This window comes from Acomys minous (assembly GCF_964271855.1).
Source record: "Acomys minous genome assembly, chromosome: 16".
In the NCBI taxonomy this organism is placed as follows: domain Eukaryota; kingdom Metazoa; phylum Chordata; class Mammalia; order Rodentia; family Muridae; genus Acomys; species Acomys minous.
The window spans coordinates 34,063,462-34,135,334 of NC_140498.1; the positions used below are offsets into that span (position 1 = coordinate 34,063,462).

Below are 71,873 nucleotides of genomic sequence, written 5' to 3' on the forward strand. Positions count from 1 at the left end.
AAATCTCCCCTCCCCCAGCCCCCCAATGACATGTATGTTGTACATGCAAGGCTGATGTGTTGTCAGCAATAATGTCTTTTGGGTATGGTTTGGTTTGGTTTTTCAAGACAGGGTTTCCCTGTGTAGCCTTGCCTGTCCTGGACTCGCTTTATAAACCAGGCTGGCTTCGAACTCACAGCGATCCACCTGCCTCTGCCTCCCAAGTGCTGGGATTAAAGGCGTGCGCCACCACCACCCAGCCAGCAATAATGTCTTAGTGCCATCCAATAGACAATTCAAATGTCCCAATGGGATTCATTTTAACTTGTTCATTTGTTCATTCAAATATAGGGTCTATCAATGAAGTAAGTGTTTGAAGTATGTCCAGCTTAATTTTTTAATCATAGGCTTTCCTTCTCAGAGTGTGTCCAATGAAGTTATAGGTTCCCTCCTTTTCCTATGTACTTTTTTCTTGCTCTGTATAACGCTGGCTAGCCTGTAACTTGTACAGACTAGTGTCCCCAAGTTTGTGGCACTCCTCCCCTTTCTGCCTACAAAATACTGGGAGTACAGGCATTACACTACCATACCTGGGTATAGTTCATTCGTTCTTCACTCATTCATTTTGGGTTTTCGTTTTTCAAGACAGGGTTTCTCTGTGTAACAGCACGTTCTCTTGGATTCACTTTGTAAACCAGACTGGCCTTGAACTCATAGATCTGCCTGCCTTTACCAAGTGCTGGGATTCCACACCCGGCCTGAAATTTTTTGGAGTTGTGTGTTTTTTTTTTGTTTTTTTCAAACAGGGTTTCTCTGTGTAGACCAGGCTGGCCTCAAAGTACAAAGATTTGCTTGCTTCTGCCTCCTAAGTGCTGGGATTAAAGGCGCATGCCACTACTACCCGGCTGCAGAGTTTTATTTAATCCATTCCTTATTCCAGAGACTACACCATAATATGTTTAAGCATTTGAAAGGCCTTATTTTCCTTCCAGGGGAAAACTGTGGTTCTACCCAGAAAGCAAAGTACATATGTTCATATTTTGTCTGCTGAGAGGATGTTGTATGAGTTTGGCCAGATGTTGTGTAAGTGTAATCTGGCCTTTATATTTGACCTATGCCAGGAAGTCAGTCCTGGTGTGGCTTTCCAAGATTTCTAGTAGATCATGTGGGGAGTACCATGATGTCCTTAATTATCGTCTTTTAAAATGCCTAGGGCTGGTGAGACAGCTTTGCAGGTAGCCGTACTTGCTGCCAAGCTTGGTGACCTGAGTTAGGTCCCTGGGACCCACGGGGTAGGAAAAAGAGCAGCAGCTAGTTCCCAGAAGGTATCCTCTGGACTCCAGTGTAGTGCATGATCTGCTCACATTCTTTCTCTCTCACACAAAAATATATGTAAAGCTTAACTTAAAAAGTAAAAAAGGGCAGGGGGACCCTAGCCAGGCAGTGGTAGTGAACACCTTTAATCCCAGCACTCGAGAGACAGAGGCAGCGAATCTCTGAGTTCAACACCAGCCTAGTCTATGGAGTATGTTCAAGGACAGCCAAAACTACACACAGAGAAACTCTGTATCAACACATCCCGCCCCGCCCCCCCCCAAAAAAAGTCATAGAGTGGCCAAAGAACAGACTAGGATTCTGCTTCCAGGAGGGCTCTTTTAGAATTGTTAGTCAAGGTTTTTGTTGTTTTATTGCCAGGATTTGTCCAAGTAGATGACGGCAGAAAAATTGTGTTCGTACCTGGGTGTTCCATACCATTAACCATAGTGAAATCAGATGGGGGCTATACTTATGACACGTCTGACCTGGCTGCTATCAAACAGAGACTGTTTGAAGAAAAAGCAGATAAGATTATTTATGTGGTGGACAATGGACAAGTAAGTTTGTAGATTTGTCTAGAGCCTGATTGCATGTGATTTTTTTGTTTGTTTTTCGAGACAGGGTTTCTCTGTGTAGCCTAGGCTGTCCTGAACTCACTTTGTAGACCAGGCTGGCCTCGAACTCACAGCGATCTGCCTGCCTCTGCCTCCCGAGTGCTGGGATTAAAGGCATGCGCCACCACGCCCGCCTTGCATGTGATTTTATTTAAATTAATTGTGACATATATAAATGCATAGAAAAACTATGCTTTATGGAAATACCAAAGCCATGTGACTTTCTTTGTTGTGAAATAAGGTCTCGTGTAGCCATTTGTTTTGGTTTGTTTGCTTTGGTAAGGATCAGATCCTGTGTCTTGCATATGGCAGGCTAAGGTACCCTCATGGCCTCCAGTGCCCAGTAAACACTGGGACACTGTCATGGAGACAGCATAGGCTGGCCCCAACGCTGGCTGCAGAGCTGAGTCTGAGCCTCAACACCTGATTCCCCAGCTCTTAAGCCCTGAGATCACAGGCATCTATCATCGTGCCTGGCCTCTTTAAGACCCGTGTGCAGAAAATGTATTGTAGAGCTAGTAAACTAACAAGCACCATTCTGTTTCCACCCTATAGGCTATGCATTTCCAGGCCATATTTGCTGCTGCTCAGATGATTGGTTGGTATGATCCAAAAGTAACTCGAGTGGCCCACGTTGGATTTGGTGTGGTGCTAGGCGAAGACAAGTAAGTGGACGCTCTGAAGCTGGTCCCCCACGTGGTCCAGCAGGGGCTTCTCCTTAGGCAGACCTAGGGCAGGTTCTCCACTACACTGCACTCAGCCAAGCCACTTTCCCATGTGTAGCTCTCCAGAGAATGTAGCCTCTTAAGGACAGTGTATGGCACTGAAAGAATGCTAGACTGCTATCACACAGCACATCAGGTTACAAAGGGGATTACACGACCACCGAAGATGCCTGGCAGTGAAGTCAGAGCCTTTAGTGCCTTTACCTTCACAGTTACAGACTTGAAAAGGTGCAGGTTGTTGGTATTCCAGTTGAATGTAGGATTTCATTTTTGTTTCAAAGTATGAAGCCTATCAGAGTGACAGTTAATCATGTCCGTGCTTTTTCTGTTTTCCAATCATTTCCATTTGGTCTGGTCTGTTCAGTCTTTGAAACACAAAGGTAAATATATTGGGATGTTTATAGTTGGTATTCATTAACTCAAAGGCACAAAATATTTCTGTTTAAGAGAGCTGCTCAACATGAGTGCTGGGAACTAGACCAGGGTCTTTTGAAAGAGCAGCAAGTTTTCTTTGATGCTGAGCCATCTCTCCAACCCTGTAGGTGTATTTTTATTTCACTACTAAAGTGTTGTAAGGATAGAGTTCCCATTGGGAAAAACAAAAGCCCAGGATGCTTTGAGATGAGAGAGATCAGAAGGGACTTTCTTTGTCACACTTCCCTGATAGAATAGGACCCTGCTGCCTTGGCTGTGTTGCATATGTGGCTAAATGCCTCAAACCTTCATTTTCAAGGATTTTTACACTGAAAAATCTAATTCAGAATTTATGAAACTTTAAACTTATTTTAGGAAGAAGTTTAAAACACGGTCAGGTGAAACTGTGCGCCTTGTGGACCTGCTGGAAGAAGGACTGAAACGGTCCATGGACAAGCTAAAGGAGAAAGAGAGAGACAAGGTAAGGCAAGACCATATTGGCACAGACACCAGAGGGTAAATTTTGGAGTCAGTGCATGTAGGGTGGGCAACTTTAATTAGCCGTGTTCCTGGATGTTACCAAAAGCTCTAAGTCTTCCCCTTTGCTAATGTGGCATTGTGGCTCCACTTTAACTTAATTTTAACATACACATAAATTGAGCTTTATGAAAGTACAAAAGCCACATGCCTTTTGTTGTGGAATAGGATCATATGTAGCCCACGGAGGTCTGAAACTCCCTGGTCATCCCAGGCTTGCCGTCAGCTCCTGATGTTCCCGTGCCTGGGTCCCACACAGTGTCTTTATGCTGTGTATAAATTGTTTAAACATCATCTCACTGTTGTTGGTTTATGGTAAACAAAAAACCATTCAAGATCCCTTCTAGCTTTCTCAGGTATCTAGTGTATTGACAGAGTTACTCCCTGGAACTTTCCATTTTTACTAAGTGTAAAATAATAAGGTCCAGTACTCAGTTTTCAGACTCATCTCTCCACTTCGTCCCCCTGCTCTCGTGCAGTGTTCTGGGTTGTGTGGACTTGTTGAGCTTTTGCAGCAGGGTCAGTGTTGAGCTTACTTCCCAGGTGTTGGCTTCCAGGTGTTGGCTTCACAGGTGTATGCTACTTCAGCTACAATGGACTTTTTTTTTTAAAAGATGTATTTACTTATTACATATACATGTATGTCTGCACACCAGAAGAGGGTCCCAGACCTCACTATATAGATGGCTATAAGCCACCATGTGGTTGCTAGGAATTGAACTCAGGACCTCTGGAAGAACAGACAGTGCTCTTAACCACTGAGCCATCTCTCCAGCCCCTACAATGGTCTTTTAATAATACTGATTTTCAGAATCCATAAACATGCTGTGTCTCTCAGTTTCCTTCACTGCTGTCTCTTTTACCTTTGTATTCTTGTTAACTCGCTGTGTAAATGAGGCTAACCTTGAACTACTTAAATCTTCCAAATGTTTCTGCAGCTGTCATATGGAAAGGTCTTTTTCTTGGTTCCAGACAATTAGGTTCTTACCTGAAGGAAATACAGGTTAGAGACAGGAACATGCTAAGGGTTAGGCCCTTATAAAATGTGAATTCTGTCGGTGTCTGTGCAGGGAAGGTATGCAGCTCTTGAGTGTTGCTATGAAGGTAAAGGAGCACAGGTTACCATGATACTTACTTACCCCTTTAGCTTGTCACCGGGTTGTCCAACTTACACCTGTGTTGTAGACTTTGGATTGGAACTGCACAGAAGAATTTAGGATGCAGGCCGGGCGTGGTGGTGCATGCCTTTAATCCCATCACTTGGGAGGCAGGCATATCCTGTGAGTCTAGGCCAGCCACGGCTACACAGAGAAACCCTGTCTCAAAAAAAGAAAAAATTTAGAATGTGGTATACATTTCAGCGTTTTGCTTGGGTGGCAGGGTAGCATAGGGTCTCACTGTAACCTAGTCTGGCCTTGTACTACAGGCATGACCTATCATCCATAGCTGTAGTTTTTCTTAAGAAAAGCCAGTTTATAAACTGAATTGTATTTGATTGTTCATGTAAGTGTAACAGAAAAGTGGCGGTTACATAGTCATTCTCAGATGGAAAGCCACACCTGTAGCTAAGGTCACTGTAAAGCTGGGACCCTTGGGGGCTGGAGAGATGACTCAGTGGTTAAGAGCACTGACTGCTCTTCCAGAGGTCCTGAGTTCAATTCCCAGCAACCATATGGCTCACACCATCTATAATGTGATCTAACGCCATCAAATCCCAGCATTTACTCAGGACACTGAGATGAGAAGAGCACTGATTCAGGCCAGCCTAGCTTACATATAGCAAGACCAATGCAAAGAAACGAGCAAAAGTTAACATTGAAATAGTCTCTTGCCTCAAGGTTCTAGGTACTAAGATTATAGTCATGTGCCACCACTTCCCAGTTTATACAATGCTGGGGGTAAAACCCAGGGACTTGTGCACGCTAGGCAAGCATTCTTCCAACTGAACCACAGTCTCATAGGTTTTTAATTTGGGAAGATTGCTATTAAGTATAGAGAGTTTAAAGAAGTTACCAAGTCTTCACGTTTTCCATTGATTGAGAAATTATCAGAAACATAGTCTTCAAGACAAAAGACTTACAGAAGCCATGGCTCAAATTTTGATGAGAGTTCAGCAATGAACAAGGAAATTCAGTTTCATTGCATTTTATGATAAGACTTTTAAAGATACCAAAAACATTTATGTAAATGTTACTTAAAACATGTGGAGTACAGCCGTCCATGGTGACAAATACCTGTAATCCCAGCACTCGGGGAGGCTGGGGCATGTGGATCTCTGAGTTCCAGGCCATCCTGTCCCAAGCAAAATTTTGGCTCGGCATGGTTGCACAAGCCTTCAATCCCAGCACTTGGGAGGCAGAGGCGGATGGATCGCTGTGAGTTCAAGGCCAACCTGGTCTACAAAGTGAGTCTAGGACAGCCAAGGCTACACAGAGAAACACTGTCTCAAAAAACCAAAAACAAACAAACAAAAAAAAGGCAAGATTTTGACCTTACTTGTCAGTGCTTCCCAGACATGTCTACCATCAACTGCATTAGGCTTTTATCTGGACAAGATGAAAGCCCACCTTTCGGAATCTCTAGGAACCCAACTGGAAATATGAAAGTCATAGAGTTCTTAAAAAACTTCAGTCCAAAGAAGCTTGCCATAAAAGGTTTAAGATACTTGATCAAAATTTGATCATAGACCATTGAGAAGCAATATCCATCTATTGGGCAGAGTTAGAAGTAATCAAAAGATGTTGATTTTAAAATATTTTGCTTTCTAAACCTTTCAAGTTTGTTCCTAAGTAGTTAGAACAAAATAAAAGTAGCACAGATAACAGGGAATGAGTAGCTGAAAAGACGAGCTCGTGGGACTTCTCAGGTAGCAGTTAAGTACAAACAGGAAAAGCTGTAGTTTGCAGTATAGTTAGATTTTATTAAAGAACTTCTCAAGCTGGGCATGCAGTGTTCACCTGAATTCTAACTCCTAGGAATCTGAGCTACAGAGGATGAGCCTGTCTCAAAAACAAAACATTTTTAGAATTTAGCCAGGCAGTGGTGGCACAGGTCTTTAATCTCAGCATTTGGGAAATAGACAGGTGGCTCTCTGAGTTCAAAGCCTGGTTCACAGAGGAAGATATAGGACAGCCAGAGCTACACAGAGAAGCTCCCCACCCCCACCCCCAAAAAAGACCAATATTTAAAGAAAAGGTCATTTCTTTAAGCAGAATTAGATTCAGGTTCTACATCAATGTATTGAGCATTTCGGCTATTGCCTCCTTAAGATCTTAGGATCTCAGAACATGGGATGGGGCGGCACATCCTGGCCATGCCTTAGCCAGCTTGTTCAGGTCCTTTCTAGCATGCTCAGGCTTTTAAATCCTTCTTCCCACATGATTTTTATTCCTTCCTTAGAAAGTGACTCAGTAGATTGCTTGTCTAGCATGAGTGAAGCCCTGGGTGTGGCCCACTACTGCCTGGCACATACCTGCAGTCCCATCCAGCCTGTAGTAGTGGAGGCGGAGGATCAGGAGTTTGAGACCCTGGCTGGGGGTGGGGAGGGAAATCTGACTTTTACAGAATATTTTTTGTTAAGAGTGTATGCTATAGTTTGGTATGCTATCTTGCTTTACAATTGGGTTTTTTGTTTTGTTTTGTTTTGTTTTGTGACTTGCTATGCGGGTCAGACTGGCCTTAATTTTGTGATGCTTTAAATTACTTGTTTAAACATATGGCAATTGGTTATAAATAGGTATCATTTAAGGTTATTTTCTTGTAAAATAAAATGCTCTAGAAGTTACATTGTATCACTTAATATGTGAAAAGCAATAGACAAACATAGCATTACACTGTCATCTGCTTAGTGGGTAAAATGTATTATCTCACGATCTTAAAGATTGTCACAAGATAGAAAAACATGCTTTAACTGACTCACAGTAAATCCAAAATCAGGGTCATGTATTGAGATGGCTAAAGCTTTAAAATCTACATTGTTGGGTATGGCAGTCCCTGTACTGCTAGCTAGGTTTCTTGTCCGTTAGCTGCCAGTAGTAGAGTTGGACCCTAGGGCCTCACATAGGCCAGAGTTTTGCTGTTTCCAGCCTCACCCCTCCATGTCAGAACTCCAAGTGACTGAATTTAGTAACAAAATTATTGTTTGCTACTTCATGGAAAGGAAACTTTTTGTTTTTGTCTTTGTCTTTGTCTTTGTAAACCAGGCTGGCCTCAAACTCTGAGATCCACCTGCCTCTGCTCCCGAGTGCTGGGATTACAGGTGTGCACCACCATGCCTGGCTGTGAATAGAAAACTTTGTCTAAAAATATTTTGATTCATCTTTTGTGGTGGGAGGGTGAAGCAGTGAGTTAGGGTTACTTATAGGAGCATGGGCAAGTTAACCTTGGCTGTACCACTGCAGAGAGTGCCTCCCTCCCCAGAACTATCAACTCCCCAACTATAGTTGGGGGAGGGGGCGCTGGTGAGCCTTCCCACCACTTCCCTGAGCCTCAGAAAGGGCGATACCAGTGTCCTGTTTAGGGCTGAGCATTAGTCAGTCTTTGCAGTAACTGCCAGGCTTTCAAAAGAAGCTTTTCTGACCAAAGCCAACAACACTAATTATTCTTATAAACCACTACTTACAAGGTAACTTGATGGGCACAGCATGTCCATTTTGCAAAATAGCAGCCAGCCGCTGCTTCTTTAGGACCTGGGGCCTTCCCCCAGCCATGGCTTTGCCTGGGCATACAGTAGCAAACATGCGTCCCTCTTGTGAGCGAGCCTTGAGCCTAAACAGTCATGCTGCTATTGCCCCAGTGAGCACCGCTTACCTGGCAGGGTCAGTAGTGAGCTTGCAGACCCACAGGGAAACAAGACTGTTGATGACAATTCAGCCCCATCTGACTGACTACATCATACCTTCTGGGACCGTCCACCTGGAAAGGAAGGTTCCAGGTCAGCTCTAGCTTGATCTCTGTAGTGTTACTGCATTTCCATTCTCCCAACTTGACTATCTGTTTACTCAGTAGATCACTGTTGACTATTGTAATCAGAACAGAAAGTACTTTGGGGTTTCGTCTTGTTTTTTAAGACAGGGCCTCACTCTTAGCCCCAGCTGGCTGGGCCATGCAGCAGTCCTCCCACGTGTCCATAAGGACTACACCGTTTCCGTCTCCCACCCCTGAAATAGCATGAAGGTAGATATAAATCAGTGAAGTCAACTATAAATAGTCCTCAACATCAGAGCTAATAAATTTATCTTCATTATTTTCTTTGTACAGTGGCCATGTCATTTTGCCTCATTTCCAGTGCTAATTGACAGGAACTCCTTAGTTGCTACAGAATCGCTTTCCTACTCATAAGCCCTGGGTCTTATGCTCTCAAGCATTCTTTTCCCAAAGGTCTTAACTGAAGAGGAGTTGAAAGCAGCTCAGACATCCGTTGCGTATGGCTGCATCAAATATGCTGACCTTTCCCACAATCGCCTCAATGACTACATCTTCTCCTTTGACAAGATGCTGGATGACAGAGGAAACACAGCTGCTTACTTGCTATACGCCTTCACTAGAATCAGGTAGTGATGATTGTTCCAAAATGGTGTTTTTATTGTTTGGCTTTATGAACCATGGTCTTGATTATGTATATATGCATACACATATGTGTATATAGTATGTATACTGTACATCTATATACACAATATGTGTGTCCCAAGCTAGCTTCTGACTTATGATCCTCTGCTTCCCAAGGGGTTAAGTTCAGCTCTACCACACTGACTGTGACTGTTTTAATTGCTGATGTTTTCTGATGAGTCACACTAGATTATGTGGCTTCTGTGTGGAAAGAGTGTATGCATGACCGAAGTGTACTTACCTAATATTTCAGGTCTATTTCTCGTCTGGCCAATATTGACGAAGAGATGCTGCAGAAAGCTGCTCGAGAGACCAAGATAGTTTTGGACCATGAGAAGGAATGGAAACTAGGCCGGTGCATTTTACGATTCCCCGAGATTTTACAGAAAATTTTAGATGACTTATTTCTCCACACACTCTGCGATTATATTTACGAGCTAGCAACTACTTTCACAGAGTTCTATGACAGCTGTTACTGTGTGGAGAAAGATCGACAGACTGGTAAGTGTCTCCGCCACTGTCCATCCTGAGGAAGGGCTGCCACCAGGGTGTCTGCATGGAAACTAAGGCATTTTACAGCAAGCTGTGGTGTTTCTGATGGGCAGTTTGAAATGGGGCTAGTCAAAGCAGAAACAGAATTCTGCCCATTCTGTCTGTTGCTCCACCTTTGGGCAGTACCTTAGGAAATTTGCAGTACAAGCAAGGTGTCTTGAGTGTTGTTGATATGGAAACACCCACTGTCATTGATGTCCTTATGTTAACAAAGGCAAGCCTGAGAACCGAACGGCCCATGGGTGGGTGTCCATCACCAGTGTGCTATGTGTCTCTTTGCATGGGGCTTAGGAAGGCTCTGTAGACTCTGGAGACTGTGAGCATTCTACTTGCAGATTTCATGTGAAAACCATTGAAATCTGTCTTTGTAGTTGAAGGTAATCCTAGTTAGGGCCCAAAATTTTCTATAGGTTGGGCTGCTTACTTTTCAGAAAAAATTTAAAATAACCAGTTATTTAATGACTTTGGAACTGAGAGACATTAATGTCTTTTTTTTTTTTTTTTCTTCCCAGGGAAAGTTTTAAAGGTGAACATGTGGCGGATGCTCCTGTGTGAAGCAGCTGCTGCTGTCATGGCCAAGGGGTTTGATATACTGGGAATAAAGCCCGTCCAAAGGATGTAATTTTACCAAAGTGGCAATTAGTACTATTTGCTTTTTAAACAATCATGTGGACACAAAAGTAGTAAAGGAATTTTCACTACTACCTATGTGAAATGAATGAGTTTCTTTGTCTCTAACAGAATTAATTCTAAAAGAAAATTTAGTTTCATAAATATGTTTTGTTTGATGGGCATTAAACTACAATGGTGTGGTAGAAGCCTGCAGGTAGCAGAGGTGGAGAGTTGGCAGGGATGTGTTTTCAGTCATTTTAATTAGATGACGAATCCCAACTTATTAAGTCCTCTCCACTCCCACTCTTCTTTGGTTGAAACTTGGAACTATGCAAAGCTCATTCTCAAATTCAACTTTAATAGAAGATGACATGGGGGCTAGAGAGCACTGGCTGCTCTTCAAGAGGTCCTGAGTTCAATTTCCAGCACCCACATGGTGGCTCCCAACCATCTGTAATGGAATCGATCTCACTCTTCTGGTGTGCATCAAAACCAAGCCCTCATATACATAAAACAAACTAACAACAACAAGAAAAAGATGGCATTGGCAGTACAACAGGTCTTGGTTTAGGGGACAAGAAAACAACCAGCCCCGATGAGTCTAGAAGGAAAAGGAATTTATCCCTGAGTTCAGCATAAGCGCTAATTCACTTTTTTTTAACCAATAAAATTCCAGCCAGTTTGCCTTCAGAAAACCCTTAACTGCTTTCATTTAACTATAAAACCCATTGTATGATTTTACCTTGTCTCCATTTGACCATTTAGGGGTCAAAGAATTTATTGAATCATAGAAAAAGAACATTCTATTAGTGATAAGACACCATGATCAAATCAGCTTATAAAGAGTTTAATGAGGCTTATGTTCTAGAGGGTTAGAATTTATGATAGCAGACTGAAGACAGCTCACATCTTTTTTTTTTTTTGGTTTGCAAATTTTTTTTTTTTATGTAGCCTTTCCTGTCCTGGAACTCTCTCTGTGGACCAGGCTGGCTCAAGAGAGAGCTGCCTGCCTCTGCCTCCCAAGTGCATATGCTGCCATTGCCCACTAAGAGCTCACATCTTGACCCAGAGGCAAGAGGCAGACGGGAAGTGGGGTGATGAGAAGGAGAATACTGGAAGGGCACAAGTCTTTGGAAACCTCAAAGCCCATCCACAGTGACACACCTCCCACAAGTCCACATCTCCTGAGCTTTCCCTAACAGTTCTGCCAACTGGAAGTATTCAAGCATGAGCCTGTGGGGGTAATTCTCATTCAAACCACCAGAGTTTCAGACTTCAGTTTTATTATCTGTGTTAGTGTGTGGTATCTTTAGTGTTGATACTGTAGTTATTTTAGGGTACCACAAACCATGCTCATGTAAGATAACACTTGGGTAGGTGATCAGTCTGTGTTCTCATGGCCCCACCAACAGACCAGCTATTCCCCATCTCTGCAAGACCTCTCCCTGGGCCTCATTTTTTCCTTAAAATGGTATTGGCATTAAGACAGTCCATAGTGGCCTTTAGTGCGAGTGAATGGAAGTGTTGCACTTCTCACACTTAAAACCAACAGCTAGAAATGTTTTCACTCGGTAAAAAGGTTCATTCTAAACAGTCACACTTTAAATGCACAGGAAACATTCTTAGACATCAGAACTCCACTGAACACAGAAACAGAAAGGAAACACGAGAGCCTCAAACCAGCCAAAGCCCAATACAGACCAGGCCCTAACTCCCTTAATTCTGTCAAAGAAGCTACAGAAGAAAGGTGTGGTGCTAGTATGTTTTTCATGAAGTAATAACGAAAACAGCTAACTCCAGAGTAGAATGTAAGGTAAGACAGGAGGGCTGCTGTGCACCGTGCAGAAATCTGCCATGAACAGTCAGGAGGGCAGATCACACAGCTCATCCATTTGAGATGAGGTTTCATGTAGCCAAGGATAGCCCTGAATTGCTAGTCTTCCTGCCTCCACCTCAGCATTGTTGGGATGGGTATTCACGGAGGCAGCCAAGCTCATGTACACGAAATAACCTTAGGGATTACAGAGATGGCTCAGCTGTCTGGCTGCTCTTCCAGAGTTCTGGGGTTCAATTTCCAGCCCTACATGGCAGCTCACAATGGACTGTGATTCTGGCCTCAGGGCATCTGGTACCCTCTTCCCACCTCCATGGACATTGGTACACAGATATGTGGGAAACATTCATATAAAGAAAGAAATAGGGCGGGTGTAGTGGTGTACGCCTTTAATTCCAATAAACAGGAGGCAGAGGCAGGTGATTGCTGTGAGTTCGAGACCAGCCTGGTCTACAAAGCAACTCCAGGCCAGCCAAGGCTAACACAAAGAGACCCTGTCTCAAAAAATCAAAAAAGACATTGAAAGATCAATTCTCAACTTCATATGGAAAAACAAAAAACCCAGAATCCCAAAAATAATCCTATACAATAAAAGATCCTCCAGAGGAATTTCCATACCCAATCTCAAGCTGTACTATAGAGCAACAGTAATTAAAACAGCATGGTACTGGCACAGCAATAGGCTGGTTGATCAGTGGAATCAAATCGAAGACCCAGAAATGAATCCACACGCATATGGTCATGTAATTTTTGACAAAGAAGCCAAATCTATTCAATGGAAAAAGGATAGCATCTTCAACAAATGGTGCTGGTCTAACTGGATGTCTACATGTAGAAAAATGCAATTGGACTCATATTTGCCACCATGCACAAAACTCAAGTCCAAATGCATTAAAGACCTCAACATAAAACCAGAGACACTAAATCGGTTAGAAGAAAAAGTGGGGAAGAGTCTGGAACACATTGACACAGGAAACAACTTCCTGAACAGAACACCAACAGCCCAGGCCTTAAGGTCAACAATTAATAAATGGGACCTCATGAGGCTGAGAAGCTTCTGTAAGGCAGGAGACACTGTCAACAGAAAAAAGTAACATCCTACAGGCTGGGAAAATATCTTCACCAACTCTACATCTGACAAAGGTCTAATACCTAAAATATATAAAGAACTCAAGAAATTAAACACCACCAAACCAAATAACCCAATTGAGAAATGGGGCTCAGAACTAAACAGAATTCTCAACAGAGGAATAATGAATGGCTGAGAAATGCTCAACATCTTTAGTCATCAGAGAAACGCAAATCAAAACGACTCTGATCTTACACCCATTAGAATGGCTAAGATCAAAAATTCAAGTGACACCACATGCTGGTGAGGATGTGGAGAAAGAGGAACACTCCATTGCTGGTGGGAATGCAAACTTGTACAACCACTTTGGAAATCTATCTGGTGCTTTCTCAGAAAACAGGGAATAGGGCTTCCTCAAGACCCAGCTATTCCACTGGAATATATCCAGAAAATGTTCCACCACACAGCAAGGACATGTGCTCAACCATGTTCATAGCAGCCTTATTAATAATGTCCAGAACCTGGAAACAGCCTAAATGTCCCTCAGTTGAAGAATGAATAAAGAAATTGTGGTACATTTACACTATGGAATACTACTCAGCTATTAAAAACAAGGAAATCCTGAAATTTGTGGACAAATGGGTGGGACTAGAAATGATCATAATGAGTGAGTTAACCCAGAAACAGAAAGACTCACGTGGTATATACTCACTTGTAATTGGGCACTAGCCCAAAAGGCATGTCCCACGAAAGTCTTCACTTACCAGGAGACTGGGATAGATGTGAGGGCATCGTGAGACTCTAGTTAAGAGAAATATAGGAGATGGGGAAAGAGAAGGACCCAAAGGGTCCTAGAAGCCTACAAGAAGAAGATCACGATGGGTGGATTGGGGCCCAGGGGGGTCTGCTCAAACTATTGCACTAACCAAGGACAATACAATAGTAAACATCGAATCCCTACTCTGATCTACCTAATGGACAGGACATTCTCCACAGTTATGGGGAGAGCAGGGACTGACTCTGACATGAACTCTGGTGCCCCATATTTGACCACCTCCCCTTGGTGGGGAGGCCTGGTGGCACTCAAAGAAAATATAAGCAGGCTACCAAGATGAGACTTGATAGCCTATGACCATATAGAGGGGGAGGAGGTCCCCTTCGGTCATAGACCTAGGGGAGGGGAATAGGGTGAAAGTGGGAGGGAAGGAGGAATGGGAAAATACAAGTGATGGGAAAACAATTGAGTTGTAATCTGAGTAAATTAATAAAACTAATTTTAAAAAAAGAAATAGGGGGGTGGAGAGATGGCTCAGCGGGTAAGAACACCAGCTGCTCTCCAGAAGTCCTGAGTTCAATTCCCAGCAACCACATTGTGGCTCACAACTACTGGAATCTGATGCCTTTTGTCATGCAGGCGTATATGTAGATAGAGTATTCATACATAAAATAAATAAAATCTTTAAAAGGGGGGGGGTTGTGGGGTTGGGGAAGAAAGAAAGAAAGCCTAGGTGTTCCACAGGGGAAGAAATGTCAGCAGTGTCCTCAAAAGACAGACTAATTTTACTTGGATCAATGTGGCTGGTGACTTTACGTTCAACCCATTGCTCGTTTACCCTTCTAAACACCCAACAGCCTCTTTGTAACGAGTAAAAGGAGCGAGGCCTAAACACAGCTATAGGCTCAATTTTCTTTCTTTCTTTCTTTTTTTTTTTTTTTTTGTTTTTTGTTTTTTGTTTTTTTGTTGTTTTGTTTTGTTTTTTCGAGACAGGGTTTTTCTGTGTAGCCTTGGCTGTCCTGGACTCTCTTTGTAGACCAGGCTGGCCTCAAACTCACAGCAATCCACCTGCCTGCCTCTGCCTCCCGAGTACTGGGATTAAAGGTGTGCACCACCTCTGCCTGGCCTTAGGCTCAATTTTCTTAAACAATATATTTTATTACAACTTATTAACCAAGCGTACGTCACTTACAACCCGACTAAGCAAAACCAACAAGAAAAGAGGATTAAAGAACACAATAACAAAACCTGAAGGATATCAGTTCTGAGGAGCGATTCTTCTGGCGTTATCAGCAGGATTTCTTCTGCTGGAACCTGGAGTAACCAGAACCGGGAACCTCAGCAGGAGCCGGAGCCCCAAAGCCTTCCCACGAGCAGTTCTCTCTAGGAGCGTCTCAAAGTGCAGTGAAGAGCCAAAACTATCCCAAGTCTCCGAAGAACCCCGCCTCCAGTTTTCGGCTTATTTATATAGCTCCTCCCAGAGTCTGTTCAGCTGGCAACAATTAAGCTCCCACATGAGGTGGTGCTCTTCTAGTGAATTAATCTCACCTGTTCTCTCACAAGACCGTTACGATCCCACACTTGGGATCCTAAAAAAACAGGTTTCTCTCTCCTTCATCTCCCCCTTTCTATTTAATATGCAACAAAATAAGAATTATCCATTAAGTCAACATTTGCAAGGACCAGTCCATTTATAATTAACTATTTTTAAGAAATTATTCCACTATCCTATGCTACTGATTCTTTTAACTAAACTTATTTTAATACTGTAGCTACATAGTCTTCAACCCCATCAGAGACCCCAGAAGGAAAAACTATCTAACATGAAAGAAGTGCAGGCAAGCAACTTGCAGAAGTATTGACAGAGACAGAGCTGACTGTCTGGACAGTGACAAGTTCCTCTCCATTGTCGGGGCATCCAGTCTTCAGCCAGGCAGCCCAAGGCATCTGACAGACTGTTTCTGGACTGTCACAAGTTTCTCTCCAACGTAGGTGCATCCCACCCTCAGCCAGCCAGTTCAAAGCATCTCACAGACTGCTCTGAAGCATGAATCCTGAAGAGCTGGCCCACCTGGTCTCTGCAAGGCTGGGCAGCCAATTGCTCAGCATCAGGCTTGATCGTAGCACACGGTCATTCTGTCATCAGCAGTAAAGACAAGCCAAGTTCCTCAGACCAGCGGCTATCTGCCACTCACAGCACATTTGTCTAGAGCGTGGGTCGCTGGGTATTTTAAGCTCACCGTGTAGACCTGCCGCAACTCAGGAAAAATGAGTGCCTTCAATCAGTGTCGGTGCTCACTGACAGTGCACCTGGTCATTCAGGACCTTCAGTGAACGTACGCACAGCCATGTTTTCCCTTCATTCATTTCGTGGGCCCTGCTAACACAGAGTCCTGGGTGCCAGGATCAAGCGGTACTGTGTTGATGTCCATGTCTTAGTGATTTCTGATGCGTCTGGAGTAATGTCAGCTGAAAACCTGGGAAGAATCCGCTGTTGTGGATGTCATTAAGGGTGTGTGGTTCACGGCAGTCAGAAACAGCAAGAACAGGAGGGCTCAGGATGGGAGCAGAGGGCGGTCACCACAGGTCTAGCAGGGAACTAGAGAGAGGTAGCAGAGCCTAAAGTGACTGGTGATGCTTTAGTGCTGAGGAACCACTGCTTAAGGATCAAGACTTTGGTGATAAAACCTGCTGTTGAAGACACCAAGCAGCCCAGACTGAGAGCCTTGACTACGGTTTTGAAGGAAGTTTCTGCTGTAAAAGGCTGTTTATGCACACAGCATTGCATGCTCCAGCAGACTTGTGCGTGGAGCAGCAATCTGGCCTCATTTTAAGAAACGGCACTGTGTTAGCATTTTTAACAATAAAGTGTTTGCCATAAGGTGGTGGTTGTTATTGCACACCTACTAAACTGTGGTATAATGCAAACATAAATTCTTAGATGCACTGAGAAACCAGCAATGTGCTGCCTGTATTGTGATGTTTGGAGTTAGGTTTTTGGTGTTTTGGTTTTTGTTTCATTTGTTTGTTTGTTTTTGAGATAAGGTTTTTCTGTGTAATAGCCCTGGCTAGTCTGGAACTCACTCTGTAGGCCAACCTGGCCTTGAACTCACAGAGCTCCACCTGTCTCTCCCTCCCCCAAGTGCTGGGATTAAAGGCATGCGCCACCACACCTGGCTTCATGGGCTTGGTTTTTTTGAGATAGGATATATTTATGTAACCCTGGCTGGCCTAAAACTCAGTATGTAGGCCAAGCTGGTCCTAAAACTCAGAAACCCACTTGCCTCTGCCTCCCAAATGCTAGGATTAATGGTATGCACCATTATGCCTGGCACAAAAAAAAAATCTAAGGAACTCCAAAATTATATCACTACATGTAAACAAACCAGTAAGTATGTAAGAATTAGTATTAGCTGGCGTTGTGGTGCACATCTTTAATCCCAGCACTTGGGAGGCAGAAGTAGGTGGATTACTGTGAGTTTGAGGCCAGCCTGGTCTACAAAGCAAGTCCAGGACAGCCAAGACTACACAGAGAGACACTGTCTCAAAAAATCAAAAAAAAAAAAAAAAAAAAAAAGAATTAGTATTAAGCCAGGCGTGCTGTTGCATGCATGCCTTTAATCCCAGCAATTAGGAGACAGAGGCAGGCGGATTACTGTGAGTTTGAGGCAGTATGGACTACAAAGTGAGTCTCGAACAGCCAAGGCTACAAAACAACAAACAAACAACAACAACCAAAGGATTAGTATTAGTGTAACTAAATCTACATTGATGAGCAATGGATGTGCAGATTATACAGACAGTAAATACTGACAAAGGAACTGGGAGACACCACTGTACACAGGAGGCCACCCTGGTTTACAAAGTGAATTCAGGACAGCCAAGGATACACAGAGAAACCTTGTCTCAAAAAATGAAAAAAAGACAAGGCACACAATGCCAGTGATCTTTTATGGATTCTGTGCAACTCAGCAAAAAAAAAAAAAATGCGAATAAGGTCATTAAAATAGGAAAGGGCTTGAAGGGTAACATTTCCAGACAAGACACGTGCATTGCCCATAAGCATCTGCAAAGATGCTTTTATCAGTCGTTAGGCAGCTGTGAGTTGAAACGGAATAGCTTCTCATACATACAGAGATGACTATCAGCAGGTGTAAACACAGCAAAGCAAACATTAGCGAGGACGGGAGAGCCAGGAACCCACACACACATGATCACAGCAGCACTACCCACCATAAACTAGAAGCAAGCCAAATGTCCATCATGGGAATTTTTCACTCAGCTTTAATATCCTTTAAATTCGCACACTGTGTTTTGTCCGACTTTCGTTCAGGCGATAAAAGAAATGTGTTACGTTTTCTTACTATGTTCCTCAAATTGGGCTCTTCTCCATTTAGTTGTGGGGCAAGTTTGCTTTGTATACCTTTTTCTGTGTGTGTGTGTGTGTGTGTGTGTGTGTGTGTGTGTGTGTGTGTGTGAAGGGGGGGGAGGGAGGGAGGGAGGGAGGGAGAGGGAGAGAGAGAGAGAGAGAGAGAGAGAGAGAGAGAGAGTATCTTGGTGTAGCCCTGCCTGGCCTGGCCTTTCTCTGTGGATTAGGCTGGCCTCGATCCCACAGAAATCCTCTAGTTCTGCCTTCCAAGTGCTGGGATTAAAGGTGTGCACCACCATGCCCAGCTTGCTTTGTATATTTTGAGGGTGTATCAGACTTAGAGGAATTTATAACTATTACAAAGCTATTCATTGTCAGCCATGGTAGCTATGGCCACAAGAGCCTGGCTCAGGCTACTGAGAGCGCAGGGAGAAAAGCCCAGGGCCCTGAGGAGACGGCACAGAAAGAAGAGATGCCTAGCATCAGTGCTGATGACCTGAGCTGGATTCCCAGAACTCACAGCAGGAAGAAGAGAACCGGCTCCCACAAGTTGAACTATGACCTCCACACGTATGCTGTGGCACATACATGCACACACATAAGAAGCCTACATGTATGTAGACTTTCTACATTATCCTGTCCTGTGAACTCTGTTCCCTTTGACCTCTGTTTATTCTCCTGGGATGAATGCTTCCACATGACCTAGGGATGCCCTGGGCAAAGGCATTTCCTTCCTCAGCTTAGCACATTTGAGGCCATCACTCAGAGTGCCACCTTTGCCTGTGAGATTTCCGGCCCCTGAGCACATCTGGTTAAAGTGATGAGAACTGCTCTGTATGTTTTTCATTGTTTCTCTGTCCCCTGCCTTGAGCCCTGAGCTGTCTGGGAATAAAAGCTCCAGAGAAGGCCAATAAAGGTGTCTCCAACAGCAGTTACCTACAGTCACCTCATCCTCATATGTAAACAAGACTGGCCTTCCTGGCTTGCAACTCACAGAAATCCCCCTGCCTCCCCCTCCTAGGTGCAGATATTAAAGCCATGTTCCACCAGACAGATCTGACTTTAGCAGGCTTTTTGAAAAAGGGCTAACACCAGTGTTTCCCACATTGTTCCATGAAATAGAAACGGAAGCAACGTGACCCAACACATTCTGCAAAAGCAGTTTTGCTCGGATACCCAAACCAGGCAAAGGAAGAAAACTGTCTTTGCATCACTATTGGTATGATGGACACCATGTCCAAAAGCAAGTTGTGGAGGAAAGGGAATTATGCTTAGACTTCTACATCACAGTCCATCACTCAAGGAAGTCAGGACAGGAACTCAAACAGGGCAGGAACCTGGAGGCAGGAGCTGGGGCAGCGGCCATGGAGGGAGGGGTGCTGCTTACTGGCTTGCTCTCCCTGGCATGCTCAGCCTGCTTTTTTTAATAGAACCCAGGACCACCAGCCCAGGGGCTACACCACTCACAATGGGCTGGGCCCCTCCCCCACCAATCACTAATGAAGAAAATGCCCACCGGCCTTCCTACAGCCTGATCCTATGCGGGCAGGTTCTCAGTTGAAGTTCCCTCCCCTGAGCTAAGTTGAGCTGAAATGAAACTATCCAGTACAATGATAAGACCGATCACCAACCCCTTATGAAAAGAGTTGTAAAACTTCCCAAATAGTCTCACAAATCGCATTCAAGAATATATCAGAACAAGCACACACCACAAGAAGTTTATTTCATTCAAGGAATGCAAGGTTGGTTGAACATATGCAAGTCAATGATTATTTCACTTCACAAATAGACTTAAGGACAGAAAGCACATGATTATTTCAATCAGCGCAGAAAAGGCCTATATACAACACTACCATTGGTGAGTCAAAATGCGCCTGCTGGTGCAATAGTGTCAAGTCCGTTACAGGGTGACCTGCTGCTTTCTGGTTGGATTTGATGCCTGCTCCATAGGAGGGAATTCACATCTGATATTGTAAACCTAATTTTTTTAAAAAAAGCCATGGTTCCAGAGGTCTTTAGTACCTACTAAATGTGTTCTAAATGGGTATGATGTGTCCCTCAAACTGCCTTCTAAATATTTGTATTTGTTGACATTTGCTTTAGTCAGAAAAGCGTTTTGCAGTGGGCAAGATCCATAACTGGCCATAGAGTTGAGAATAAGAGACTGTTGAATCCAGAGCCTTAAATGGGATGCCTATGTCACCCCCTCAAAGGCTAAGCAAATGCTGTGAAGGCAAAAAAAAAAAAAAAAGTGGAGGAGCTGGAGAAAGGGTGGCGTGCTGTGTAGTGCTGACTTCTAGATATGACATGGCTGTTGCACTCGTTTGTTTTGTTTTATTTTTTTTTTGAGACAGGGTTTCTCTGTGTAGCCTTGGCTGTCCTGGACTCTCTTTGAAGATCAGGCAGGACTCGAACTCACAGAGATCTGCCTGCCTCTGCCTCCCAAGTGCTGGGACTAAAGGCATGCGCCACCACGGCGCCGGCGGCTGCTGCACTCTTAAACTCACTGGAGCTGTGGTTACCTGTACAAGCCTGGGCCCAACCAACACCCTTCCACGAAGAGGACAGAGGAGATCTTTGTCAGTGGTGTAGCCATTAGTAGGATGCCTGTGCTCCTGTAAATGCCACAGTGAAACTCATTGTGCACTCACACAGAAGACATGAAAGTGGAAGTGGGGTTAGCTGCAAAGAGGATTAGCTAGAGTGACAGGGGGACAGTGAGGACCATAGGAGGGAGGAAAGATAAAGACTACATATAGCCAGACACAGTGGCACACGCCTTTAATCCCAGCATTCAGGAGGCAGAGGCAGGCACATCTGTGAGTTCAAGGTCAGCCTGGTCTACATTGTTCCAGGGTAGCCAGGGCTACACACAGAAACCTGTCTCAAAAACCAAATTCACACACTCTGTCTGTCTGTCTGTCTGTCTGTCTGTCTGTCTGTCTCTCTCTCTCTCTCTCTCTCTCTCTCTGGGATTACAGGCATGCATCACTACACCTAATTCATATATGTTAATTTTTAAGGTGAAAACAGCTTTTTCTGGCATGTTGGTGCACACCTTTAAAACTAGCACTCAGGGAGGCAGAGACAGGTGGATCAATCGAGGCCAGCCTGGTCTACAAAGCAAGTCCAGGACAGTCAAGGCCACACAGAGAAACCCTGTCTCAAACAACAACAACAACCAAACAAAAAACAAAAACAGAAAAAAAAAACCCAACTCTGAATAATGACAGTAGTCCTCAGCTGAAACAGCAATGCTGGGAGGTGTATGTAAAACCCAGACTCAAATTATAGTAGAGTCAAAGTATCACTACTGCCTGGCTATACTTCTTTTTTAAAAGAAAATTATTAGTTGCATACAAGTTGTTTTTGTCAAATACTGGCATACTGTTATTACTGTGCTCCAAAGTCTTAGGCCCACCTCTGATTTCAGTTGCAATAGAGCTGAAGCACCTCATATGCCTCAGGGTCAGGGCACCACTATGGAGCTTGCGGATGCTTTGAAGGTAGAGAATAATGCCCAGAAACCATTCTCATTTTCCAAAAATGATTTATGTATCTTCATTTTTGTGTGTATTTGTGGTTTTCCTGCATATATGTCTGTATGAGGGGGTTGGATCTTCTGGAGCTGGAGTTATAGTTATGAGCTGTCATGTGGGTGCTGGGAACCAGTGCTCTTAACCGCTGAGCCATCTCTCCAGCCCACCGTTCCCTTTTGTTTGTTTGTCTTTTTTTTTTTTCTTTTCTTTTTGGTTTTTCAAGAAAGGGTTTCTCTGTGTAGCCTTAGCTGTCCTGGAAGTCTCTTTGTAGATCAGGCTGGCCTCGAGCTCACAGAAATCTGCCTACCTCTGCATCCTGAGTGCTGGGATTAAAGGTATGAACCACCACGCCCAGCTATCAGCACATAATTTCTTTGGATGCTTTCCACACCATTCCTAAGAAACTAGCTGCACCTCAGTCACCCTCAGTGTTTATTTGTTTCTCAAAACATCCTTTCTAGCTGCCCTGTCCTCACTCTCCTAGCTATGTGTATGCTTCTCGACATCACCTCCAACAGGACCCATGTGAACTCATCTTTTTTTTTCTCCTGAAGACAGAATCTGTAGGGAAATGATGATGCATACACACACACACACAATATATTTTTCATGCAATTATGGGTGCTGGCAAATCAGAAATTTTCAAAAATCAACATTCTTCTTTAAAAGGTGTTGGATAAGAAGAAGTAACACGACTGAGGTCAAATGTGGAAGGAATCTGTTGTGTGTTTGTATGCATGTAGCACTTGTCAACAATAAATCTGATGGCCTATAGCTTAGGTGGGAAATAGAAGGTGTGACATCCGGGAGGTAGAAAGGATTCTGGGATAGGGCCAGGTGGGAGTGCTTCAGCTTGGCAAGATGTGAGGACAGGCTCACGCCTGAGCATAGGTATCCAGTTACATGGTAGAATGTGGATCAGAACAAATGAGTTAAGTTATGAGCTAGTCAGAGAAGAATCTGACTGTATGGTCTAGGGGTTTGAACAATATTTTATTTTTTATTTTTTGGTTTTTCAAGGCAGGGTTTCTCTGTGTAGCCTTGGCTGTCCTAGACTCACTTTGTAGACCAGGCTGGCCTCGAACTCACAGTGATCCGACTGCCTCTGCCTCCCGAGTGCTGGGATTAAAGGTGTGCGCCACTACGCCCAGCCCAGAATTTGAATAATATTTTGAGTCTCATGAGTTATTATTTCAGGAGCTTGGGGCTGGGAGAAAAGCCTCCAGCAACACTCAAAGTCTACTGAGTGGCATAATTCTCTTTTCCTTGAATGGTCAGCCTTCTATTTTATTCAGGCCTTCAACTGGTTAAATAAAACCCACCCACACAATACAGGATAATTGGTTTTACTCAAACAATTTAAATGTTAACCTGCTCAGAAACACGCAGAGTAATATTTGATTATCTGGGCACCCCACAGCTGAGTCAAGTAGATGAAAAAAACTAACCATCAAAAGATCTGATTGGAGGAAACACCATCAAGACATCAAATGTAGCACATTTCAGAGAACACGCTTCAGTTTGTACGAGTGCTTCTTGTGAACCAGCTATTCCTGGAATTAAGCATTTCTTGGCTCTGCCACCTTGTCTGTACCCTAATACAGACTTGTAGGCCCCATCAAGAAAGCCTTAAAGGCCTGGAGAGATGGTTCAGAGGTTAAGAGAGCTGTCTGCTCTTCCAGTGGTCCTGAGTTCAATTCCCAGCAACCACATGGTGGCTCATAAATATCTGGGATGAGATCTACTGCCCTCTTCTGGCGGGGAGGCACACATGCAGGAAGGATGTTGCATACATAATAAATAATAAATCGTTACCGGGGCACAGTAGCATGAGCACTCAGGGAGGTAGGGGCAGGTATGGATCTCTGTGAGTTTGAGGCCAACTTGGTCTACAAAGCGAGTCCAGGATAGGCAAGGCAACATGCAGAGAAACCCTGTCTCTACAGACCCCTCCCTTTCCCTCCTACCACCGAAAAAAAAAAAAGGCTTTATAATCTTCAGGGTGGGGAGGAACCAGTCCTGCCATCTCTGTCTGTGAGACAGGAAAGAAGATTAACTGTGTGCACATCTAGAGATTCAATATCATCTTCCTGGCTCATAATCAATCAGGTGCATTCCGCCTCTCTGGACTTGGCACTTAATTCCACTAACAGGGAGGTCAGACAGTTCAGTTTAGGAAAGGCCCCAAAGACACCAACAGTGGTCAAAGGGGACTTGATTTTGGTCGCTGTCCCTGGTACTGACTGAATGCTAAAGCCTGTGCCACTTAAGTCTCAGTTTGTGTCCCCGGTGCTGCGCATTGCTTCCCTCTTATCTCAAGGTTTGATTGACAAAATAGCTTTTTGGTCTTTGAAGCAAAGACAAAAAAACTTGGAGGGTAAACATGCCATTTCCTTTCACGTTGAAGTAAGTACCATATGAATCGGGTTACACGTAAGTCTCTTGAGGCCGCACGGACAAGCATGGAACAATGAGCGGATGCACGTCTTTCCTGCCATAGAGAGCCAGCCACTAGGAGGTCCAGGGGAAGAGCACCGAGTCCCCAGGAACGCAGAGAGTACCAGCGGAGAGAGAAAGCAAAGGGTTACAAGTGAGCAGGCTGCGTCTGCGCGCAGGTGGAGCAGGGGGGCCACAGGGTCTACAAGACGGCTCTGATGCAATCACGCAAGTCATCGCGTCAAAGCGTGGATCTGGGAATGCGGCATTCCGCATCCCACTGCGGCTAATCCTGCAGGCAGCCTCCGCCATCAATTTGTCTCAACTGCGTAGCCATCTCCCGGCAATCCCCGACCACCGCGGCAACTCCGGAGTGCAGGGGCTATGAAGCCGGCAGGCAGCCGCAGCGGTTGGGGCTGGAGTGGCAGCAAAGGAAGCGGCAAAGGAGGCGGCAAGGGAGGTGATGGGGGCTCGGGGTCCAAAGGCGGCTATGGATCACGCTCCCGCGGCTACAGCGGCGGTGGTGGCAGAGGTCGGGGACGCAGCAGCGGACGCGGCGACAGTAGGGACCGCGGCGGCAATAGCCATCATCGCCGTGGCCCGGGCAGGAACAAGAACCGCCGCAGAAAGGGCATCACCGTGTCGGTGGAGCCGCATCGGCACGAGGGCGTGTTTATCTACCGCGGAGCGGAGGATGCGCTGGTCACGCTGAACTTGGTACCCGGAGTCTCCGTGTATGGTGAGAAGCGCGTCACCATAATTGAGAACGGTGAGAAGGTAGAGTACCGAACATGGAACCCCTTCCGTTCCAAACTGGCGGCTGCCATCCTGGGCGGCGTGGACAAGATCCACATCAAGCCCAGATCTAGAGTGCTGTACTTGGGCGCAGCCTCGGGAACCACTGTCTCCCACGTTTCTGACATCATCGGCCCCGACGGCCTGGTCTATGCGGTTGAATTCTCCCATCGCGCTGGCCGCGATCTGGTCAACGTGGCCAAGAAGCGCACCAACATTATCCCGGTACTGGAAGATGCCCGGCACCCACTCAAATATCGCATGCTCATCGGCATGGTGGATGTCATCTTTGCCGACGTGGCCCAGCCAGACCAGTCCCGCATCGTGGCGCTGAACGCCCACACCTTCCTGCGCAACGGAGGCCATTTTCTGATTTCCATCAAGGCCAACTGCATCGACTCCACAGCGTCTGCTGAGGCCGTGTTTGCGTCAGAGGTGAAGAAGCTGCAACAGGAGAATCTGAAGCCGCAGGAGCAGCTGACTCTGGAGCCCTACGAAAGGGATCACGCTGTGGTCGTCGGAGTCTACCGCCCCTCTTCCAGGAGCAGCAGCAAGTAGTAGCAGCCCCAGCAGCAGCAGCAGCCCCAGCAGCAGCAGCAGCCCCAGCCAGGGAAGGTGCCCCCATACTGCCATGAGACTGTGTTGTGTCTTTGTGCCTGTCCTATTGTGTTGCTTCTCTGTTAAATGAAATAAACAACTCGCAAGTGAAGCCCGAGTGGGTTTTGCAGTGGCTCCAATTCACTCTCCGGTCTTAGTGGCCTACGCAGTTGGTATAGGGCCCCTTCTGGGAAAAACATAGGAGTGGAGTGGTATCTATTCTTGTCACCACGGGGTCCGATTTTTACACATGTATCTTCTAATCACCGGAGCAGGGAAAACAGAGCCCGGTGGTGATCTTTAAAATATTTCCTAGGGAAAAAAAAATGAGGCACTGTCTGTTCCTGTTAGTGGAGTCACATGACCAAGGCTGAGTCCTGGGAAGGATAATGGATGCTAACCTATTCAGCTTGATTTAAAGCATGCTTTGTTTTCTGAAACAGAATGTTGTTCCTTTGCAGCCCTGAGCTTAAATGTCAATCCTCCTGCCTCTACTTCCCCATTAGGCGGAGATTACATGTGTACCATGAGACCCAAATGCAACCCAGAATTTCAGCCACAATGGTTTTTACTTCATTTTTTTTTTTTTTGCAGTCACTGTAATTTTAACCATCTCTCCAGCTCTAGTGGGGCCTTGTGACCATTTTAGTGTTCCATGGGAAGCAAAGGGGCTTCCCAAGGTAAACAAACAACTAGCTGCCTAAACCTACCCAGGTGGTAGACTCTTCTTGCCATTATTTGGCATCCTTTGTGCTATCTTACACACACACACACACACACACACACACACACACACACACAGACACACACACACACACACACCCCTGAGGCCTACCTGGTTGTGTTCTCTCTTCCCATCTCCCTGAAGTATCTCTTTCTAAGGCTTCACAACAGCAAAAGAAGACAGGCAAACACATGGGCTGCTGGTCTGACATCAGTAAAGGGTGAAGGTGTCATCAGTAAAGGTCTTCAGAACAGCCAGCAAAGAGACTTCCAGGGACTATCCCTCTCAGAAGGGAATTCTGGGCTCAGTACATGGGAGTCTGGCCCTCAGAACTAACCCAGCCTAGCTTTGGAAGGTGGAAGCAGAAAGACTGAATTTTAGGCTAATCTGGACTACATGGTTTATTACAAATAAAAACAAATTCAAATGAAGAGGAGAATAAGCTATGGCAGAGTTAAAGATGCCCTAACGACCAGTTCCCCTGCCCCAAGCCCCAAACAGGCTTTAAGTGCTTTCATTCACTTCCCACTGGCAATTGCCAAGGTTACCAAAAAGAACCCTAGGAATGCATCATTTGGAGAGGGTTTGATTTCTTCATGATGTACTCAGGGTGGGGCTGACAAGATGACTCAGCAGGTAAAAGGAGTCTGCTGCCAACCCTGGTGACGGGAGCTCATCTCCAGGGCCCACACTGGTGAAGGTAAGAGCCCAACTCCCCCAGATCGTCCTCTGACCTTCACAAGCATGCATGGCACGTGAGTGTGTGCACACATATATACATTTAAAAAATGATAAAAAGACACTTAGATGTGTGCTCAGGGAACAATGCAGCTTGGCTTTGCTCCAGGGCGTACCTCCTTGAACAACAAAAGGGGAGAGTGTCACATCATCACACCCACACCAAAACCCAGGCAAAGTTACAGGGCTTATTTCTTTCTTTAGCAACCGAGTGGGCTGAAGCTGCAGGTGGAGACTTCTTTTACCACCCAAAAGGCTCACAGCCAGAAATCAAACATCAGACCTGCTCCAAAATCAATGTCATTTTCACTAATGTCTATGCTGGTCCTGTTGCCTTACAAAGCACTCTAATCCCACCACAGTAATGAGTGGCTGGGGTGAAGTGTGGAGGCTGGAACAGAAGAATTATCAGGGGCTAGGGGAAGATGGCAGGGAAGAGACTGGGGGGCCCTGCCTTCCTCAGAGCCAGCCCTGCCTGGATGATGATTTCTTAATTCTTCCTGACAAGAAAGGCACAGGGCACAGAGCAGGGACTTAGCTGTTTTCCTTGCAGCAGGTTCTCCCTTACTCCAGACAGTTACATAGGCTACTTCTGAAGATGCTGGAAATGGGGCCCATTGAAGATGAAGTGACACGAAACCCATCTTCTGCAGAGTCCCTGTGAATCCACATATGGCAGCTTGCTCCAGTATTTTGTCAGGAAGCTGAGGTAGGATCTCTTAAATCTAGGGGTTCACGGTAAGTTTGGAAACAGTCAATTCCAACAAATTTCAGATGGGTTGTGGGTCAAAGGAAGGGCACAGTGAGAACTGAGAGACATGCAAAAATAAAGAGAGAGGGGTCAGAGCAGGGAGGATGGAGCCTGGTTTGTGAGGTGGGTAGGGAAAGAATGAGACTAATCCAGTGGGAAGCAATCCTGAGGTAACAGAGACACCAGGATACTAGGTTTATTTAGGTCAGACCTACCCAGCAACCCTGTTTGGTTTTCCAGGAAGGTTTGTGTTTGGGTCTCTTGGTGTGTTTGTCTATTCAAGCCATGCTGACAAAATAACATCATGTCTCAAGGCCCAAGCCAAGATACTCATATTATGGAAAAACCAGTATCAAAAAATGAATGCTGGGGATAATGAAAGGCTTTATTCGCTGGCCTAATAATGGACGAGGAGACTCTGCCCACAAACCTGCTTCTCCCTCAAACTGGTACTCTCCTCCCCACCCCCACCCCGAGACAGGGTTTTTCTGTGTAACTCTCTTTGTAGAGCAGTGTGGTCTCAAACTCACAGAGATCCACCTGCCTCTGCCTCCTGAGTGCTGGGATTAAAGGCCCTGCACCAACATACCCGGCTCAAATTGGTACTTTTTAAAATTAAGTGCAATGAAACTAGAGTTTTTGTAGGTTTTCCCCCTTAACACTAAGGGAGAGATTTATTAGGAAGGGTTTTTCCCTAACAAGCTGTTCAGCATTTGACCTGGCTTTGGGGGTCTAAGTAGAAAATATCCTGCATTGAGATTTTTGATGGTTCGAATGATAAATGCCCCACCCCCTCCATACTATTTGAATGCTTGGTCCCTGGCAGCACTGTTTGGAGAGATGGTCCAGCCTTGTTGGACACTGGGCGGAGGCTTTGAGAGTTCATAGCCTCACCTCACAGTGTTCACTCCCTCCCCCCCGGCCCCCTGCTTTGTGTTTAAGGTTGAAAATGTGATCTCTCAGCTTCCCACTCTGGCTAGCTATTGTCAGACCTCCACCCTGCCCTGCCCCAACATTAGAGACTGTCCTTCTGGAACTGTAAGCCAAAATAAACTCTTGCATGCAGTCACTTTTGGTTATAGTGCTTTATCATAGCAAAAGAAAAGTCATGAGAGCCAGGCATGGTGGTGCATACCTTTAATCCCAGCACTCGAGAGGCAGAGGCAGGCAGATCGCTGTGAGTTCGAAGCCAGCCTGGTCGAGAGAGAAAGAGAAAGAGAAAGAGAGAGAGAGAGAGAGAGAGAGAGAGAGAGAGAGAGAGAGAGAGAGAGAGAGAGAGAGAGACCCTGTCTCGAAAAACCAAAAAAGAAAAAAAGAAAAGTCATGAATACAAGTTTTGTCAGAAATAACACACAGACTTGGTGGCTTATTTGATCCAAAAATTACAAACCCAGATGCAGCCTATGTCAAATCTGGCTTCTGAGGAGGGTTCTACCCCGTTGAGGATGGGCCATCTGTTTCTCACAGAAAGTGTTCTTTGGTATTCCTTCCTTTCCCTACAGGACCATAGGCCTGGTCTCATGACTTCCTGGATCTGCTACTGCCCCCTTGAGGTTACCTGAGGAGCTCCTTTAGGCTTCAACCTAAGAGATTTGGGGGAATACATTTAGAGTATAATGCTAGAAATGGGTGAGAATGTTAAAATGACATCCTTACCGAACTGTGAGAACTGGCTGAGGAGACCAAGTCCATCGAAGAATGGAGGAGCGTGGTTGGTGCATGTCATGCTCTCTTCACCCTCTCATCTGACTGTCAACAGATGAGACCAACAAGGCAGATGAGAAGCAGAAGTCAAAAAGCTGGGCAGTGTTCAGGAGGCAGAGGCGGGTGGGTCTCTGAGGAGAGAGAGCATGGAGAACTCACGGTGCCAGGGGTTGCCTTGGAGTGTAAAGGAACTTGGTCTAGCATGGTTTTTACAGGGTCTGGTTCCACTGGACTAGATGGAACTTGTTAAGTCTCAGAGTCAGCTCCACTGTACCAAGAGCCAGAGAGAAACCAGTCTAGGCCATCAACGTGTGCCAAGCATTAGAGGCAGTGAGCCTGGAGGCGGCTGCTGCTGGAAGGGTCACACAAGGCAGACTAGCCAGTAAGAGCAGAATGCAGGTCTGTCTTTGCACATGGCCCTCACCATCAATGTGAGGACCATGGACATGACGTCCCCATTGACCAGGTGTTACACATAAAGCCTGAACGAAAACACAGGCCATGAAACGGTACTTTCCTCTCCTATCCTAAATTCATCTGGTGAGTGCATTTGGATACCACTATATATTCATATTCATGATGCACTTGTTCTCAGGTATAAACCACTTGCTTGAATTTTATTATTTATTATTATTATAACTATGATTTTGAGAGTTTCTTTTGGGTAGTTCTATCCTGGAACTCTGTAGACCAGGCCTGCCTCTGCCTTCCCAAAGATGAGATTAAATAAAGGCTTGTGCTAACACCTCCAGCTACTTAAATAGTAAAGTTATGATCTTTAAGTTAAATTTTTAAAATGCTTTAAGTCCAACACTGACCCTGATGGATTGCTACAACACGAACACAGGGATCAAAGCAAGAGAACACCCCGACTCTGGGGCTGCTGTTCTTGGTGGTCAGGGTCTTGACTGAAAATCTCCAGGTTCTTGACCTTATTCAAGAACGAAGTAAAAGTACAGATTGAAAGGTAGATTTTTTTTTTCTAAAGTACAGATTAAGAATACACACCAAGACTGACAGCAAGAGGGAGTAGATATTGGAGTTGAGGGGAGTGTGGGGTAGGTGAATATGATCAAAGATACATTTGCATGCATATATAAAATTAGTAAAGTGTATTTTTAAAAATAACGATTGACAGTAGGTCATGTGAGTACAGCTATGTGTACTCAAAAGCTCCAGGTCACTGCCTGGAGTCAAAGGGAAGACAGGGCTGGCTACGAAGGGTCAGTCTGAACAGCTCTTCATTTTAACAGACTGGCTACATCAGGCAATCAGGTATGACCCAACAGCTATCCCACCCAGTGGGAGGGAATCTCAGGATTTAGGCACATTTTTTCTCCTACCTAGTCTCTGGACATGATGCTAGGAACTATCTCAGCAGTGCAAAGAGCACAACTGGAGGCCCAGCTGCAGGCCTGCTGCTCTGCTCTAGCCTCAGTTCTCCTCGTTCTGGACCAAGGTGATTTATTCGCCCTTCGGTGTAACACTGGCTCCCACTTTCCTCTGCATGCCAGCCCCATCTGGGTGAGAATAGCCTATCTTGTGCATTTTAACATCTTCCTCTGGGCTTCTGTACTTCCATTTAGAGCCCTCATTCCTGCTGTGTTCTCAGATTCATAAGCAATCAGGGGTGGGTAGCTCCAGTCTACCCTCATTGTTATCTCCCGTCCTGGTCAGTTTTATGCTATCTTGACACAAACTGGAGTCATCTCACAGGAGAAACTTTAAATCGAAAGAATTGCCTCCATAAAAAGGGGGCTAGCTAGCCAGGAATGGAGGGACTTTTGGGGGGAGGATCTGTTTCCTCTTAGTTCTCTCAGGAGGTCCCCCAAAGCCATTTTGTTGCCTGGAAGGAAAAAAAAAAAAGGTTACAAGCCTTTTATTCCAATACGTGTGTGGCAGAGGTAGGCAGATCTTTAAATTCAAGGCCAGCCAGGGTTACACAGAGAAGAAACCCTGTCTCAAAAAAACAAAGTAAGAGAGCGGGGTAGTAATGGCTGTAAAGCATATAGGCCTGTGGGGCATTTTCTTAACTAGTAATTGACGTTGAGGGCCCAGCCCATTCTGAGTGGTACCATCTCTGGGCTGGATGTGGGTGCTGTAAGGAAACAGGCTATACAAGCCATTAAACACTCCATGCCCTATCTATTAGCTGCTGCCTGTAGATTCCTGCCAGGACTTATCTCCATGACAATGAAATGGAAGTTTAAGCAAAATTACACTCTTTCCTCCCCAACTTGCTTTTGGCCATGGTGCTTCATCACAGCAATAGGCACCTTAAATAAGACATAACCTGCCAAACTACTTCATTTTTGCCAAGTATTTTTCTATCAGTGGTCCTGAAACCTCCTACACTTTGAAAATATTTCACAGGACTAGGTTAACTGCCCCATGACTTGGTGGGCTTATTCTGGAAGATTCTAGAGGTCCCTGGTTTGATTCCTAGCACCCACATGGTAGCTCACAATGGTCTGTAACTCTAGTCCCTGGGGATCCACCCAGGGGAACATCCTTTTCTGGCCTACTCAGATGGTGCACAAAAACAAACTGTGGGTAGATGATAACAGCTATCTACTGCACACAATTGGTTACTCTACCAAGTCTATCTCCTCCAATTAGTCCAGGCCAGCCACACACAGCACTGTGTTTTGATTTTTTTTTTTAAATATGTAAGTATGGCAGCTACAAAGAGTTGAGACTGGATTGCACAGGGTTCAAGGGCCAGCCTGAGCAAGACCATGTCTCAATGACAACCATGTCTCAAGAAAAGATGGCTAACCAGCCCAAGGTGCTGCATAAAAAGCCCCCAAAACCTAAAGAAATAACCTTAAAACAGAATTTTACAAAGCTTAAAATAGACTTGGTCAATAAATTGCAGATGTGAAACCATCAGTGATTATTTAATACACAATGCCTTTTACTGACATTGAGAAATGTTAATAAACAGCTTGCTTCCGCAATTTACACATATCGGCTTTCCCACATGCAATGTTGACCTTGCAGTACTTCGTGTGTGCAGAGCTGAATTAACCCTCAAGTGCACTTTTCCACATCTTCCCATCTTCTCTCAGTCAAAGCCTCATTCATCGTTCTCATTCTCCTTCTCTGCTCACTGAATTTTAACAGAAAGGTTCTGTTTTACATCATAGTTCAATCATTCATATACACCTGGAGTCAAGACAGCGGCATCAATTTGAACTGTTTCTTTTCCTCTCGGACAGGCTTTGACACACTAAAAACCACTGGAGATGGCTCAGTGGTTAAGAGCACTTACTGCACTCTTGCAGAGGGTTAAGGTCACAGCACTCATATGGCAGCTCGCAACCATCTCTAACTCCAGTTCGTGGGGATCCAACAGTCTGTGGCCACCCAGAGTACCAGGCATGCACATGGTAGACATCTACACATACAAAACATGCACATACACAAAATAATACAATCTTTAAAAAATAACGAATTGGTTTAGAATAAATGCTCTCAAATTGTGTCACTATTGGTCTCATAGATGTCCTGACAACTTCAGGATCACCCTGTCAGATGTACACACATGGCACAGGAAAATGGTCTCATTTCAAGACCATTTTTTTTCCTGTATGAGTCTTCAAAGGTATACTACCTTACTCAAGCAGGCTAGATACATAAGGGCACTTTATAGTCAGTTCAGTAAACATATTTACTGAGTACTTTCTCAGTAGCAGGTATTGGAGGTGCTGGAGTGAACAAGTCTTTATAATGTCCTTGCTCTCTTGGAGGTAATGCTCTACCAGGTAACAGCTGAAACAATCAAACCTTATGCTGAGTCAGAGTGGGACTGCAGTTACTTAGCACTATAGGATGAACAATCAAGAGACACATGTAGTAAATAAGAGAGTTTATTTGGAAAGTAGGGTATAAAAAGCATGATTGTAACACCTAGAATATTAACAAATTAGAAAAGTTAGAAACTACAGAAAATGTAGACATCCCAAGACTGGCTTAAAGGCTACACAGTACAAACAAGCAGAACCCAAGATTTTCTCATGCAAATAAGCATTAAGGGAAAAAGCATGGGAATGTTTACAGAGCTGGCCACAACAAATATTTTTTAAATTTACATTAAGAAACTGTACATAAATGGAAAAATAAATTAGATAATTTACAAGAAGTGTTTTATAGGTTACAATAGGCTATAACTTAGTTTTATGCATAAAGTTTATAGTACATCATACATTTTTACATAAGATTTAATATTAGAAGAATCTAAACATAAAGAGTGGCCCTAACAAGAATAATGCAACCAACAGAGAGTAAGGCAGCTTGCACTCAAGTGACATGTGGTATGTAAAAGATGCCCTAAGCTGGGACAGAAGTCACCTAGGAATGATTTCACTGGAACTTGGCAGAATTAAGAATGCCTTTCAACTTCAGTTGAAATGCCAGGAATTTACTTAGCTCAAACACAGTGAGTACAGGTGACAAAGCATCTGAACCTCACCCACAGCAAGGGCTCAGGGATTACAGGTAGGATAGGAGACTATCGCACAAGTGTTAGATTTTATAAAAGTATTATTTTTTCTTTCTAGATGCTGTAAACTATAAGGGTTCATTCAAAACAAAACACAAATAAACAAACTGGCTAATTTCCAAATGGTATAGTAGCAGGGTTAATTAAGTACTGACTGAGATACTGTGACATTCAGCCATGATGACACTCAGTCATGCAACACAGAAACAGAACAGTCATAATCTCAAACTATTTTACATCACTTACGGGCACTTTAAAGTTATGTAAAAATGAAAATGTTTTCTGTCAAAGTTACATTCTTCACCAGGTCATTTAAACAAAAAGTAAGGGCAGCTGCAGGAAGAAAAGACTTAGAATCTAAAGCTACAACCTTTGTTTAGAAAACAAAATTGTTTGTGAATGAAGATCAGATCCCCAAGCACAGGGCTGAGAGGCAGCAACAAGATCCCAGCCTCAGCCCACACTTTCAGAAGGAAGGGTACTCAGGTCTGTCCATTAAGCTCAGAATAGAGTTTAAGTCTCCTGTCTGCCTCAATAGGTAGGACTGTAATCCATTTCAGCCTACTTATAGGTAATCTCATTTTCGTTTTCTAAGTGTTGCTGAGAATTATATGTTGGATAAATGCAGTAGTTTCCAAGAGGCTTGGTGTTCAACCATACACAATGATCACAAATACAAACAGGTCAAAGAGAAGGGCTACTAAAAACTCCAAATATATTTAATACTTCAACACCTCTGAATTTATAGGGTTATTATCCTCTTATACAAATGAATAGTAGTAATAATTCCATAAAGAAATTACATGAGGTTAATAGTTAAAATTCAAGACACTTTACAGATGAACAGTACATAATACTTTCCAATAGCCATCAGAGAGAGTATCAAGAGATACTTTTCTGCTTTTGAAAAGTATTTTTCAACATACACAAACGAAAGGCAAAGGACAACTGTGTCATTTCCCACAGCAGCCACTGAATTCCCAGTTTATAAAGATATAACATTTGAAGAAGCTAGGTCAAGGATCAGAACACCCTAACACTATCAGAGCAGAATTCCACGTGTACTGAATATATAAGGCAGCACAGTGTGACCAATAGGGAGTGTTTTAATTTTCAAAGTAGAAGAAGTGACAACAGAAAACTCGGAACAATCTGTTTTCCTGCTTCTGTTTTGAAGTGGCTATATCATAATACCTCGAAGAAAAAAATTCATATTATTAACACTGAGACAATTCCTGTTACATATTGCAAAACAAGAAACCATTTGGTAAAATAATGTGATGCAGGCCAAGTGCAGTGGCACATGCTTTTATTACCAGCTCTTGGAATGCAGGGACAGGAGGATTTCTTTTAGTTTGAAGCCAGCCTGGTCTACATATCAAGTAATACAGCCAGAACCCAATGGAGAAACCGTATCTCAAAAAGCAAAAGCAAAACAAAACAAAAAACCATAAAACAAACAAGAGATTATCTGGCACAGATGAAGCGAGCTGGTCTGCATCAATTTCAGTGTGTAGCACACTTGGTAACACAGGAGGTTAGATGGAAAAAGACAACACTGATGGTTAGAGGACCATCACCTTAAAACCAGAGTATTAAAAAAAGGATTTCTATTATCTTATTTGCATACACCACAAAACTACAGTCGAATGAAAAGTAATGTACACTGATTTCATTATGCTTATCAATGTTTTACGTAACTTTTATATTCAAAAAATGCAAAACACTACCAAAGATAAAGTGCTCAACAAAAGAAGATACAAATAAACTAAATATGAAAGAACTTTGTTTTTAACAAAGTGATTTTACAAAGGACGTTTAGAAACTAAGGCCAGGCTAAGATTTCCACCCACGAATGTAAGCTCCTAACATTATCTTTAAGAATGGGTACTTAAAGCCGGGCAGTGGTGGCACACGCCTTTAATCCCAGCACTTGGGAGGCAGAGGCAGGTGGATCACTGTGAGTTCGAGGCCAACCTGGTCTACAAAGTGAGTCCAGACAGCCAAGGCTACACAAAGAAACCCTGTCTCAAAAAAAACAAAACAAACAAAAAACAACAACAACAACAAAAGGAACTACACAGTGAAACTTTTTCTCAAAAAACAAAAAAGAACAGGTACCTAGTACATGGCAACCACATGCATTTAGAGAGTGCAGTTCTGTGAATAGTGAGAATCCCTCGAGGGGCTGGCTTTCAATTAGCATGCATACTGCTGGCCATGGCAATGACTTTATCCAAAGGAGGAATCTACTATTCTCCCTCCCACCTACTTAAGAGTAGCTGAGAAAGGAAATGCCATGCCAAGCTATGGGATCTGTGTATAGAAGCCTGGAGAGATCCAGTTAAAAGGCAGGATTTTGGGAGAGTGGTGGTATTTCAGATCTTCGTGTGCGTTTTACAACCAAAACCACGCTGACCATGTTCTTAGAATTTAAAAGTTTTTTTCAGAATTTTTATAAAGAAGACTCTCTGTATGTATAAAAGACAACAATGAGATAAAAAGTATTTCTCGGTAATCCTTCAAAATTGACTGCACAAAAACTCAGAAACTTTATAAACTAAGTCCCTGGAATTAATTCTGCTTCCATAAAGGAATTACATTAGTTTGGAGATTGCTAACTACTAGGATGTGTCACAGGTAGTTTTATCAGTATCTGTTATTAGAAAAATCCCATACACTAAGAGATGAGATGATACTATATTTCTGGAATAGTAACAGCTTGTCTGTATAAAATAAGTGTGCCCAAATAAATGGTCTTACCTCTATTTTTAAAAATTTCCAATTTACTCTTTTAAAATTCCATTAATCATAAAGTGTTCATGTACACACAATAGTGCTCTCTTTTAAGTAGTTCTTAGCACACTTTTAATTTCAGTATGCAAAAGGCAGAGGCAGGTGGATTTCTTTGAGTTCAAGGCTTGCCTGGTGTGCATAACCAGTTCTAGGCCAGCCACAGTTATATAGTTGAGACTTTGTCTCAAAAACAAAACCAGAAAATACTAATACAGTGGGCACTGTGGTTTATATACATACATACATACATACATACATACATACATACATACATATGTGTGTGTGTGTGTGAGAGAGAGGAGGAGGGAGGGAGGGAGGGAGAGAGAAATCTGAAATGTGGTGAGTCCAAAATTGAGATGTGTCATTAAGTATAAAATATATATCAACTGAAGACTAAATGATAAAGTAAACAAAAGAGGGCAAAATACATCTCTCAACTGAAATTAACACATTAGATACACTGGTTTTTAAAAAATGTACTGAAAGCCAGGCATGGTGGTGCACGCTTTTAATCCCAGCACTTGGGAGGCAGAGGCAGGCAGATTGCTGTGAGTTCGAGGCCAGCCTGGTCTACAAAAGCGAGTCCAGGACAGCCATGACTGTTACAGAGAGAAACCCTGTCTCAAAAAACAAACACAAACAAACAAAAATTGTACTAAAATGACTTTCACCTATTTCTTGTTAGCTTTTAATGCATTTAACAAGAAAATATAAAATCATACATAGTTTACATTTTTCTATTAAATGGCACTTTTTAAGAACATAGACCTTAGCAGGGCATGGTGGTACACACCTGTAATCACAGTACTTGGGAAGCAGAGACAGATGAATCTCTTGTGAGTTCAAGGCCAGCCTGGTTTACAAAGGGAGTCCAGGATAGCCAAGGCTACACAGAGAAGCCCCCGTCTCAAAAAAACAAAAACAAAACCAACCAACCAACTAACCAAACCAAACTAAACAAAAACAAACAAAAACACACACAAACAAAAACCCCCCACAGATCTTCAATTAGGTTGAATGATACCAAAAGCAGACCTATTTATGACAGTATGCTTACAGGGAGTTTCAAGAGCAATATAAAATAGATTAGAATCTTGGCAGCCCTAATCAATCATGATTCTGTATAAAAGGTAAATGTATAAGCTAGTTGTTTCACTTTTCATGGACCTTCGTAGGTAATTTCAGTTCCAAATGGCAAAATGTTAGTTCCCCTATCGGCCAAAGTATAGTGATCAAATTAACAAGAGCACTATTCATCTTTTCTTAAAGATAGCCCATAACCTATAGTTGCTGATGTACAGAATTTCCACAGGTAGATAATCTGCAGTTTCTATCATTCAATTCTTCTTCTTATCTGCACAAACACTCAAGTCGAAAACCTTTAAAACAGTCAGGATGGTGGCATAGACCTTTAATCCCAGCACTTGGGAGGCAGAGGCAGGTGGGTCTCTGTGAGTTTGAGGACAACCTGGTCTACAAAGTGAGTCCAGGACAGCCAAGACCTAGGCCTATCGCACAGAAAAACCCTGATGTGGGGGACTTTAAAATAAAGGAGGCAGTGACATTCCAGCTGGATCGACTATCCACTGCTACGCATACACTGAGTGACATCACCATAGAATGTTTTCTGAGTGGCTAATTTCAAAGCTCCAAGCAGTCTACTGGGCAAACACTATCTTCATGTGCGACCCTCCCTAGATACTATGTTCATGTTCATATCTTTAGGTAAAGAAAACTGAACTTTAAATACTTGTACAAAAAATCTGAAAATTACACAGAGACCAGTCTTTATCAAGCACCTTTTGACAGTCTGCTGGAAATGTTCACTACTGAACACTGGGGCCTCAGAAAATACTCTTTGAAATGTAAACAATCTCTAACCTCTTTAAGGTTATTTCCAAAAATATTAGAAATTAATATAGGTCCATTTTCCTTACAAAACTCAACTTCATGGTATTACTGGCCTCCAAAATGTTACTTGTCAATGTAAAGTCTGAGAGACTTAATATTATAAAAACAGAAATTCAAACCCAAGAATGAATTTCAAGGCAGAAGGAAAGGCAAATTCTGGATCTGCAATGCTTTTATAACAAAAAACCATGAACATTGATCCATTTGTTAATTCAACAACACTGCCCCACAGTCTCACAGTTTCAAAACATCCTTTGGACAACATCTGATTCTGCCCATTGCTACTGTTTATACCAGGATAAAATCAGCTTTCATAGTTTGTAACTAATAAGAGAGAAATGTGTATGTTTGGGCCTGAGATATACATAGTCGAGAAAGAGCACTTAACATCACCCACTCTAACCATACTCCATTTGAACAGTCCAAAGACTTAAGACAGACTCCAAAGTATGTGATTTGCCCCCAATTTTAAAGACAGTAAACATTAAAACACATTGAATGAATGAGAAAAAAAAAAAAAGAAAAGAAAAACGGAAGTGCCACCAAATACGTACAAAACACCAACTTCAGGGATTCAATAGAAAAATTCATATTTAAACAGTATTTCAACTCATCATCATCTGAGAGAGAATTGTACTTATGGGTGAGGTCATATAGACATGCTTTTTTGAGGAGGATATTATAAAACTACCATAGTTAATACTTAATATTGCCTTAACATTTCTAAGTCACAAAAAATGATTATCTTTGATTGCCAGTACAATAAATTATGTTACTTCCTGCTCACTAGTAACCAAACATACATAAAACAGACTCAAACAAATATTTAGAATCAATTATTTTGCATAAACAAACATTTCTGAGATTTAAAGATTTGTGTCTGAGCATACAGTACTACCATGTTGGCTGCATCAAATAAATAGAAAATCATTGAGAAGAGTTCAACAATCAAGAGGCCGTATTGCATTTAAGATGGAACGCTGGCTATATATACACACAAAGGGACATCAATGAGGAATACTTTCCATCACAGGTCTTTCCATATGGCAAAGCTCATGAGCTTACCGTTCTGACATCATAAAACCAACACAAACAGTGGTATTACTCTTTTATCCTTTGGTTCCCAGTGACAAATAATGAATGCAGTTTCTCCTGGATGACATTTCTTAGTAAAGATTTCCAAAGTTTTAGCTGAAATTTGGCAGTCCAAGAAGTGCACCAACAGCTCCAAAGTATCCCTGCATGATTTTTAAATTAACTTGTTAAGAACACATTTAATAGCCTTCTTGACCAAATACACAAAACAGTACATCCAATGAAGACAACAGATAAAATCCCAGCACTCAGGAGGTAGAGGCAGGTGGATCTCAGTGAGTTCAAGGCCAGCCTGGTTTAAGAGTAAGCTTCAGGACAGCCAGGGCTACACAGTGAAACTGCTTCAAAAACCAAAATGAGAGCTGGCCGTGGTGGGGAACATGGTTAATCCCAGCACTCGGGAGGCAGAGGCAGGTACATCACTGTGAGTTCGAGGCCAGCCTGGTCTACAAAGTGAGTCCAGGACAGCCAAGGCTACACAGAGAAACCCTGTCTTGAAAAACAAAACAAAACCAAAAAATCCCCAAAATAAAAATCTACAAAAAGTTTTCATACCTCATGTTCTAGAAACAGTGCTTTCAGTTGACCTTTTGACCAGTAATCCAAAGCATATGCCAGAAGTTTCATAGAGAGAGTATTGACACGTAGAAAGTTTCCAACGAAGACAACTCTGTTTATTTTCTGAAAGAAAAAAGAAAGTGACTTGAGGGCATTACATATGTAAGAATGTGGGTGGTATTCAGTAGTACCTACTAATTTCTGCATACTTCTACAATTCTGATTTTTCATGAATGAGGTATTTTATTGAGACTTATGTACAACACCAAGAGTGAACTCTGATGTCATGTCACTGCACATTCTTGGACTACAACCAAATACACCAAGAGCCAGAGTAAGTTGAGTCAGAGAGCCTGTGTGGAAGGTGTGGCAACTGCCTGCTTTACTGCAAACCTAACATTACTCTAAGTAATATCTACTTATAAACATGCACATGACATGTAACCTGGTCCCTACATAGAGTTGGACAATAGCAATGATTGGGGGAGTGGAGTATGAAAGGTTAGTAACATGAAAGTGAAGGAGGAAGAAGATGTGAGGGGGGAGGAACAGGAGGCATAGCCCAACTAAAAATACAGGCTGGGAGCTGGGGAGATGGGTCAGTGGTTAAAAGCAGGAGCTGATCTTCCAGAGGAGCAGGGTTCTATTTCCCAGCACCACCTTGGCAGTTCACAAGTATCTACAACTTTAGTCCCAGGAAATCCAATGCCCTCTTCTGTCTTCCACAGGCAAAGCATGTAAATGGTGTAGAGACACACGTGCAAGAAAAATAACCATATGATTGTTCAGGCTGCAGAGTTGGCTCAGAGTTTATTAGTATTTGTTACTGAGAGCAAAATCCAGGGATCCTCCTGCCTCCTATCCATACCTGCTAGGGTTATAGGCTCAAAGCCACATCTGGCTTCTTACATGGGTGCTACGGGTTCAAATTCAGGTCCTTGTGCCTGCACAGCGGCCACTGAGCCATTTCTCTAGCCCTCTGTACTTAGGCAAGCAGCACATATCACTCAAACAGCATGTGAAGAGTAAGTCTCAATGCCTTCATAGCCCTGTACAATGCTGCTTGATCCATATGCAACAAGGCAGCACTGTAAAGAAGCCGAGGGCAGTAAGAAAATATCCAAATATTTCACTAATTGAATACTCAGAAAAAAAAAATTCAAAATGCTTTTTTCAATAGTTAGCTCAAAATGTTTTATACTTATATTTCCGTCTGATTTACATTGAGACTGTACATTCATTTCTGAAGACATTTTGAGAGTAAGTACATATTTGTCTTATATCTGACTCCAAGTTGTTTCTTTTTGTTTTGCATGGCTGGAGAATAAACAAGGGAATCACACGTTTCTCTTATTTCTTTTTGTCTTTTTATTGGTTTTTTGAAGCAGAGGCAGACTGTGTAGGCCCAGGTGGCCTGGAACTCTCTTTGTAAACTAGTAGGCTTCCCTTGAACTCTGAAAGATCTGCCTGCCTCTGCCTCCTGATACTGTATTTGTTATGGGGGGGAAAAACTTTAACCAAATAATTGGGTAAGCAGGACATTTATTTTATCCATTTAGGAATCTGATACGTAGGGATCACCTCTTTGTTGTATTACTTTTAAGTTTTTTAAAAACAAAAAGACACGGTTTTCTCTATGTAACCTGAATAGCCTGGAAGTCACTATTTAGATCAGGTTAGCCTAAAAAATCAGAAATCTACCTCCTGAGAGTTGAGATTAAAGGCATATACCACTGGGCCCAATTTGGTTTCTGTAAAATTAAAAGTTCTTAGATGTCTTACCTCATTAACAGCACACATTCGTGCCACAGAACCAATGTTATTGGTGATAGTAACTAAAGTAGCTCTTGCCAGATCCTCTTTACTAACACTTTCTCGCTTCTCCTTATAAATCATATTCCCAAAGCTAAAAAGAGAAAGAGGGAGAAACAGACAAGTCAAATCTGTTAGTAATAATTGACAATTCACATTAACATATATATATATATATATATATATTAGCTCTATAAAGTTAGGGCCCTGTGTGCATGAGCACACAGGGATCAGTACAAAACAAAGAATCTCTAAGCAGCATGTTTTTAAAAAGTTAAATTTGTCTTTAAAAAAAAAAAGCAAACAGACAGTCTGTAATCCCAACACTTGGGGAAGCAGAGGCAGGCAGATTGTGAATTTGAGGCCAGCCTGGTCTATACAGAGAAACACTGTCTTGAACCTCACCACCCCTAAAAGCATACTTCTTGGTTACTAGGAAGCAAAGATTGTCATTTTATTTAATGTATTAAGATCTCTGTGAGTTCAAGGCCAGCCTGGTCTACAAAGTTAAGTCTAGGTCAACCAGGACTGATACACAAAGAAACTTTGTCTAAGACCTTACCAGCTGGATATGGTGTCGCAAACCTTTAATCTCAGCAATCGGGAGGCAGAGGCAGGTGGATTGCTGTGAGTTCTAGGCCAGCCTGGTCTACGAAGCAAGTCCTGGACAGCCAAGGGTATACAGAGAAACCCTGACTTGAAAAACAAAAATTTCTAGCACACAAGAGAATTATTTTAGAAAGCAAAGAAAAAAAGTACAGTGATTTGTTTTTAAAGTAAAACATTGTTAAAGATTATTTCAGCTCTAATGTCAAATCCTCTTCATTCAATCACACGAGCATTTATGACATAACAAGCATTATACTATATACACAATGGTCCCTCAAGCAGTGTGTTGTCTAGGGCACGGAAATGTGCCATATAACACATTACTATTAGCTATATCATAAAAAGGTAAAAATAAAGGTGAAATTAGCTTCAATTGTTCATCTTATCAAAGTCACTATATCTAAGTGTAGCCATCTGACCACGAGGCATGCGTTAACCACAGTCCAATTGCTTCTTGTGCACATCTTCCTAGAGCTACCCTATGGAGAATGCAGGGATCATGGGAGCCACAAAGACTCTAACTGTAACAAGACAAAGACACACCAGAAATCACAGTGAGCGAGAAAGGTAAGATTCTACTTTTGTAGTAAAAAGAAAAAACTGAGAATGAAGGTTTTCCACAGTGAAAGGCAATTTAACTAGTTTTTAAAAGGTAGAGAGAGAAGGAATATTCTAGACAGAAGCAACAAAGGCTACTGCCACACAAAAATAGCGAAACATGTATGAGATGACAAGTGACATTAAATGTAAAGAGTGAAGAGTGCACTTGGGAGGCAGAGGCAGGCAGATCACTGTGAGTTTGAGGCCAGCCTGGTCTACAAAGCGAGTCCAGGACAGCCAAAGCAACACAAACCCTGTTTTGAGAAGTCAAAAATCAAAAAACAAAAACAAAAGTGAAGAGTTTCTGTGAGAATGCAGGGACAAATCCCACTACTAGAGAACACTAGATTCCCTGACAAGCAACAGCCAGTTACAACTTAACAGAGATCATATACAAACAAAAATATTTAGGAACACAGGGAGGGATTCAAGAAGCTCCACCCCTCCTTTAGGATCCAAAACTTGATGGGGAAAGAGGATGACATGGCCAATGCAACTAGCTAGTTAGAAGAGGATTAACACAAGTGGGAGGACAAGAGAGGGTAATGGAGGTGACCTAAATAAATAAACACAGGCCAATGAAATTTTCAAGTGTTTAGAACACACTTAAATTAACGTAAATATACAGACAACCTTTTAAATGTCTAAAAGTCACGAAAGTGCCTTAAACAGGTAAACTCTGTAACAGATTATAGCTGGGTGGTAGTGGTGCAGGCCTTTAAGTCTAGCACTCCAGAGGCAGAGGCAGGCAGATCTCTGTGAGCCCAGCCTGGTCTAGAGTTCTACGATAGCCAGGCTACACAGAGAAACCCTGTCTCAAAACACAACAAACAAAAACATTATAAAAATATTTTTTGAACATGTTGACATAATGCTATTGTGCACCGTGTAAAATTTACTCTTGTTTATTTAAATGCTGATTTCTCTATTCACTATGTGGCTTCAATCTGGACATGGCATTGCAATGCTTATTCTAAGAATCTACTTGTCTCAAGTTTGTGTAAACGTGCTCACCATTTGTTCCCTGTTTTGACAATAAAACAGGCCAGCCACTAGCTGGGCATTAGAGGAAATAGGGTGGGACATCTACTTCCAGAAGGAGAAAGAGAGAGGAAGTAGAACTCAGCCATGTGGAGAAGAGGTCCAGGGGCTTCAAGAGAAAAGAGCCAGAGCAAAGAAGGACAAAAATCCAAGTGTTAGGGGGATTTTTGGCTCGGAGGTAACCAGATAGCCATGGAGGAATAGATTATATTTATAATGCCCAGTTAATGTGTTATTAATCTATAAATAAATAATCTGTGTTAATCATTGTGAACTAGCTGGTTAAAGAAAACTGCCACTGTATTAATTTCTTGGAACATTAAATTATTTACTCATTTTACATAAACATTAATTCTCTCCTCTACATGTAAACATTCTGAAGACAAGTCAGTTCTCTCCCTTCACTATGTAGGATTCTGGGATCAGTCTGAGGTAGACAGGTGTAGCAGTAGCCTTTACACACTGAGCCATCTTACTGGCCCAAGGATGTCATCTCCTAAGTAACAAAGCAGCTTAATAAACATCACAAAAAATAAACAGAGCATACTTTTATTATGCTTTTATAATTTTAACAGAGTGTAGTGATGGTTCACCCACAGTTTAAAAAAAAGAGAATCAAAAATAAACTAGTGGAAAAAAGAAAGAATAGATGTTAGACCCTTGTGAAAAAATTTTGAGAAACTAAAACTGGATCTCTCTCTCACGCAAAAGTTTAAGAAAGATTATGTCATGTTTGTTTACAACAAATCAAAGACGAAAGTATAAAAGCAATACATTAATGTGCCAGAAGAAAATACAGGTTAATTCCTTTACATATTTGGAATGTGGAAGACTTACTTACTATGAATCAATATCCAGAAGCCATAAAAGAAAAGACTGATAAATTCAACTGTGTAACAAAAGCCAAGAATATAAACTGGATAATCAACGATTACTAATTATAAGGATCAAGTAAGGTTCTTAGTCTATTGCTGGTAAAAGAAATGCAAATTAAAATTACACTATGAGCCAGGAGTGGTGGTGGCGCATTCCTTTAATCCCAGCACTCGGAAGGCAGAGGCAGGAAGATCACTGTGAGTTCGAGGCCAGCCTGGTCTACAAAGCAAGTCCAGGACCCTGTCTCAAAAAACCAAACCAAAATAAAATAAAATTACACTACGAAGCTGCTTCTTTATCAGATTAGCAAAACCTCAAAAGTTTCGTAGCCTACTAGTGCCAACTGGATGCACATAGACTTTTACCTGGTGGGTTATGAGATAATTACCATCTGAGGGTATGCTTAACAAAAACGTAAAAAGCACCTACACTCTACCTTTGGGACTGTAAACTACAGACAAGACTACAACAGGAACAAAGAACGACTACAGCTCAACATATAAAGACTTCTTTCTAGGACATGTGACTATTTTAAAGTATATACACTATGCCATGTAGAGGCACACACTTTTGGATAAGCAGGATTATGAGATGATTTTTATTTGCATATAGCAACAGGAGATGGACGTTTCAGAATTCATTACAAGAAATTTCGGGTTTCCTCTCTTTGGCTTTTTAAGGCAGGGTCTCACTGTGTGGCTCTGACAAGCTTGAAACTCCTTTTGTACATCTGGTTGGCCTCGAAAATCAGAGCTCCACCTGCCTCTGCCTCCCGAATGATGAGATTAAAGTTGTGTGCCACCATGGCCACTGAGAAGTTTCTTTTTGTTCTGCAATGCAGGGAATCAAATCCTGGCCTTGGGCATACCAAGCTCCTCCACTAAGAAGTATCACCAACATGAGGCAGGTTTTTTTTTGAACAGGGTAAACTTAATAATTGTTTGTTTGTTTGCTGACTGTCCTGGAACTTACTTTGTACATTAGGCTGACCTTAAATTCAGAGATCAGCATGCCTCCACTTCCCAAGCACTGGGACTAATGACATGCATCACCATCCCCTCTTGAATATTTTATTTTTGAACTTCAATGTTCAAAACTGGGATTCTAAATAGAGAAAAGAAAATCACCCTTAAGCCCCATGGCATACTACTTTCCAAAAACTAAATAGACAACTTAAATAACTTACCTAGATGCCACAGCCCAACCTGGCAGACCAAATCTTTCATAATCTCCTCCATAAATATCTCGGACCAGTCTATCAGCTTGGGTGCTGTCACCTTTAGATGCCATTTCAAGAGCCTCTTCAAAACTTTCACAGCCAGTCAATAAACTGCATAAACCAAGAAAGGTACCCCCTCCAAGGCTAAATAAAGAAAAGTAAGATAAACTTGTTAAGTTGCATTTACATGTTATTTTCTTTCCCAAAGTAAAAACAAAACACATTCATTTATTGAATAAAAACACAGAGGAAACAATGGTAAATGCTAAATACCAACATGATAAAAGATAAGAAAAACTACTTAGTAAAACCAAACCTGTCCTATCAAAGGCTAAATCTGCTGGGGAGAAAAAACCCAGCTGGCATTTAATAGGTTATACTTTGTGATTGCTAAAAATATACTCCTATGTGCGCAATAAAATACTAATAGGTTAGTGAGATAGTGTATGCTACAATAAGTTGAGACAAGGCCTTGAGTTGGGGGTCAGCCTGTGAAACAGAGAAGACTCAAAAAGTGTGTTCGTGTATGTGTGTGCGTGTGCACTAAATAAAAGTACAACAGAAGTTGGACATGGTGCACACCTTTAATCCCAGCACTCAGGAGGCAGAGGTAGACAGATTCCAAACGAGCTTGGTCTACAAAGCGAGTCCAGGACAACCAGGGCTGTTACAGAGAAACCTTGTCTCAAAAAATCAAAATATAAAAAATATAACACAAAGAAGGAAGTCTGTGGTTTAACTTTGTAAAAAGTTTATTTAGTTGACCTGAAATCAATTCCATTAGGATAGATGAACATCTAATATGAAGGAGACAATACCTAGGGGAAGTGTGTGTGTGTGTGTGTGTGTGTGTGTGTGTGTGTGTGTATCACACACACACACACACAGCTGATCATCATGTTAACAACAAATTTATTTGGTACTATTCCCATATCCTTTTGGATATGTTCATAAAATATAGTTGGGTGGCTCTAGTTTATAAATGCAAAATCTCTATTTTTTCATAGTTAATTAAAACAAGAAATGTTTATGTATAATTATTTGGTAAGACAGTACACAAAAGTGGACTTTAGAGTACTAATAAATATTTTAAATATTTCAACAGGAATTTTACTTTAAAATTGACCTTTCTCCCATATAAACTTATCTAAATGACTTAAAAAGTCTTTGCTCCCTTAAACAGGCATTGCCACCTATCCTTAAAAGCTGATGAAATACGGAAAATTAAGAATTGTAAAACTTTGGGGCTGGAGAGATAGATAGCTCAATGATTAAGGGTACTGACTGCTCTTCCAGAGGACCCAGATTCAAATCCCAACCCAGATATGGCAGTTTACAACTGTCTGTAAATCCAAGATCTGATACTTCCAATTAAACATACATGCAGGCAAAACACCAATGCACATACAATAAAGGTAGATTTTAAATACACTGTAAAACTCAACCAGGCAGTGGTGACACATGCCTTTAATCCCAGCACTTAGGAAGAAGAGGCAGGTGAATCTCTGTAAATTCAAGAACAGCCTGTTCTATAGAGAGAGTTCCAAGACAGCCAAAGCCACACAGAGAAACCTTGTTTCAAAACAACAAAGAGCTGGGCGTGGTATGGCAGGCCTTTAATCCCAGCACTCACTCAGAGGCAGAGGCAGATGGGGAAGCAGAGGCAGGTGGATCACTGAGTTTGAGGCCAGCCTGGTCTACAAAGAGAGTCTAGGACAGCTATGGCTACAAAGAGAAACCAAACTCTGTCTCGGGGAATAAAAGTAAAAACAAACAGTAGCCGGGCGTGGTGGCGCATGCCTTTAATCCCAGCACTCGGGAGGCAGAGGCGGGCGGATCACTGTGAGTTCGAGGCCAGCCTGGTCGACAAAGTGAGTCCAGGACAGCCAAGGCTACAGAGAGACCCTGTCTCGAAAAACCAAAAAAAAAAAAAAAAAAAAAAAAAAAAAGTAAAAACAAACAAACACAGGCAAACAAACAAACAAAGAATTGTAAAGCCCTTCACACTCACATTTCAGGTTATTACAAAGAAAGTTATGGTCTACTTGAGAACATTAATTTATTTTATACGTTTACATTAAATTCTTTCTAAAAATTAACTACAGGGCTAGAGAGGTGGCTCAAAGTTAAGAGCATTTACTGCTCTTGCAGAGGATCTGGATTCAGTTCTCAGCACCCCATCATGCAGGCAGCTCACAATTACCTGTACATCTGACACCCTTCGGCCTCTCTGGACACCTACACATGTGGCGCACGTAAACTCACATACATACAAATAAAATAAGAATGTATAAACACAAACATTTATAGTTACATACATATATTAAGTAAAAAGCACAGAGTTAACTGCTACACTATTTGGTACTGTACTTTAAATGAAGTATATAAATGGAATATATATACATGCAAGCTTTATGCTTAAATGTATCTATAGAAATGAAAAATGCAAAAGCACACGCCTGTAATCCCAGCACTCAGGGAGGCAGAGACAGGCAGATCTCTGTGAGTTCGAGGCCAGCCTGGTCTGCAAAGCAAGCCTAGCACAGCCAAGGCTACACAAAGAAACCTTACCTCAAAAAACCAAATAGCTGCAGAAATTAAAGAAAAATGTAAACAGATATTCTAGTTCTGAAGTCAACAGAATTCTAACTGTTATTGCTACCAACTCTACTGTTAAACTCAGAAGAAAACAGTGAAATTATGCTATACAAACATTAAATCACTATGGAAAGTCTGATGCCAACTGATAATGACCATTAATAAACACTTAGGGACATTAGTTTTAAATCATTACATAAAAACCTTACAAAGGCTGGCCGTAGTGGCGCATGCCTTTAATCCCACCACTTGGGAGGCACAGGCACGTGGATTGATGTGAGTTCGAGGCCAGCCTGGTCTACAAAGAGACTCCAGGACAGGCAAGGCTAACACAGATAGACTCTGTCTTGAAAAACCAAAAATCAAAAAAACAAAACAAACAAACAAGAAACCAAAAACCCCAACAACAACAACCTTACAGAAAAAGAGACCTGCAACAACTTACATGTCTATATTTTTAAAAAGACATTGCCTTTTGTGTGTGTGTTGCTTGCATTTATGTTTCTACTCTGTGTGCTGCTAGTGCCAGCAGAGGCTAGAACCCCTGGGACAGGAGTTAAGGATGGCTGTGAGCTGCCATGAGGATGTTGAGTCTGAGCCTCGGTTTTCTGCACGAAAAGCAGGTACTCCTAATTGCTGAGCATCTCTCCAGTTCCCTACATATTTGCTGTTGTTCAAATATGTATTATTTTTCTAGTAAAACTAGGAAACTAGCAATGTACTAATACAGCTGGGGCCCAATTCAGTGTAGCATACTTGCCTAGCAACAGCAGGGGAGGTTATGTATAATCTCCAGCACCAAAAACAAAATAAAATACATCCCACAACTTTTGTGCATAAAACATGATGAATGATATAATCAAATCAAAAAAGATTACTACCTTGTCCCAGTCACTCTTTTATAGTTGTCTTTGGAATGGACTGCTAAAATACTGACTCCTGAGCCAATGTTCACTACCAGCAGTGGATAAGGATCATCCAGATTAAAAGGCATCTTTTGGCATCGCTCAGGTTCCGAGGCATTAGCAAAATAATAGCATTCTGCTTGTCCATTGAAACTGACAGAATCTATATACAGCAAGCCCTTTACAAGGCAGTCAAGTTCGTCCAGTTTGTGCAGGTGGAGGTTTCCAATCTGAAAGAAAAAAAGGCAATCATAATTTAAAAAAGGTTAAATATACTTAGGTTTGTTTATAGTATAGTTTTCATAGATTTTGTAAAACTTTGGTATTATTTAAGGCACTGCAGGTTTCAGTTTTATTTGTTTAGGATCAAATCTATCAAGGATTTCACTTATTCCCTCCTCTCACCACCTCTGGGTTATTTTAGATTCCAGTGGATGAAGAAGAGGCAGGGATCAAAGTTAAAAGTACTAACTGCTCTTCCAGAGGACCAGAGTTCAATGCCGGCACCCATGGCAACTCCAGCTCCAGGGAATCTGATACCTTCTTGCTATTGTAGTCACTAGACAAGCACACGATGCACAGCCTTACATGCAGGCAAAACACTCATGTGCACATAATAAAACAAACTACCACCAAATTAGAAGACTTAATGGACAGGGTCCTGGGATGGCAGATATTTGATATGCACACAAATGTTGTGCAAATTTTTAAAAATCACCTCATCTTTGTGTTATCTTTGACTATTCTGACACATATTAATTTTATTTACTAATGCACACATGAGGTATCATTCAATGCATGTATTAATTTGTTAGAACTGCTTCCAAAATGCTGAATTACATGTGATAAAACTCCAAATACAGGCCAGGCATGGTGGTACATGCCTTTAATCCCAGTACTCGAGAGGCAGAGGCAGATGGACTGCTGTGAGTTTAAGGCCAGCCTGGTCTACAAAGCGAGTCTAGGACAGCCAAGGCTACACAGAAAAAGAAACCCTGTCTCGAAAAACAAAAACAAAAATCTCTCCAAATACAGAAACACAGTATCTTGTCAGTAGTCCTCCTGTCATATACTTATAACCTCAGGGAAAAGAGGTACATAACTAACTTGTTTCAGGAGATGAGATAGCTAGTATGAATACAAACCCTCAAGACAAATAACCCAAAAAAAAAAAAAACCCACAAAAAAATAAAAACAAAAACTGCTAACGGTAGGCAAATAGATGTGGCATTTACCTTTACTCCCAGCACTCAGAGGCAGATGCAGGCAGACCTCTGAGTTCTAGGCCAACCTGGTCCACAGAGCTAGTTTTAGGACAGCCAAGGCTACACACACACACAAAGCCTGTCTTGAAAAACAAGACAAACAACCTCCCCCCTCCCAAATTAAGACACTAACAAGCTCTACCACAAGCACCACATCACACTGAAATCTGACAATGCATACAGCCCATAAAGTTGTTTAAAAAAATGTTCCATGTTCCAAGTCAAAATCTAGTCATACACATTCACCTCCTCAGAAAAATGGAATATTCTAGATTACCAGTTCTCAACTTGTGGGTCCCAATCCCTTTGTGGGGAGAGGAGAATAAACGATGCTTTCACAGGGTTGCCTGAGACCACTGGAAAACATAATACTTACATTATGTTTCTTAACAGTAGCACAATTATAGTTATGAGGTAGCAATGAAATACTTTGATGGCTGGGGGATCAGCACAACAAAAGAGCTGTATTAAAAGGTCGCAGCATTAGGAAAGGTGAGAACCACTAATCTAGCTAGAAGCCCAGCCTTGAATTAAAGACTAAATGTTTACATTAATTTTTGGTTTTCAAATAGTAGACACCTACTGTGCGAAAATCTTTCTCAAACTTGTAAGCACCACCTCCCGTAGCACTCAGCACCGTTTGTAAGGTTGAGAAGTTTTTATCTCTCCCCATTTGGATAAAAGTAGGTAGGTCCTGGGTTGGAAATCTGATAAAGTGCAAGTTCCCTCTTCGTCCAAAAAGTGTTAAATCCTTCAGTTCAAGGTGTACATCCCGAATGCCAGTAGATCCATAGGCTACATTAGAAGTCAAATATTTCCGAATACTTTTTAAGCTCTCTACTTCCTCTTGTTCTTCCTCTGCTGTAATATCGATAGGTTCAAAATATGAGAGCTTTACTAGAGTTCCCCCAATGTCCATGCCAAACCATGGGAAAGCTGTGAATAAAAAAGAAAAACAAAAACAATTAATCACAAACTTCAATTGCTCTCAATTATGTACTTAGTTTACTAAGACTTACCTTCTACTGTCACTCAGTTTTCCCTTCAGTTTTATTTGTATACTCGCCTCCACTCTCGTACCCCAGATAGGGCTTCTCTGTGTAGCCTGGATGTTCTGGACTTAGTTTGTAGACCAGGCTGGCCTCGAACTCACAGGGATCCATCTGCCTCTGTCTCCTGAGTGCTGGGATTAAAGACGTGTACTACCATGCTTGGCTTATTTGTATATTTTCTAAAACTTTTTTTTTTTTTTTGAGATAGGGTTTCTCTATTTTTAGTCTTGGCTGTCCCGGACTTGCTGTGTAGACCAGGCTGGCCTCGAAGTAACCTGCCTGCCTCTGCCTCCGAGTACTGGAATTAAAGGCGTGTGCCACCATGCCCAGCTCTTTTTGTTGCTTTTTGATATTGAAGACATTATCGAAGACCCCTGTCATGTGACTCAGTTGACAAGAACTTGAACACGTTTTGTTTTTTGAGACAAGACCTCTGTATAGCCCTGGCTATCCTAGAACTCACTCTATAGAGCAGACTGGCCTCAACTCAGATCCACCACGGCTGCCCACTTGACAAGAAGAATTTAAATCAATCAGTTATCACTAGGATTTAACTGAAGTGGAGCAAAGACTTATTTATTTTATGTGTATGAGTGTTTTTGCCTTCATGTCTATTACCCAGGAAGGTCAGAAGAGAACATCAGATCCTCTGGTACAGAGAGATGGTTGTGAGCTGGCATATGGGTGATGGGAACTAAACCTAGGTCCTCTGCAGCTCCTCTATAAAAATGTTAATGTAATAAAACTAGGGGCTAAAGAGAGGGATCAGGCAGATCTCTGTGGGTCCATTTCTCTAGTCCTCAACACTTGGAGAGGCAGAGGCAAGTGGATGTCCAAGTTTGAGGCCAGCCTGGTCTACAAAGTGAGTCTAGGACAGCCAGAACTATAAGAGAAATCCTCTCTCGAAAAACCAAAAAAATTTTTTTTTAATTAAAAAATTTAAATTGAATTTTTGGGGGACTAGAGCGATGGTTCAGTGGTTAAAAGCACTTGTTACTTTTCTAGACCATCTGAGTTCCACCCTTATCAGGCAGTTGCATGGGATCCAACACTGGCTTTGACAGACATAAACATACAAATAGAGACACACAGAGAGACACAAATATAAATAAAAATTCAAAACTTCAAATCTTTGCTCATTCAGCATTCTAAATTTCTTTGGTACATACAATTAACTGCACTGAGCTTCCTACGTAAGGATAAGCACATTTGGGCTAGAATTAATGCTTGGGGTTAGGACTTCAGCTAACTGTGCTACATAGCTCTGGAGGGAAAAAAAATTTTGATGCCTCTTTGAATATGGAAAATGCTAAAAACAAAAATGAGCCCTAATACAGTTAGTTAGGGAAATAGAAGACTCAACCTGAGAACACAGTCAAGCACAAATGACCTTACATGCCAGAGAAAGAAACTTAGTCTTGAATGTATAGAAAATTTTTTTCTAAGAAAGTATAGTTTGGCTGAACATCGGAAAGCTTCCTCAACTAGGAACATGCAGGACAAACAGACAAAGCTGAGAAGATATGACGCATGCAAGCACTCATGTGCATCTCAGGTGAGAAGAATGTAGCAACACTAAATGCTGCTTTCAGTTCATAAAATCTTGAATTTCTTGAAAAAAATTCATTCAAGGTCTTGAATAGCCTTGTTTTAAAGGAGAGGGAAAGTTCATCTGTAAAGTTACAGGTCACTTCCCTGCCCGACCCCCACTAATGCTTCTAACACAATACTGACAGGAGATATTTCATCCAATATTTGAACAAATTCTTTTTTTGCATTTCATGGTTTTAAAGTGTCTTTTTCTTTTCTTTTGAGGTTGGATCTCAGGCTGTAGCTCAGACTGACCTGGAATTATATATTTATAATTATAGCCCAAGTTAGTTTTGAACTCCCAGCAATCCTGATTCAACAAGGTGTTGGTATGGTTTGAGTCACAAGACCTAGTTACACTACTTTAAAACTCAGGAGCAGGCTGGGCATGGCACATGCCTTTAATCACAGCACTCAGGAGGCAAAGGCAGGCAGATTGCTGTGAATTCCAGGCCAGTTTGGTCTACAAAGTGAGTCCAGGACACCCAAAGGCTATGCAGAGAAACCCTGTCTTGAACCCCCTCCCCCCAAAATCAGGACTGATCAAAGGAACTTGAATTCTCTCAAAATTGTTTTAAAAATTTCAAAAATCTTGGTAGGACATGTTTTGGTAAAGGATTGATAAATGAATTTTCCTGGTATTAACCCAACCAAAAGAAGTTCTCCTATTTAAGTGATGCTTGATTCTAGATTTCATGGATTTGAAAAAGACATCATTTTACCAAAATTCAAAATCCACTACGGGACAGTATTTGCATATTCTCTCCCAACCCCCTGTGTTCGTAACTCAAGCAAGCCCAGGACCTCAGTGCATGCTAAGCAAACACTTACCTCTGACCTGCATTTTCAGCCCTTTCCAGACTTTCTCACGCTCATGTCAAACATAGGTGTCAAAACACAGACACACACACACACGTCACTAAGAGTACAAACTCCAAGTTCAAAGTTTATTCATTTTCCAGCACAGCAGCCGTGGTGGCACACGCCTTTAATCCCAGCACTCGGGAGGCAGAGGAAGGAGGATCGCTGTGAGTTCGAGGCCAGCCTGGTCTACAAAGTGAGTCCAGGACAGCCAAGGCTAATAGAGAAAAACCCTGTCTCGAAAAACCAAAAACAATTTTTCAGCACAAATTCTCTATTCACAGATTTACAAATAATCAGAATACTGACATTCTTAAATGCTAAATTAGCATTTAACATTTTTAAAAAAGAGATTTTATGTATACGAGTTATCTCTTCATACACACCCAGAAGACGGCATCAGATCCCATTACAGATGGTTGTGAGCCACCATGTGGTTGCTGGGAATTGAACTCAGGACCTCTAGAAGAGCAGCTGTGACTGAGTACTAAAGTTGTTTTGTTTTGAATTCTAAGTTATGAATGGCGAATCCTAAAATGTATATTCTGGCTACTCTGCAATGTAAGCCATGGTAAGGACATAGGTACTGAAGGTAACCAAAAATCTCTTCATTGCAAATGGCTGGTCTTTCCTCTATGTCTTACACTAGCTGCATTTATTTAAGCTATGAAGTACAAGAATCTTACTATTAGTTAAATCTTTTAGAGAAAGAAAAATAGTTGTAACTACCATCAAAATAATAAAACCAGGGCTTTTGAGACAGCTCAGTGATTAAGAGCATGCACAACTCTTGGGAATTTGGTTCCTAGCACCCAGGTCCAGCAGCTCAGAACTGCAGATTATTCCAGCTCCAGGGGACCTGAGAACCGATTCTGGCCTCTGCCCGCACTATACTTACATCTACATATACACATAATTTTAAAAAATCTTTTGAACAATTTTTTTACTGTTCTATAGCTTTTTGTTCTTTTTTGTTTTTGTTTTTTTCCCCGAGACAGGGTCTCTTTGTGTAGCCTTGGCTGTCCTGGACTTGCTTTGTAGACCAGGCTGGCCTTGAACTCACAGTGATCCACCTGCCTCTGCCTCCCAAGTGCTGGGATTAAAAGCGTGCGCCACCATTGCCCGTCTTTCTATAGCTTTTTAAAAAGTACCTTGGGCAAGTTGCTTGTATCAAAAGATCAAACTTGTCCTACTAACTAAAAAAGGAAACTTTTACACACACACACACACACACACACACACACACACACACTAAAGGGCCAAGGGCAGGCTAGTCTACATACATAGCAAGTTCCACAGCAGCCAGAGCTACATCATAGTACTGTTAAACAAAGCTGTGTGTTCTTATAGCACATTAATGCTTTCATTGGTTTATAATGACTTTCTTTTTGAAAATCAGGAAAATAATTGACTGAAAAAGGAACTTACTCTGCCAATAGCTCATATTTTAAAAGGGAGGGTGCAGCCACCCTGCTACATTTGTGTTTGTGGAGATGTGAAGAAGATGCCTGCCACAGGTGGCACTTGGAGATCAGACAGAGGACAGCATCTAAGAGTCAGTTCTCTCTCCACCATGTAGATCCCAAGTACTCCACTCTGGTCATCAGCCACTAACCTATCTTGCCAGAAGAACACCCAATTTTTGCAGAGAACTTTTCAACTCAGTAGTATTCTGGAACTCATTTCCTTAATGCAAGAAATAACCACTACTCAAGTGTTGGAGAGATGCCCCAGCTGTTAAGAGCAGGTGTTACTTTTGCAGAGGACCTGAGTTTGGAGTCCAGCACCCACTTCAGGTGGCTCACAAATGCTTTAACAACCCAGCTCAAGAGCTGGTCTGACCCCTCTGGCCTACACAGATGGCAGTACTCACATACCACACACTTATAAGCCCACACATACACACAGGTACGAGGGAGGGAAGCAACAAGAACACAGAAGACAAACGTTCAATTAGAAGCCGCTCTTATCATTCAGCAAATGGCCTAATTACAAACTTTTGAGTTTTCTACTACATTAAAATAGGTAGCATATATACTGGAAAATTGGTAAATTTGGAGATCATAAGTAAAATAATTTCACCCTTCCACGGATCATTACAAATAAGAGCCTGGATTTCTTTCTTTCTTTCTTTTTTGGTTTTTGTTTTGTTTTGTAGACAGGGTCTCTGTGTAGCCTTGGCTGTCCTGGACTTGCTTTGTAGACCAGGCTGGCCTCCAACTCACAGTGATCCACCTGCCTCTGCTGGGATTAAAGTATATGTAAACCATCAAGGCTGGGCAACCAATGGAAATTCTACAAGCAGAGAAAATGAGTTCACTGAAGATGTCAAGTGTTCCCATCACTGCATTAAGATGCATTAGGTTTGTCTCTGTGTGTTTTCTTCAAAGGCAAGGTCTCACTCTATAGAAGAGCTGGGATGATAAATGTGAACTAACATGGTAGTTTAAGATGCAACAATTTAACCCAGAAAATGTAAAACTAGTTACTGCTTCATAGACTTCCTTTTTGTTTGTTTGTTCTGGGTTTTTGAGACAGGGTCTCACCATGTGTATTTAATCCTAGCACTGGGGAGGCAGAGGCAGGCGGATCTCTGGAGGCCAGCCTGGTGGCTTCCAGGAGTGCTAAGAGTGATTTCCAAGACTGCCAGAGCTGCAGAGAAACCCTGTCTCAAACAAAACAAAAAACCTAAACAAAAAAGAAACCATTGTTACTCTTTCTATAAGCAGATCATCTAAAATTAGAAGAAGAAGAAGAAGAAGAAGAAGAAGAAGAAGAAGAAGAAGAAACCCTTGTGTTTCCCAAGTATTTAGTATTTACAGAAACAGCACTACACTTCTGAGCCAGAACCAGGAGGGTACTAAAAGTTACTGAGGCGAAGTTCAATTTCCTCGTCTTCAAACACCAAACTCTCACATTTAACCAACAGTTTCTAGACTGCTTTGGAAGCTGCCTCTGTGAAGTTTACGGGAACGGACAAGGAATGTGTTCGTGCCCCCCTCTATATTTGACCTCTTGGAACAGTTGGCAAAACAGCGCCAAACATTAAAACTGTAAAAACTCTAAGACAGGAGCATGGATCCCCGAATCCCTAGTTTGTAGAGACTGAAAGAACAACTGTCTGGGCCAATCAATAAGTCAACTGCAGGACTAAAAAGCTTTTAAAAATCCAGCTTAGAAACTTGATGTGTATCTTACAGCAGGGTTAGAATTTTTGCAATATATGCACGTACAATTTCAGAAAAAGCTCAAGGTATTTACCACGATATTAAGGCGATTCGAAGTGAGTAGCTTGAATACAGGTGTTTTAGCCTTTCGGGTTTTTTTTTTTAAATCTGTTTTCTAAAACACGAACCAGCTGATACTCTAAATCGCCAAGGCAATTTACCTACAGGCAGATTACACGCACATGCGTTGAAAAGCTCCAAATTGCAACAGTGACAACTCCCAGGAACCCACTCGGACTTCAAGGACACAAACAAGAAACCCAGAAGTCAGTTAAAAAAAAAAAAAAAGAAAGAAAGAAAGAAAAAGAAAAAGAGGGGGGTAAAGGCGGGGCAGGGGGCGGGCGGAATATCAAACCCCTAGCTGACAGCCATGACCAACTCTTTTTCAAGAGAGGAGACTGATAGCTGTGCTTCTTCCGTCTGGTTAAAAAAAAAAAATCCGAGTCAAAATTTACCAGTGTACCTCCTAGATCTCCAGGAGCAAGGGGGGGAACAGCGAGTGGGCAGTGGCAGAAGCTCGCCCGGCATGCATGGGGGTGGGGAAGTCCGCCGCCTGCAACCTGGGGCTGCAGCGACCCCTCCCTCCTCTTCCTCCCTCCCTTCCCCGGCGGGCGCCCGCGAGCAATCGCGAGCTTAAAGCAAGGCCGCTCTGCCCGAGGCTCCTAGGGCTGTCTTCCCAACCCGAGGGGCCCAGCTCCCAACTTACAGGGTTTTTTGGCATCCTTGATCTTCATGGCGTCCGCCGAAGGCGCGAGGGGTAGCCTCGGGTGCGGAGCTCAGCGAAGAGCAGCGAAATACTCCGGAGCTGGCTGGGCCGCGCGGCGAGGCCCGGCCGGTTCCTCCCCCCCCTTCAGGCCGGGCGGGGCGGGCCTAGGGCGGGGCGGCGGCGCCTGAGGCGACCGGCGGCCCACGGGGCGGCCCCGCAACCCCGCAAGGGGCGGCGGGGACCGAGCGAGCTGGGGAAGGCCGCGGGCCTCGCCGCTCCGTGGGCCCCCCGCCTCCCCGCAGCCGCTCCAAACAAAAGGCCCCGGTCCCCCCCGAGCCGCCGCCGCCGCAGCCACCGCCGCCGCCGCGCTAAGGAATAGCCCGCCCAGGCCCAGCGCCCACGTGACTCAAGCCTCCTCGCTTCACTCTCCGCGGGGCTGCTAGGAGTTGTAGTTCTCCAGTGCGTGAGACGCCACTCTTTGGCGGCATATACGCAGACGGACTACAAAGCCCAGAATGCCTCGCGACCCCCTATTTCTAGACCCCCCCCCTCCGCTTCTGGCGATCGCCTCAGAGTGGTCCCAGCGGGAAGGAGGCGGGGTCTTAGTCACGCCAGCAAGGAGGCCGCCAATGGTGGCAGCCGTGGGCGGTCCGGGCAGTTCCCGGGCTGTGAACTCTGTGGGCACTGTCATGGCCGTCAAGCACTCGCAGATTTTTTTCCCCTTAATGGCTGTGCCAAAATTCAAGAATCCAGACCACGGATTACATTTGATGAGTTAAAGTCATTCACAAAGGAACCCAGTGAGGGAGCACCTCGAATATTGGGGTTGGAATGTCATTAATGATGGTAACATTAACTACATCGTTATTATTTACTGTAATCTAGCAGCCTGAGCTACGGGCAGGTTTTATTTATTGTGAATACACAGCCGAAACTGTGCAGTCAAAACACCTGAAAGGTGCCATGCGGTCGTGGTGCATGCCTTTAATCCCTGCACTCCGGAGGTAGAGGCAGGAGGATCGTTGTAAGTTTGAGGCCAGCCTGTCCTATGGAGAGTTCCAAGACACCCAGAGCTACAGAGAAACCATGCCTTGGAAAACAAACAAACAAACAAATAAAAACACTTGAAAGCACATGCTTGATGCTGGTGTTCCGTGTTCCTTGCAGGTTCTCTCTAGTCCAGCTCCTCACTTTAAAGAGGAAAGTGACTTGCAGAGAAGAGAATTATATGCACCGGTTCGCAGACCAAACCCCCGACATAGAGGAAACTCTATGCCTCTGGGCGTTTGAGATTATCTATCAGAAAGGAAAGAGACGGTATCGAGGACTTGGCCTCTCATCCACTTTTAAGTCTCAGATGGAAGAGAATTCGGTGATGGACAACATACGGTTCTGTGAGAACTTAGTTCAGTGTGCTTGCCCTGGGGGGATTCGTTAGTCCTGGAAGACAGCATTCCAAGAAGTCTTTTAACCAGATAACTTTACTGGTCTGTCTTTCGCAGATTGCTATGGTTTGGCTATGCTGCTCTAAGCCAAAATTCACGTTGAGGCTTCGCTTCTCAATGGAGTAGTAGTGTGAGGAGGCAGGGCCCGCAGGAAGCGATTGCGTAAGAGCAGCACACCCTTGAGGAATGGCCTAATGCCTTTCTCCAGAGGCTGCCTTACATCTCTCGGGACCGGGTTAGATCTCACGGGGATGGGTTGAGTCGGGGAGATCTGGTTTAATTACTGAGAACCGGTAGATAGAGTGGACAGTTAGCCCTGGTGTTCCGGCTTCTTTCACATTCGCCTACTTGTCATTCTCCCGTGGATTTCATCTGTCGTGAAGTGTCAGAAAGGCCCTGCCTCCAGGCTGTATGCTAAACTCCCTCATAACACACCAAGTCTCAAGTATTTTGATATAGGCAACATAAGACAGACTGAAACAGGTGATAAAGCACAGGGAGAGAGAGAGAGAGAGAAAGAGAGAGAGAGGAAGAGAGAGAGAGAGAGAGAGAGAGAGAGAGAGAGAGAGAGAGAGAGAGAGAGAGAGGAAGAGAGAGGTAGGAGAGCAGCCAGGCCATGGTTGCCCACATCTTTAATCCTAGTGCACATGCAGGTGGATCTTTGTGAGTTCCAAGACAGCCAAGTCTACACAAAGAAACTCTGTCTGGAAACACACACACACACACACACACACACACACACACACACACACACTCAAAGTTAAAACCCTAGGCTGAGAGGGGTTTAAAGTGGCAATGCTTCTAGCAGTTAGGGGAAATTGCCCTTGGCAGAGGGAATTCTAAGAAACAGGTCTTTGCCCCTTTGCAAAGAAGCGAATTCACTTTGGTGGATGGACATTTAGCTCCATTGGTGGCTGTCCTTAAAGAACTGGCCCAAGAGACCCTGCTAAATGTAAGCCCTTCTCTGGAGGCTTCTGTGCCTCAGTTACCCTTGACATAATAGGTTTAAAGAAAAAAAAAAAAGAGTTAATTTTTTAAAAAGTACCCGAGTCTTGTTTTTGCCTTTGTTCTACTCCAGGAGTACTTTTTGAAACAGATTTGTGTGGTAACCAGAGCTGATGGGAATAATCTCAGACCCTTAGCCCTGCGAATTCCTTACTTGAAAAAGCTTTGCTTCTTGATATGGTAGTGTGGACCTTTGATCCCAACACTTGGGAGGCAGAGGCAGGCAGATCTCTGTGAGGCCAGCCTGGTCTTATATAGTGAATTCCAGGACAGCCAAGGCTATGTAGAGAGACCTGTGTCAAAACAAACAAACAAACAAAAAAAACCCAAAAAAACCAAATACATAACAGCAACAAAAAACTTTGCTTTCTATGAAACAATAAGACAAGAGGTAACAGTGGGAAGATTTTTGTTTGTTTGTTTTGGGGCTTTTTTGTTTGTTTGTTTTTTGTTGTTGTTGTTGTTGTTTTTGGTCTTTCATACAGGATTTCTCCATGTCCTGGAATTCACTGTGTAGACAAAGCCAGCCTGGAATTTACAGAGATCTGTCTGCCTCTGCCTCCGGAGTACTAGGATTTAAAGGTACCACCATAGCCCAGCAAAACTAGGAGTCTATAGTTGAAAGATATATCCAGACTGTGATAGCTAGGGTGCTAACACGTGGTAATAGCTTACAGTCATAGAGTGAGGCTACAGATTTGGCTCAGAAACCTCTTTCCCAGAATTATACGTAAACCTGAAGAAACGGGTCACTTGGTTAGTGTATGGATTCTGTTGTCCTAAATTAAAAAAAAAAAAAGTTAAATTATTAAGAAACTTCAAGACAACCAATGAGATGACTAAACAGCAGAAAGACCAGGCCCAATGACCTGAGTTTAATTCCTGGGCTTCACATGGTAGAAGGAAAGAACTGACTCCCCCAGGTTGTCCCACAAACAGGTCCCCCTCCATCCCCCCACAAACACCCACACAAGATAACTAAGAACATACATGTGAGGTTGCTGTTGTTGTTGTTGTTGTTATTTTATTGTTGTTTTTGTGTTTTGAGACAGGGTTCTCTATGTTATCTTGGCTGTCCTCAACTTTGTAGATCAGGCTGGCCGTGAACTCACAGAGATCTACTTGCCTCTGCCTCCCAAGTGCTGGAATTAAAGGCCTGTACCACCATGTCCAGCTATTTTGTTTTTGTTTTTGTTTTTGTTCTTTGTTTTGGTTTTTTGTTTGTTTGTTTTGTTTTGTTTTCTTGGTTTTGTTTTTTTTTTTTTGAGACAAGGTTTCTCTGTGTAGCCTTGGCTGTCCTTGACTTGCCTTGTAGACCAGGCTTGCCTCGAACTCACAGTGATCCACCTGCCTCTGCCTCCCGAGTGCTGGAATTAAAGGCGTGTATCACCACCTCTGACTTTTGTTTTTGTTTCTTAAAGAAATGTCATGAGTCATGTTTCCTGGGGCAAAGCACCCATGCTGGTTATTCAGGTTATTTATGTCTTTGGAGGAAAGAAAAGAAGTATAAAGTTCAGAGTCTAAAGACTTGTGAAGGGTCTGCTCAGGCTCTGTAACAACCCAGGAGATAAAATTAAGCCATCCCTTCACCTGGTGCGAAGGACAGGCGCATTCCAAGGAAAAGATTGCCAATCAGATTCTACTCAAATACTCCTCTATCTAGGATATATTTTCTAATGTTTGCTCATATTTCCCAGGATAGATAAAAGTCTATTATGCCCCCCAACCAGACGAATTTAAGAAGTTATTCTCGAAGGATCCAGAAGGTCCTAGAAACCTACAAGAAGAACATTATGATAGGCAGATTTGGGCCCAGGGGTCCTGCTCAAACTATAGCACCAGCCAAGGACAATACAGGTCGTAAACTTCAAATCCCTACCCAGATCTAGCCAATGGACAGAACATTCTCCACAGTTGAGTGGAGAGTGGGGTATGACTTTCACACATACTCTGGTGCCTCATATTTGACCATGTCCCCTGGAGGAGGAGACCTGGTGGCACTCAGAGGAAGGATAGGAGCATATAAAGGGGGAGGAAGTCCCCCTCAGGCACAGTCATAGGGGAGGGGAGTAAGGAGAAAATGGGAGGGAGGGAAGAATGGGAGGATACAAGGGATGGGATAACCATTGAGATGTAACAAGAATAAATTAACAAAAAAATTAAAAAAAAATAAAAAAGAGGTTATTCTCTAGAATAAAACTTCTTCACAGGGGCTGGAGAGATGGCTCAGTGGTTAAGAGCACTGACTGTTCTTCCAGAGGTCCTGAGTTCAACTCCCAGCAACCACATGGTGGCTCACAACCATCTATAATGTGATTTAATGCGCACTGTATACATAATAAATAAATCTTTAAAAACAAAACAAACTTCTTCACAGCCTTAGAAACACCTTAAGGGACTGGGTGTGGTGGTACACTGTGAAACCTTGTTTCAAACAAAAACTAAAGAAACAAAGGACAAAACACCTGCAAACTCCCTGTGATCTTCTTCAAGTTTCTTAGCGATCCTTTGAAGGTAAGCTAATAGCTTCCTGGGGCGGGGATGGGTGGGAGGAAGGATGGAGAGAAAGAACATTTCTGATGCTGGCCTCTGGCCTAACTCCAGTCTCAAGGACAGATCTAGTCTCACAGGAAGAGGCAAGAGGACCCAGAACATCTGTGGCCAGCCACCACACAAGCCCACATACACACGCATGGAAAGAAGCTCTAATTCAGAACTACAGATCTTGTTCCCAGCACTTGCTAACTGTCTGGTCCAATTCCCCAAACTCCAAAAGACAATCCAGAAACAGCTCTGTGCAGACTAAAGGAAGATTGCTGGCAGTTAGATAGAAGCCATCATTCCTCAGGAACTTGTAAGACAGGTTCTGCCTAAAAGGTGTCATTTCTCTTACCTAGGGCAAAGGGACACGCTGCTCTCAATTAACATGTACCTGTGAGCCCTGCCAAGGTCCATGCCTGCCTCCAGACTTCCTCAGTCCCTACTTACAAGTTCTTATTATACTTTTTTGTTTGGTTGGTTTTTGAGACAGGGTTTCTCTGGGCAGCCTTGGTTGTCTTGGACTTGCTTTGTAGACCAGGCTGGCCTTGAACTTACTCAAAGAGATCTGCCCGCCTCTGCCTCCGGAGTGCTGGGATTACAGGCATGGGCCACTGCACCTGCCTTTCTTATACATTTCAGTGCTTTCATTGCCAGCATCCTGGCCCTTCCTTCCCCTCAACTACTCATCCTTCTGATAGCCCGGCTCTTCTCACCGCTCCCTATGCCACTCGCTGATCCCTTCATCTCTGATTCTCATGGAGAACAGTTCTCACATTTCCTGGGATTGAGATGGGATTAAAGGAGAGAATACAGAATATTGTATTAACTATGAAAAAAATAAGTTGCCAGGCAACAGATTGCAATATGGAGAAATTCATTATAGAAGCATGGGAGATCAGGGAAAGGCAACCCAGAGAGAAAGAGAGACAGAGAGACAAAGGCAGCAAGAGAGAGGAAGAGGAGGAGAAAGAAGAGAGAAAAAGAGAGTGGAGGAGGAAAAGAGGAGCAAGGGAGGGAGACAGGTGGGTTTGCCCTTTCTATATCCTGGGCAGCTGGCCCATACAGTGGCGGGTAGGTAATGACATCATAGGTTGCTAGGCAAACTGGGAGCAGGATGCAGACACACTGGACACGCTGCTTCTCCTATAGGTGGCAATCAGTAAGTAGCGATTATGTGGTTGGGTTTTTGTTTGGCTTGTTTTGTATGTATGTGACTTTTGGTGGTGTTTTGTTTTGTTTTGGCTTTTGGGTTTGTTTGTTTTGGTTTTGGATTTTTGAGACAGGGTTTCTCTGTGTATCCCTAGCTGTCTTGGAACTCACTCTATAGACATAGACAAGGTTGACATTGGACTCAGTGATCTGCCTGCCTCTGTCTCCCCAGTGCTGAGATTAAAGGCATGTACCATCACCCATCTTAAGATTTCTTTCAGCACTCGGGAGGCAGAGGTGGGCGGATCGCCGTGAGTTCGAGGCCAGCCTGGTCTACAAAGTGAGTCCAGGACAGCCGAGGCTACACAGAGAGACCCTGTCTCGAAAAACCAAAAAAAAAAAAAAAAAAGATTTCTTTCATTTCTGCGATTTGAGGTTCCCTAGAATTTGCTTTTGTTATTGTTTTGTTTGTTTTTGAGGCAGTCTTACTACATAGCCTTGGCTGGTCTGGAGCTCACTATGTAGATCAGGCTGGCCAAGAACTAACAGAAATCTGCCTGCCTCAGCCCCCTGGGTACTAGAATTAAGAGTGTGCATCACCACATCACAGCTGCATTTTTGCATTTTCAGAAGAAGCGTGGTGTTAAGTTATTTTTATAAAACTGTGTTTGTTTCTCAATTTTTCTCTTAACCTGGATGTCACAGAAATAATTAAGACTCTTAATATATTAACAAGCTTCACAGCACAAGAACCGAGCATTTATTAATCTATTTTTAACCCTCTAAGCTAATTTGTCTTCTTCTCAGAATACATCCCAGAGAAACTCCTACTTTGTAACCTTCCTTGCTGAACTCTTTCTCTTAGTCCCTCCTGGACATCTCCCATGGCTCAATCCCTTACTTCCTCCTCTAACTCCTTCTCCTCTATCTGGCAGGAAGTCCAGCCCTATTTTCTCCTCTGCTCAGCGATTGGCTGTAAACTGCTTTATTGGCATATTAGGGGTCCATTGGGAAGCAGTGTTTACACAACATTGAGACAGGAGATTCTTAGAACAATGACTGCAACCAGATAAGGGTGGTACAGAAATCAGCATTTGAGTTACAGGATTACCTTATGCCTACAGTGTGAGCTGTATTCAGTTAGGTTTTTCCTTAAGATTTCACTAGTGCAGCCTGGCAGTAACGGTGCATGCCTTTAGTCCCAGCACTGGGGAAACAGAGGCCGGAGGATCTCCATGAGTTTGAGGTCAGCCTGGTCTACAGATTGGGTTCCAGGACAGCCAGGGCTATAAAGAACAACCCTGTCTCAAGAAGCCAAAAGAAACAAAACAACAACAAAAAAGACTTCACTAGTGTTCCTAGGAATGTCAGAAGCTACACCCATAAAATCTCGCCAACATGGACTGCCCAACATGACCTGAACAAGGACAACCACAGACATGCCAACATGGACAGAAGAAAAGCTCGCAAGACCTCAACTGTATAAAAGAATTGCAGGCAAAGCCAGGCGGTGGTGGCGCACGCCTTTAATCCCAGCACTCGGAAGGCAGAGTCAGGCGGATCGCTGTGAGTTCAAAGCCAGCCTGTTCTACAAAGTGAGTATAGGATAGTCAAGGCTACACAGAGAAACCCTGTCTCGAAAAAACAAAACAAAACAAAATAGGTTTTAAAAAAAAAGTAAGAATTTCAGGCAACTAAGGAATGCTAAGAGCAGGAGAAATAGTCTTCCCCAAGAAAAGCACACTAATTGTTTTTTTTTTTTTTATATGAAATGGTCAGCTCTAAAGACATATAGACTACTAACAATGCACAGACAAAGCAGAATTTATTAGAAATACCATATTTTTCAGATTCACCTGACCATTAGATGCACCCAGTTTTTAGAGCAGTAAAACAAGAAAAACAGTAAAAACAGCAATCAGACCATAAGGTGCACCCTAATCCCCCCCAATTTTTTGGGGGGGAAAGTGCATCTTATGATCCAAAAATTATGGTATGTACTAGGCATGGTGGCACAGGCCTTTAGTCCCAGCACTCAGGAGGCAGAAGCTGGGGGAATCTCTGTAAATTCAAGGCCAGCCTAGTCTACAAAGCAAATCCAGGACATCTAAGGACACAAAGAAACCCTGTCTCAACAAAACAAAACAAAAAATGATGAGGAATAAATATGTAAATACATAGATATATGTCACAGCAACTCATGAGAAAAGAGGTAACAAATTTGAAAAAGGCCCAGGAAGTGTATATAGGAGAGTTTGGACCAGGGAAAGAGAAGGAAGAAATTGTATTATAATCTCAAAAATAAAAGAAAAATCCACTAGACTAATTGAAACTGACATGTCATCCTGGCTTTGGTTTCTCTGTCCTTCTTCAACTCTCATTGGCTGTCAGCCTGTACCCTTTCTCACAGCAGTGCCTGGCTAATTGTATGTTCTCTTTTCTAACATGGCCTGGAAACCATTCCCAGCAGATTGAGTGTGGAAGCTGGGTAGAGCACCTAAATGGACCAAGAGATTGTTTTCCTGCCTCGATATTTCTTGTCTAGGAAACATAATAAATCTAACCCATACTGTAAAGGGGGAGGATCTGGCACCCTCAGTTTGCTTTTGCTTAGTGGGTTATCCACAGAGACAGGCAGTGGGTTGTACTTATTGATGACCATGAAGTCACACACACACACACACACACACACACACACACACACACACAGAGGCACACACATACAGATACATACTTGAAGGTTGTCTAGATTAAACTGACATGGTCAAGGACATACTGCACTCAGCCTTTAGGGGCGTAAACTCAAATCAACATCATAGTGTCCTTAGTGTTATCAGCACCAGCACCATCGAATGTCATTTTTAAAAATTTATTTTGTGTGTATAATTTACTGTGGGTATTTTGTCTGCATGTCTGTCTGTTCACAGTACAACCCCTGGTGCCCATGGATGCAGAAAGAGTCAGATCCCCTGGAACTGGAGGTACAGATGGTTGTGAGCCACCATGTGGGTGATAAAGGGGGTTTTGGTGTTGTTGTTGTTGTTGTTTTGTTTTGTTTTTTGAAACAGGGTTTCTCTGTGTAGCCTTGGCTGTCCTGGACTCACTTTGTAGACCTGGCTGGCCTCGAACTCACAGCGATTTGCCTGCCTCTGCCTCCCCTGAATTCCGGGATTACAGGCATGAGCTACCAGGCCAAGTTTGCTCATAGGTGTTTGCCAGTGATGAAATGAGCCAATTCAAGTCAGTTTAAAGCATAAAGGCAGGCTTATTGGGTGCAGTTCTTGGGGGGTGGGGTTCACTGGTCCCAAGGAACAAGGCCAGGGAAGTGGCCATGGGGAGGGTGACAGAGAAGAGCTGGAAGAGAAAGAGCAAGTGCGCAGAGGGAGAGAAAAAATGCAGAGAGAAGGAGGGAACCAAAATGTCTGGATTGTAGAGGGAAGCCTAGGCCCTGGCCTAGAAAGTTCAGGGCAGAGGGAGGAGTATACTAGCCATACCCTCCCTGTAACAGGTAGGGACTGAGGGATGCTGGGAGAACCTGGAGGCCAAGTCCACTTTGATATGTTATATGCATCTCAGTAGCTTGTCCCGGGTCTGAAACCCAACATTCCAGCCTTTTGTTGATAATAAATGAATAGCGGTGATGTAATTTTCTATAGTTACTTCCTGCTGACATTAGGTCGTTGATATAAGGGGAAAGAGCAAAAAGCTGGAATGTTGGCCAAGTCCGGAAAGAGCAGGCTGTTTTACTTGCTTCTCAGGATCTGTGGGACTGTCTGAGGCTTGGAAAGTGCAGGCCCAGTATTCAAGGCTAGACTGGGCACCTGCATTCTGGATGAAGACCTTGAGGAAACACCTGGATCTGGAAGGATGCTGGAACAGATATTTATGTTATGGGCAGAAGAAAAAATTAAGTTTAGGGAGAGAACTCTTTTCTTGGATGTACATTGAAACTTTTAGGCCTATGGTCTTGGCAGTTGGGTCAGGGGGGATGAGGTCCTAGGACCAGACCAGGGAAAGGAGAGTAGATCCCCACCCTCAGGAATTGACAGGTGAGGAAGCAGGCTATTGATTGACAGCACTGTGTATGTTTGACTTGTGAGAGGTGGATTTTCTAAAGCTTACAAGAATCCTTTTTTTTTGTTGTTTTGTTTTGTTTTGTTTTGTTTTGTTTTGAGACAGAGTTTCTCTATGTAGCCCTAGCTGTCCTGGATTTACTTTGTAAACCAGGCTGGCCTGGAACTCACAGAGATCCACCTGCCTCTGCCTCCCTGAGGGCTGGGATCACAGGTGCGCATTATCACGCCTGGTTTACAAGAACCTTTTTAAGATTACAAAAAGATAGTCTGTGGTGGTGCACACCAGTAACTCTCAGAACTCTCAGAAATCCACCTGCCTCTGCCTCCCGAGTGCTGGCATTAAAGGCTACCACCCGGCAAGAAAAGAACGTTCTTAAGGAACCAGACACAACATTATAGAGTATCATAGGGTTTTGGTTTTGGTTTCTGTTTGTATGGTTTAGTTTATCCAAACAGGTGCTAGGCATCCAACCTGGGTCCCTCGGAAGAGCAGCCAGTACACATAACCATGAGCCATCTCTCCAGCCCACATCCTCATCACCACCATCTTGATGAGAAAATTTTCTCGTGACAAATATGAATCAAACGTTAACCATGTGCCCCTCAAGGGCATTGCCTCAGGAGAGAAAAGTAAAGAAGAGAAACAGTAACCAAGTTAACAGATCAACAAACAAGAACGGACTGTAATAAATAAATCCTGTGTGTGCTAAGGATTGTCTGGGGCTGGGGGTGGGGTGGGGGCGGGGCGGGGGGGGGGGGATGGAGGGAGGGGGGAACGGGCATGGGGGCGGGAGCAGAAGGAGGCCAGCGTTATTTTCAATGGGAAGGGCAGGGAACACTTCTTTGAGGTGGTGTTTGTTTGGTTGGTGGGTTGGTTTTTTGAGACAGGTTTATTGATGTAGGTCTGGCTGTCTGGAACTTTCTCTATAGACCAAGCTTGCTTCAAACTCACAGAGATCCTGTCGCCTCTGCCTCCCTGAGTGCTGGGATTACAGGCATGGTCCACCTCGCCTCGTTTAGAAGTGGGTTTGGTCTGATCAACAGAAAAGCCAGTGTGGAGGGAGTGAGTGCTGGGTAAGGGGTGCAAAATGAATGAGGGTGCAGTCAGACAGCTGAGCATACAGGGCCGCAAGGGCCACCAAAAGGTTTCAAGCTTTGTGAAGAATGTGGGATTGCTGAAGACCCATGACTGGTCAAGCAGAGACTATTTGTGTCGGGCTGCCCCTGCTCTCCTGGCTCGCATGTCATCAGTCACCGCAGCTCGGGGCTCTAGAAGCACAGCCAGCTAGCTAGGGTCTTGAATTGGTGGCAGCCCCGTAGACACTAAGGAGTTTTTCTGATCAGGAACTTCATTTAGCAAACGCTATTGAGTTCCTCAGATGCCTCCGAGGTTTTTCTAGGGGGCAGAGATAGGGTCATACACAGGGCAAGGGTAGGAACAGGGTCATACACAGGGCAAAGGCCTGCGCTCCAGCAGCTGTCACGCCACAGAAGACAGGCAACTTGGATGCAGATCTGTAGCCTTGCTTTGGACCATGTGGAGTGCGATGGAGACAAGAAAGGTGCAGGGAGCCAGCACTTGAGAGGCAGGCGGATCGTTGTGAGTTCGAGGCCAGCCCGGTCTACAAAGTTAGTCCAGGACAGCCAAGGCTACCCAGAAAAACCCTGTCCCCCCAAAAAATCAAAATCCCTGGGCTATGCTGATGCCCAGTGGTTGCTGTAGGCGAACTAGGTGAGACAGATGGAGTGAGTCAGGGAGGCATGAAGGTTTAAGGTTTGGCTTTGAGCTTTGGGCTAGATGGTGGGGGTGGGGGTGGGGAGACGAAGCGGGAAATCCAGGGCTCCCCTTGACCTTGGTTGAGCCAGAGCCACTGTTTTCCTTCTACTTTGCATGTGCCACATCCATGCTTTGTTGTGGAAGTTGGCTTGCTCCAATGTCTCATAGGCCTCGAGCCCAATGACACACCCAGCTCTCTGAGTCCCTTGTTGGCGGTATTTCCTTATGTGACAAGGAAGAAGCTCTCTCCAGCTCTCCCCTGCTCCCTGTTCCCTGCATCCTGACTCTTCAATGCCAGCAAGTCCAGTCACATCAGCCTCCCACCTACTTGTTCCCCTAAAGCGCTTTTTCACCACACTTCTTCCATCCTCTACGACAGAAGGTCAGGGGTCAGTCTGGACTCCTCACAGGACATCCCTGACCACGCCCCAAGGCCTCTTGCTGTCATCTGTACCTCCCTCCCCACCTCCCTCAGCCTCACTCTTCTACCACAGCTCCGGCCAAACTCATCTCTCATTTATATTCTTCAAGGCCTCCCCGGCCTTTCTAAGCCACACTCCTACATTCTAGAGAACTTCCCCCAAAACAAGCCAGAGGACTCTTTCCTGGGAGGAGGCAGGACGTTATCTCTCCCTGATACATTGTTTTCAAATGAAAAACCAAGCCCCTTAGCTAGGCTCTAAAACCAGTCCTGAGAGATGCCTGTGGATGACCAGAGCTGTTTGGCTTGCCTCTGCTTACCTTTTATCATATGCTCCACGGAGGCAAGAATCACTTCCAGCGCACTGGTGCCTGCTGCTGTCTGACGGCCATACCCACTCTGCAGGAGAAGGCTCTCTTTTTCTGTTTCTTTTGGACACTTGCTTCTGCTTAAAAAAAAAAAAAAACCCACCGCAGAACCCCCTCCCCCTCGCCCTGTCTCCACCTTTCCCTCTAATGTGTGACCTGAGTCTTACCCTTATCACCT

General features: G+C 43.3%; 3 protein-coding genes across 3 annotated transcripts in view; 2 read left to right on the forward strand and 1 right to left on the reverse strand.

Annotated features, from left to right (window-relative positions):
• The window catches only part of RARS1 (arginyl-tRNA synthetase 1), a 25,505-nt gene extending 15,056 nt beyond the window's left edge, over positions 1-10,449 (forward strand). Inside the window, exons 10-15 of the mRNA XM_084761213.1 lie at positions 1,675-1,853; positions 2,466-2,575; positions 3,425-3,530; positions 8,966-9,138; positions 9,447-9,694; positions 10,258-10,449. Coding sequence (XP_084617339.1) covers positions 1,675-1,853; positions 2,466-2,575; positions 3,425-3,530; positions 8,966-9,138; positions 9,447-9,694; positions 10,258-10,367 — 926 coding nt within the window. The 3' untranslated portion in view covers positions 10,368-10,449. The remainder of the gene's footprint in view (positions 1-1,674; positions 1,854-2,465; positions 2,576-3,424; positions 3,531-8,965; positions 9,139-9,446; positions 9,695-10,257) is intronic.
• A 14,024-nt stretch (positions 10,450-24,473) lies between these two features.
• FBLL1 (fibrillarin like 1) lies at positions 24,474-25,889 on the forward strand. Its single transcript, XM_084761247.1, has one exon. The coding sequence runs from the start codon at positions 24,764-24,766 to the stop codon at positions 25,730-25,732; it is 969 nt and encodes a 322-aa protein (XP_084617373.1). The 5' UTR covers positions 24,474-24,763; the 3' UTR covers positions 25,733-25,889.
• A 7,655-nt stretch (positions 25,890-33,544) lies between these two features.
• Positions 33,545-59,253, reverse strand: PANK3 (pantothenate kinase 3). Its single transcript, XM_084761246.1, has 7 exons — positions 58,914-59,253; positions 52,061-52,413; positions 50,189-50,442; positions 46,677-46,853; positions 42,335-42,458; positions 40,550-40,675; positions 33,545-40,137 (listed from the first exon to the last, which is right to left on the reverse strand). The coding sequence occupies exons 1-7, from the start codon at positions 58,939-58,941 to the stop codon at positions 40,087-40,089; spliced, it is 1,113 nt and encodes a 370-aa protein (XP_084617372.1). The 5' UTR covers positions 58,942-59,253; the 3' UTR covers positions 33,545-40,086.
• Positions 59,254-71,873: the final 12,620 nt, after the last annotated feature.

Coding starts and splice junctions, on each gene's coding strand:
- PANK3 (XM_084761246.1), bottom strand. CDS start 58,941: ATGAAGATCAAGGATGCCAAAAAACCCT. Junction 50,443..52,060: donor TTGAGAAAGATTTTCGCACA/GTAGGTGTCTAC, acceptor TTTTTCTTTCAG/ATTGGAAACCTCCACCTGCA. Junction 42,459..46,676: donor GGTTGGGCTGTGGCATCTAG/GTAAGTTATTTA, acceptor TTCTCTTTTTAG/CTTTGGGAATATGATTTATA.
- FBLL1 (XM_084761247.1), top strand. CDS start 24,764: ATGAAGCCGGCAGGCAGCCGCAGCGGTTGGGGCTGGAGTGGCAGCAAA.